Source organism: Phalangium opilio, unplaced genomic scaffold, assembly GCF_054372755.1.
Source record: "Phalangium opilio isolate 3A_F unplaced genomic scaffold, DU_Popi_V2 ptg000217l_1, whole genome shotgun sequence".
Classification (NCBI taxonomy): domain Eukaryota; kingdom Metazoa; phylum Arthropoda; class Arachnida; order Opiliones; family Phalangiidae; genus Phalangium; species Phalangium opilio.
The window spans coordinates 11,748,492-11,819,079 of NW_028324218.1; the positions used below are offsets into that span (position 1 = coordinate 11,748,492).

The 70,588-nt window shown below is 36.7% G+C and overlaps 7 protein-coding genes and 2 long non-coding RNA genes across 12 annotated transcripts in view; 3 read left to right on the top strand and 6 right to left on the bottom strand.

Moving 5' to 3' along the window:
* LOC149616314 (uncharacterized) overlaps positions 1 to 88 on the bottom strand; it is an 890-nt gene extending 802 nt beyond the window's left edge. Inside the window, exon 1 of one of the 3 annotated variants that reach the window (XM_089856529.1) lies at positions 1 to 30. This exon is cut by the window's left edge and continues 550 nt beyond it. The gene's annotated coding sequence lies outside the window, so the exon portion shown is untranslated. The other 2 variants (XM_089856531.1, XM_089856530.1) reach the window with 2 other exon arrangements.
* A 4,431-nt stretch (positions 89 to 4,519) lies between these two features.
* LOC149616315 (uncharacterized) lies at positions 4,520 to 13,960 on the top strand. The gene is made up of 8 exons (XM_089856657.1): positions 4,520 to 4,559; positions 4,730 to 4,822; positions 5,473 to 5,646; positions 11,890 to 12,040; positions 12,118 to 12,353; positions 12,413 to 12,711; positions 13,205 to 13,657; positions 13,764 to 13,960. Exons 3-7 carry the CDS (start codon positions 5,545 to 5,547, stop codon positions 13,419 to 13,421), a joined length of 1,005 nt encoding a protein of 334 aa, XP_089712783.1. The 5' UTR covers positions 4,520 to 4,559; positions 4,730 to 4,822; positions 5,473 to 5,544; the 3' UTR covers positions 13,422 to 13,657; positions 13,764 to 13,960.
* On the bottom strand, positions 5,855 to 7,095 carry LOC149616316 (uncharacterized). The gene is made up of 4 exons (XR_016375892.1): positions 6,873 to 7,095; positions 6,563 to 6,638; positions 6,361 to 6,471; positions 5,855 to 6,007 (listed from the first exon to the last, which is right to left on the bottom strand). It is a non-coding gene; the product is annotated as an uncharacterized LOC149616316 (long non-coding RNA).
* LOC149616317 (uncharacterized) lies at positions 7,673 to 9,080 on the bottom strand. Its single transcript, XM_089857576.1, has 4 exons — positions 8,736 to 9,080; positions 8,432 to 8,510; positions 8,247 to 8,357; positions 7,673 to 7,828 (listed from the first exon to the last, which is right to left on the bottom strand). Exons 1-4 carry the CDS (start codon positions 8,865 to 8,867, stop codon positions 7,722 to 7,724), a joined length of 429 nt encoding a protein of 142 aa, XP_089713702.1. The 5' UTR covers positions 8,868 to 9,080; the 3' UTR covers positions 7,673 to 7,721.
* Positions 13,961 to 28,948: 14,988 nt separating the features above from the next.
* On the top strand, positions 28,949 to 33,915 carry LOC149616318 (uncharacterized). The gene is made up of 6 exons (XM_089856302.1): positions 28,949 to 29,029; positions 29,115 to 29,288; positions 30,116 to 30,266; positions 30,345 to 30,580; positions 30,649 to 30,944; positions 33,314 to 33,915. Exons 2-6 carry the CDS (start codon positions 29,157 to 29,159, stop codon positions 33,528 to 33,530), a joined length of 1,032 nt encoding a protein of 343 aa, XP_089712428.1. The 5' UTR covers positions 28,949 to 29,029; positions 29,115 to 29,156; the 3' UTR covers positions 33,531 to 33,915.
* A 1,427-nt stretch (positions 33,916 to 35,342) lies between these two features.
* LOC149616319 (uncharacterized) lies at positions 35,343 to 37,042 on the top strand. 2 transcript variants are annotated; one of them, XM_089856398.1, is made up of 2 exons: positions 35,343 to 35,808; positions 35,866 to 37,042. In XM_089856398.1, exons 1-2 carry the CDS (start codon positions 35,377 to 35,379, stop codon positions 36,673 to 36,675), a joined length of 1,242 nt encoding a protein of 413 aa, XP_089712524.1. In that variant the 5' UTR covers positions 35,343 to 35,376; the 3' UTR covers positions 36,676 to 37,042. The 2 variants fall into 2 exon arrangements, with proteins under 2 accessions (XP_089712524.1, XP_089712525.1); XM_089856399.1 differs by having other exon boundaries at positions 35,345 to 35,478; positions 35,549 to 37,042.
* Positions 37,043 to 46,508: 9,466 nt separating this feature from the next.
* LOC149616320 (uncharacterized) lies at positions 46,509 to 47,743 on the bottom strand. The gene is made up of 3 exons (XR_016375718.1): positions 47,385 to 47,743; positions 47,239 to 47,326; positions 46,509 to 47,180 (listed from the first exon to the last, which is right to left on the bottom strand). It is a non-coding gene; the product is annotated as an uncharacterized LOC149616320 (long non-coding RNA).
* A 7,831-nt stretch (positions 47,744 to 55,574) lies between these two features.
* Positions 55,575 to 59,850, bottom strand: LOC149616321 (uncharacterized). Its single transcript, XM_089856983.1, has 5 exons — positions 59,282 to 59,850; positions 59,063 to 59,222; positions 58,080 to 58,309; positions 57,538 to 57,988; positions 55,575 to 57,464 (listed from the first exon to the last, which is right to left on the bottom strand). The coding sequence occupies exons 1-4, from the start codon at positions 59,411 to 59,413 to the stop codon at positions 57,962 to 57,964; spliced, it is 549 nt and encodes a 182-aa protein (XP_089713109.1). The 5' UTR covers positions 59,414 to 59,850; the 3' UTR covers positions 55,575 to 57,464; positions 57,538 to 57,961.
* Positions 59,851 to 69,592: 9,742 nt separating this feature from the next.
* Positions 69,593 to 70,359, bottom strand: LOC149616322 (uncharacterized). The gene is made up of 4 exons (XM_089856182.1): positions 70,330 to 70,359; positions 70,119 to 70,208; positions 69,853 to 70,060; positions 69,593 to 69,798 (listed from the first exon to the last, which is right to left on the bottom strand). The coding sequence occupies exons 1-4, from the start codon at positions 70,357 to 70,359 to the stop codon at positions 69,593 to 69,595; spliced, it is 534 nt and encodes a 177-aa protein (XP_089712308.1).
* Positions 70,360 to 70,588: the final 229 nt, after the last annotated feature.

Consider the following 70,588-nt stretch of genomic DNA (forward strand, 5'->3'; position numbering starts at 1 on the left):
GTCATAAACCAAAACAGCGGGGTACATGGCGGGCTCATTTAAATTAATTAAAATAATTTAAGCGACTTCAAAATTTTTTAGACCTCGATTTCATGTTTTGGAAGGTATATAAAATATGTTTACGAAGAGAAAAAGATAAGTTGGAATTTCCCTTTAAATAATGTACGATACTATGCTATAAAAATAATAGCTGTGTTCAAGTGACAATTTTCATTATTTAGCTTATAAACGATCAACATAATTTAATTTTTGAATTTCGTAAATTACCGTGAATGGTAATTTACGCGGTAAATTACGGCGTAATTTACCATTTTCAAAAATTACCGTAATTTTCGAACCCTAGTCCGCGAGTTTCAACCCATTTCTCAAATATTTAGTAAACTGGTTTCCTTTAACCTATAGACGGGCTGAATGGTCTTTTTAAATGGCGGCCAGAAATTTAAAAACCCTTCTTTATGGAATAATGTCCGCATGAAAAGTAATAAAAATGTCCCGACGGAATTACAGGCAACGCCGAGTGCCTTCGCTCCTAGGGTCCTACAAAAATATTAGTCATCAGTAAGATATACCCATTCTTTATATCATTTTGATGGAAGTTCTTATTACACTCCAGCGACGGCGCGGGTAACAGTTAGTAACTTATAATTGTAATGCATTGTTACCCAGCGTCCGAATTTAAAGAAACATTATGTATTCATATTTTGCTACCTTTCCTTTGAACCGAACCGAAACGCTTTGAAACGTCAGAGTCCTTCTTTTATTTAAAAAGTTACGTTAAAAAATTTATCTTAAACTTAAACTGAATGTATTACAATAGAAATTGAAGTTCAATTTCAGTCAGAAACTTAACTGCTCCAAAAAATAGTATTACCAAATGTGGATGAGAGGGAAAGTATGACAATGGCCATAGAGCCTGTGTTAAAAAACGCGGACATCAAAGTTTCGCCAATAACTATTTAGTTTACTAGTGACTGATGGACTTGCAAACTCGCGACTGAAAGTAGTTCAGACATTTATGCTCCTTGGTTTAACCATAGCCCACTCGATCACGCGAATCACGACGCAAGGTGCTCGCGCTATAGCTTAATTACCGAGATTTGTTTTAAACGTATCTAATTTTATGTGCTCTTCTATTGCTTCGATAACCTTACTCAAATCCATATTATTCCTTCAAATACCTTTTAAAACATTACCAGTTACTCTGTCCTGACTACAAACACAATCGAGGAAGTTCTAGCATACACAATAGCAGACGACGGTAACCGCGTAACCGCGAATTAACACAAGACCTATTTTAAGGGAGTGAACAGGCCCAGTATAGCTACGCCAATAAAACGGTCAACAACGGCGAAACTCTGATGACTCGCGACTTTTGGCCATTTTCATACTTTTCCTCTTATCCACTTTTGGTATTACTGTTACTTCAACATCTACTTCTTGACACTCCCCTACATAACGGATTGTATTTACACCCCTTTAAAAATGCCAACAAAAGAGACTTGCCCTGTACTAAGTAGAAACATTTGGTTGAACGTACTGTACACAACACACAACTGGAAAATAATGCTAATATTTTAATGAGAAAATGAAGATTTCTTAATAGTCTTTGCAAGCTATAATATAAGTTGAATATTTTAAAGGTATATTAACTGATCCGGAAAATGAACGAATTAATATATGTTTTCTAAGAAAAAAATCTCAATTCATCACTCTGATATCAAAATCAAAGCAGTTATATGGGGAAAATTTAAAAATTAATCTTTTAACTAATTAATGTAGGTTTGTAATCGTTGCGCATTTTGAATCGCAAGATTAAACGGCAATTAAGCAATTGAACTACGATTAATAAACACGAAAGAAATTCAAATGTCTTTACCCAAACGCCAAAAGGTTAAGCATAATATACTTTGACCTATGAACGCCATTTCAACTAAATTATGTTACGACTCTAATTAAGGAGTAGATTTTGATTTTCACAATCAGTTTAAGGCACAAAAAGGTCATATATTTCAGTAGGAATTTAGGACTCATATCAGAGTAAAGAGCCTTCTTTTAAGAATGCCTTTGTTTAGAATAATTTGAAGAAAAAATATTCTAACGCAATGAAAAGTAAATATTTCCATTTAATTCTCGGATAATATCAGCTCGCTGTCATTTTAGCGAGTGGCATTACAAAGATTAGATCGATCTCGAAGACTCTAACGAAGGTTTTAAAAAAATTTAGGGCGTTGTCTAAAGAATTTGTTGAGATATTCGCAATTTAAGGTTATAGTACCAAATTGAAGTAACAAGAAGTGATTACGTTGTGAGTATTGTCTATATTTGTACTAATCTATACTGTTCTATGCGAATCTATACTTTTCTACACTAAAATATACAATTTTACGCTAATCTATACTATTTTATACTAATCTATACTATTTTATACTAATCTATACTATTTTATACTAATCTATACTATTTTATACTAATCTATACTATTTTATACTAATCTATACTATTTTATACTAATCTATTTTATTTTATACTAATCTATACTATTTTATACTAATCTATTTTATTTTATACTAATAAATACTATTTTATACTAATCAATACTATTTTATACTAATAAATACTATTTTATACTAATCAATACTATTTTATACTAATCTATACTATTTTATACTAATCTACTAATCTATACTATTTTATACTAATAGATACTATTTTATGCTTTTTATACTATTTTATACTAATCTATACTATTTATACTAATCTTTACTATTTTATACTAATCTTTACTATTTTATACAAATCTATACTATTTTATACTAATCTGTACTATTTTATACTAATCTTTATTATTTTTTACTAATCTATACTATTTTATACTAATCTTTACTATTATATACGAATCCATACTATTCTATTATAAGCTAACCTAAACTTTATTTACACTAATGGAAATCTACGGTTTATAATGATCTATATCTATACTAATCTATGGACGTCGGACGGATGTCATTATGAGCAATTAAATTTTAGTTATTAACATATAACACAATAATAATTTACTTTACAATGAGCAAGCAGTTCATAAACCTTAGGCTATACTTGCAATTTATTTCGATTACCGCCATCTATTGCAATGCAAACCTACTTTAACGCTATCATTCTTCCAACACCTAATATTAGGAAAAATTTACAATTTTTTGGAGAATAAAACTTTACCATAGAAGTCATTGGTGCGGAAACCATGCTTTTATGCGCTATATGCGCTACTTCTAACATGGTAACATTGAAACGAATGTAAACACTTTCGTGTCAAGGGTAACTTATTATTTTAATCTAAATTTTGAATAGTCATCTCAGTTTAAGGCCATAAACATCCGAAGATGAAGAATTAATAATGTTTATAAACTCCTGAACTCACTGTAGTTATTCTTATACACAATCATCCATAAATATAGTGCAAAACTGCACATTTAGCAGTGATAATACTAATATTTTTATTGTTATCGTCTAATACGGTTAGGTTGTGAACGAATCTAAACACTTTCATGGCGAACGTAACGGATGTACCTCGTATGAGCAGTTCCCTGTAGAGCAGTTCTCGAAATATCAACCGCGATTCCAAAAAAAACAGCGGTGTTTATCAAAACTGCTGTTTTAGAAATCGCGGCTGCTATTTTGGGAAATAGCAGTGTTTTTGTTGAGTTTTTCGCATTTCTTAATTCGTTGATTTCAAAAACTACCTTTATCTGTGATCATTTAATCAGTAATGTGACCTACTAACGGATCGTGTTTATGAATTTTCTTTAAAAGTACACTTAAATATTGTACTATTCTTCAGGCTGTATCAGTTTACAATCCTCATACCAGGATAGAAAAATAATTCGAGAAAGGTTATTTTATTTAGGAAGTAGATAATTGTAAACAGTAATTTTTTGGAAAAGGCGTAACATTGTTTCACTATTTCCAAAATATTACAAACCTAAGTCTAACCAAACAGAATAAAACCTAACCTGACCTGACCTAATACTATTTAGTTGAAATAATCAACTTTAACCTAACCAAATTATCCATATCTGACTAAGATCTTTTTGAGTTCATATAACCCAGCTGGGCCAGCTTACACCATAATAAAGAACTATCGTTTTTCGCATATCTGTTTTTCCGCTCTTTAGAGAACTGCTGTAACGGTACGCCGCGTTTACGAGAATAGCTGTATCGGTAATTGCTGTAATGGGTAAACTGCCGTTTCGGGAACCGCTATTTAGAGAACTGTTGTTATGAGGACCGCTATTATGAAATCCGCTCATACAGGAACTGCTCATGTGAGAGCTCCCCAACGTAACATTCTACTAAAATTCTGAACAATCATCTCAGTTTAAGACCATAAACATCCGAAGATGAAGATTTACCTTGAAGAGAGAAAATACATTATCGACTATTTAACGGCCAGGTATTTTTTGTATTTAGCATTAACGGTTCAAGTTTTAAAATTTGTTTTTAAATTAAATTGAAAAAGGAATTTAATTCTTATATGCGCATCATACTCAGATGTTCGATTCGTAGTAAGTACTCTTAACATTATTGTACGGTCGTCTAGAGGTATGGTTTGATTCAGATGTTTTTCTTCAAAATTGGGTTTTAAGTAGAATTTTTGTGCAAAATTAACCTCGAAAGTTTGTACTTGTATCTCATATACGTTGGAGAATACAAAGTTTGAGAATATTTGTTTTAGGAACAGGGTGAATTTGCAAGAAAAATAATTCCCAATACAACTGAGGCTTGTCGAAATTTAGATGTGAGGCAGTATGCCAATCTTTCCGAACACGTGAGTATGAAAATTACCGAATGAAAGCTCCATTGTTACCTCTCCGAGTTTCGTATGTCACGGAGGGGCTCTGTTCCCGACAGGTCTATCTATTGTTACACCCCAGGGAACCATGTTTGCAGTTTCCAAATAGGAACAAAGGTGTTCGTTTCTGGACCGCTATCACAGTTAACAGAAATTTCGAAAATTATTTTTAACTACGTTAGCTAGTCCAAGCCGCAATTTTATTGACCACTATTCTTTCATCTGCCAATCTTATTAGTCTCATGGTCTTTGTCAATCCCACACAGTCAGCAATCTGTAACACTGGGTCCTATTCCAATATCATCGTTAGGGCTACGAGAAACGTTTAGCCTCCCAAGGGCGGGGCTTACACGAAAGATTCACGCAATTGCGCTTTTATTACCCCTATTATGATTCGAAATCCTTATATACTATTGATTTGTATTAGACGAAACAACAGGCATACGCTAATCAAGCGTCAGTTTTAGTCACGTCTATTAAATAGGTTCAGTTTTTCATACCTTAAACAATGTGACGCGCAATGAACAAAGAAAAAATAATATTTACTAGACTCGGAGAGGTAGTTTTTGGGCTTCTCAACTTGTTTGGAAGTAATCTTGAACAAGAGTAAACAAAAATTTACTTAGATTTTGCACATTGGGAGACTTCCTATTTCGGTTAGCAGAATTTTGAACAAACGATTTTTCAATCTTCAAACGATGTACGCGCCAATTTTCTTTGATTATGAGGAAGCCATCACTATTTCTAAGCCAGTCATAAAAGAAACCACAAGCCTGCAGTTTCTACTAATGGACTGGAAAGTAAGAAAATATAAACTTTGTTATGGTCTGCATCAGCATGCTCAGTTCCTAGATAGAGAGGGCCATTGGTTTAGCTACATATAGGCAGTGTTTGTGAAATCAATGGTAAGATATCGGTTTTACAAAAAGCGCACAAATAACCAGAAAGTGAAGACCATTAATCCTTCTCTAGACGTGTTTTAAGCATACAGAGATTGAATGAACGTAATTATTGAGATTGACAATCTTAATCTTTATTCTTGAAAATATTAATCATCAAGACACAAGCATTTGCCAGAACCGAGGCAACGACTGAGTTTTCCATTGGGACATTTACAAGAGTATGGATTACGGCCTCTCTTATTATCAGTTTTTTGGCAGTCTGTAAAATAAAGGTAACGCATTTCAAAAAAGGGCGTGGCGCAGTATCATCTGGTCAATATTTAAGGGTTAAAACAGTGTTAACATTGATGGGACGGCTTGTTAAATAACAAAGACGTTAAAAGTTACCAGTTCCGCACATACCAAAGTAGTCCTTGTTGTTTGTGAAGTAATATCAGAATTTTAAAACCTCTTTGTTGTCTATATCCATATACCCTTCTTAAAACAAACTAATTAAGTGCTACGCTACGAAGACCCAGAGATTATTAACAATAAGTTTGGGTGATTCTTTCTCGTTTTGTGCTTCGAAGCGGGAACTATCTTTAAATACAGAATTTGTAGTGATTGAATTACCATTTTCGCAGTTGCATGTTTCATCCGGCTCGCATTTTCCCATTATAAGTTTTCCACCGTCATTACGGCAGGCACAAATCTTATATTTCGTGTTACAGTCATTGTAACGAGCTATCATTTCAAAATCGTAAATTAAAATATATATATATTTTTTTGGTGAAAACTAAAAAGTGTGAAATTCTGTAAGAGATATGCAGCTTACGGTCTCCAGGCTCGGCTGTTGAAATGGCGACGCAACAAGCCAATAAGAAACAAATCAGGATTACTCGAGACATGTTCTATAAAATTCCGAAAGAAAATTTTTAATTAAATTAAGAAAGATTATTTTAATTGACACGCTTTGTTGTTCCCTTGCCTTTGGTTTAAACTTCTATTAATGAGTCCAATTTCTAATAATTTCAAGAGTAATATTTGGAAAACAAATTACGAAGAAGTGTTCGTTGTCGAGTTAAAGGATTTCAAAGTTTAGAATCCCGCTTTTTACAAAATGATAAAATTCAAAGTTTTCTTACCAAAGTTGAAGAGCGTAGAGTTTGAGGCTGACTTTCGAATTCTCCTGGAGAGTTAGTGATGATTTGGCAAACGAAACATGGCCTTTTATCCACTGTTTTGCTGACGAAGCAATTACAGTTGATGAATATATTAAATGTGCACGCAGATTCAAAACAATAAGACAATATGAAAAAACAAGAACGTTTAAATTTTTGAAATCCTTGTCTACAACTGTCATCTATCTTCTTTATTACAAATTCATTCAAATTCACCCATGAAAATGTATATACAGCTTAGATTTAAATATTATATAGAAATATAGCGTAGTCTGTAGTGAAAGAGTGGGACGAGGTTTTGTTATTCTGCATTCATGCGCTTATACGAGTAAATTCATGATATGCACTCTTAACAACACGCGAGTGTTTGTTTTGCGCGCGCTTTCTGGCCTACTTAAACGGGATGTTGAATAGTTTCTCTATGGTATTGACAAGGTATGCTTGCACTGTGCTGGAACAGGGGAAATTGGAAAGTTTTTCTCATTTGAAACTGCAGCGCTCCGATCCGGGAGGAAACTGCGTAATAAGTATAGGCCTGGTATAGGTGAAATTTTCCAAGGTTTTAAATTTTTTAAACCTCTATTTCTTTTTCTTATAATATAAGGCCTAACTTTTAAGCCTAACGTTACCATAGACATTACGTAATGTATGTACTGTTAGGGTTAACTTTTAAAGATGAAGCGAAGTTAAACGAACTTTATAGGGATAAGAAACGTGTTTTAAACATACAGAGATTGATTGAATGAACGTAATTATTGAGATTAACAATCTTAATCTTTATTCTTGAAAATATTACACATCAAGATAAACATTTTAATAACAATAGCATTCGCCAGCAGTGATGCAATAACCGTATCTTCCATCGGGACATTTGCAAGAAAATTTTGGCCCTGAGGGACGGCTGTTTTCTTCAGTGCACTCTGTAATATTAAGGTCTTATATAAAGGGGGCGTGGCGCAGTGTGGTCTGTTTGAAATTAAAGGCTAAGGCGAAACATTGATGGGACGGTACGATGACCATAAAAAGTTAATTAAGATTGTGGCTTTAACGTTACCAGTCCCACTAAACCAAAGTAGTCCTTGTTGTTTGTGAAGTCACATCTTAAATTGTCCATATACCGTCCTATCAAGACCACAAACCAAACACCTGGCTTTTTAAAATGGTCTATTACCATTAATTTAATTAAGTAATGAAGACCCAGAGAGTATCAACATTATCGCGGTAGAATATTATCATAAGTAACACGAAAAAAATAGATAAGTATAAGTCATTCTCTCTCGTTTTGGGTTTCAAAGTGGGAATTATCTATAAATACAGAATTTATAGTAATTGACTTACCAACATCGCAGTTGCAAGTTTTATCCGGCTCACAAATTCCCCTTGCACTGGATCCACGCTCAGAACGGCAGTTGCAAACATTTAATTCCTTGCCACAGCCATTACGGATAACTGTGATTTTAAAATCATTAATTAAAACATTTGCGTTTTATTTTTGTCAAAACTGAAAAGCGAAAATTACTTACCATCTCCAGGTTTGGCCGTCGAGATGGCGACGCAACAAACCAATAAGAAACAGATCAAAATTCCTCGAGACATTGATTTCTTTTCAGTTCAGGATGGAAGTTTAAAATTAATATAAGAAAAATTATCAATTAAACTGACACGCTCTGTTATTCCCTTAACTTTGGTTGAACTATAATGAACTTCAAATAATTTTCAGATTATTATTTTGGAAAACAAATTACGAAGAAGTGTTCGTTATCGAGTTAAGAATTTCAAAGTTTTAAAACCCGCTTTTAAAAAAATGGAAATTCAAAGTTTTCTTACCAAAGTTGAAGAGCGTAGAGTTTGAGGTTGACTTTCGAGTTCTCCGGGAGAGTAAGTGATGATGATTTGGCAAACGAAACATGGTCTTTTATCCACTGTTTTGCTCACGAAGCAATTACTGATGATGTTCATTAACCGTCCACGCAAATAGAAAACAATAAGACAATATGATAAACGAGAACCTTTAAAATTAAATCCTCATCTACAACTGTCATCTTCTTTATTACTCGACGAAAACTACACTAAGCCTTGGCTAGGTAACAGCGGTATCCCGAATTCCCGATTCCCGAGCCGCCGGCGGCTGAGCTCGCCGTAACCGCGAGAACAGAAAACATTCCTCGTAAAAAAACAGATACACGGCGTCTTAAATAGTCCAAGCAAAAGCTACCCAGATTGATAAGATCTTTGTTCTTTACTCCCAAATAATCTTTGGTATTGTGAATAGTTTTATCTAAAGAATATTTTAGACACCCCATTCAGTCTTTATAGTAGTTCCCTAATTTACGTACCAGGTAAATTGGTTCTGAAGGCGGAAGGATCGTAAGGATCAGAAAGAGCCGCGTTACCGAATTTTGTTCCTCCGCGTAAGGGGAGGTTCTTTCCTAGGAGCTTAGAGAATATCGTGTAGCTCTCCCAGGCACCTGTTACGTACTTCATGTGTAAAGCCTAATCGGCTTCTGCTTATACCCTAGAAAGACAGTATTTCATTGGTCCCCGGACCCAGCCTTTGGCAAGGGTACTGGGCAGGACCAACCCTTGGAGAAAAGTATAAATACCAAAACATTTCTTTTGTAAGATCAGTCCCTTTCAAAATTTTCACATGTAGCCACTTGGACGGCAAAATAAAACTCGGATCACTTCTTCTTTTTATTTGTTACAAAACTTTGGATATTACTCGACTCCGACTCTAAACTTAGCTTAGAGACTTTAAGAAATTGCGAATTTCGACGTTTTTGGACTTCAGAGAACTCGAGGTAAATAGGCTATCATTTTTCAGTCGGTGATAGGCTCTATTAAGTAGCCAAACGCTATTAAAAATCCCAGCAATTAGCATGCGCCACTAGGAAGGTGCGATATCTGTAAAATAAAGGTCTAATATTGAATAACTCTTTTCTAAATAGGGGGCGTGGCGCAGTGTCGTCCGCTTGATATTAAGGGTTAAGAAATTGTGAAAATAGATATGACGGTATGTTAATTAAGATTGGGGCATCAACGTTACCAGTCCCGCTAAAGCAAAGTAGTCCTTGTTGCGTGTGAAGTCATATCTGAATTTGTCTAAAAAGTCTTTCTTGTCCATTTACCGTCCTATCAATGATCACGTCGTCTTAACACACCCAGACTCTTGTCACTCTACATGCACCCGCCTTTAAAAAAACTCTTTTTAGCCACATCGTAGTATACGATGAGGCTCTTAGTTTGACCCGAGCCGTAGTAGTAATAGTAGTAGTAGTAGTAGTAGTAGTAGTAGTACTTGTGGCCGGAGTTTTCGCTTTCGTTATCGTTATTTTTTAGCTTAAAAGGAACTCCACATTACCACAACCCACCCATAGGGGTAACTGGGCTCGGTTAGAGATTTGATATTAATTAAAAAAATTTTCGGATCGCAGCCGGGAATCGAACCCGGATCGCTCACGCAGTAGGCCACCACTACCACTGAGCCATAGAGGCTTGATAAAAACTCCCAGTTTTTATCGTTAAGTTTTATCTCTAAAATGTCGGGGTGATGTGGGGTGGGGTACCTCTTAATCTGTGGGGTCGGATACTTATGAATTTGTATGTTTGGGGTTTTTATATTTATTTTCTTTTTATTTATGTGCTTATTAAATTACAGCGTAAGTAAGTTTATACGGTTATAATTTTATCACTGTTTAGAGTAGGGCATCGAGGGGCTATTAACTCTGATTTTATGCACGGTAAATCATTTAAGCATTGTAAAAGATAGCGCTATTCACTCATTAGGGTAAGTTATAGAGGGGTTATCCACTCATTAGGGTAGGGTATAGAGGGGCTATTCACTCGTACGACGTGGCTACTATTACGAGCCCTTGGGCCGTCTTGTTAATAAGGCTTGAAGACCAAGAGAGTATCAACATTATCGCGAAAGAGTATTATCATAAGTAACACGAAATATCAGATAAGTTTGGATGACCCTCTTGGACTTTTGGGCTTAGAAGTGGGAATTATATATTTCTATACAGAATTTCTAGTCACTGTATTACCATTATCGCAGTTGCAGGTTAAATCCGGCTCGCAATTTCTCTACCTTTCCAACGGTAGTCGTGTAAAATTTGAAGCAAAGGGAGACACAAAGGGGTAGTTGGTGAGCCTCGTTTTCAACTACCAATCAATTTTGAACTAGGTCAGCTCTGCATTAATCTCACGTGACAAGTATAAAGTAGTTCACGATGGTAGCGGCTATTGAAAAATCCGCTGCTCAGCATAGGCTTAACGGTTATTTTCTTTGCACACTTTTTGGTTAAATTTCAGTGGGATATTCCAATTTCTTTAAATAAGCTGAATTTTTATATTGTTTCCGAGACATTGATTTTTTATTAAAATTGCTCGGAAGAAAAAAGCTAAACAGTTAGGAAGTAAACAATTACAATAGCTGGTAGGTATAGCGTACGTCTCTGCTGGGGTAAGAACTCCTTTTAACTCCATGAATGGTGGTTAGTTTCCCCCCCCCTTTGAAACCCTGTTAGAAATCTCCTCTCTTGGAAGTCTTTCTTTACGCTGAATAGGTTTATGAAGAATCATAAAAGATCGAATGGCCTTGACTGTTCCCAAAATTCACAGCCCCACCCCGTCCCCTGATTCTATGCTACAGAGGGCTCGGTTTTACAGTGGAAGGGGGCGTTTTCCGGTCTCTTTAGAGATCCAGCGTCAATTTTCAGCCAATAGCTGTTTTTCTCCCAATAGGGCAAATTTTGGCGTTCGAGTCGCACCTAAACCGGAGATATGAGATAAAATATCGCAAGATGGCGGATGTGTCGCCCTTTTTCAGTATTGCGTCACACGAGAGATCAATCCTGAACCCCGCGTTTGGTTATTTCCCAGGCTAATTCAATGGCCTTCTGGATCTACTCATTCGTTATTGAATAAGGACTTTCGAATTAAAAATTTAAATTCTAGCCAGAGGTTTTCCTTTAATCAGGTAGGTGTTCTTCTCGTATGCGCAATTGCATTTTTCTGGATCTTGCTGTGGAAGACCAGGGACAAGATTGTTTTGAAAGCGAGGAGATCATTTCATATTTCGGATATGATTTTCTTGCTAATGGAAGTGGTTTCTATTTTTTTCTTAAAATGTAATTGAAAGTATCTAAAAACGAATGAAATTATCTTAATGTTTTAGCACTAACTAATATGGAAAACTTAATTCCAGCTTTCAGCAGACTATCTAAGAACTTTTTGTGGAAATTTATATGCGGTTCTTGGCTACTTGGAGCTCTTCTCTTGACCTTCGAAATGTCTGGATATATGAAAACAAATTTCACTCTTAAAGAATACTTAGTTGTTGACAGCTTAAATGATGTTTTAAACATGAGAATTAAAAGGATATATGTCAAATTTTTTGAGAACTTCTCCGAGGCAACGTTTTTTTGCGACTGGACATCACCAGTAAGATGGAAGAAATATAGTTCAACAAAATTTGTTAATTTAATGTTTTTGTAATCCAGGCCACGAATGCGTACAAATATTTCGATCCAAAAGGTAAAATTTGCAATTCTTGGATAATTGCAGAGGACGCCTATGAAAAGCATGAATGCGATTACGATCCGGTCATCGAGAAAAAGGCTTGGTTTAGCTTAACTACGAAGAGTGAACTTAATCGTGTGATGGAGAATGAATACCAGTGCAAGGAGAACTCCATTTTGAATTTTTACGTTGGAGAACATAATTACCGGATAGAATATTTTTTCCTTCACATAAAGTCCTTCCGCGTCAGGCAGGATATAAAAGAAATGGTCATCAGGTCGTAAGTGCTAAACTCGCGGAATAACTTATCTTCTCAGTGGGGTGGCGTAGCGGTTAACGCTTAGTTAGTATATTATTTTTGTTTTATATTAGAGTTAGGATTAGTAACTTCACTCTTGAAAATACATTATACTAGCAGAATGTGTTCATGGATTATCTAACGCTAGTTAGCGTTAATTAATCCATGGATAATTTTTGTCTACGTTTTATGTTTTATCATTTTAAATCGAAAAAAAAATTGTTGTCTGACCATTGCATTTTCCATTTAATTAAGATTATGGCGTAAGGATCGAAAGACGTTAAATGTGGCTTCAAACAAAGGTCTTTGGTGGACTGGTAAGTTCGAAGCCCTATCTAACGTCTTTGGATCCACATGCATTCCGGATTATCCGTCTTAACAAATATAAAGCAGACGATAAGGAGTCCACCCCCTTTTTGAAAAGGGTCTATTTTACAAGCCAAAAATGTGGATATTATTTCTATATTATTCATAGAATCATGAATATCATGGAACACAAAATTATCCACTATAAATCAATACCGAAGCAAATTATTTATGAGATGTCAAGATGGAGACGACCTCCGGAGGAAGTATCACCTTTGACAGTCAAAGTTGTCAGCGGATCATTTTTCTTGTGGCTAATGGGTCTCGCTATTTCAACCTTCGCCTTCACTGCAGAAATGTTTTGGAGCTTCAAAAAATATTGTTAATACCATACTCACCTTCATTATATTGAATGCAAAAAACAAAAACCTGCACATGACGGATTCGTCCAACTGAAATTGACTGACTTTATGAATGCGATAAAATTTTGAATATGTGTTCACCTTTTCGATAAGGAGTGGTGGAACCGATCTATAGCGGGTTCTATGGGCAATTTTGAGACTAAAATATTCATATATAACCACCGTTTATAAGACATTTGCACAAACAGGGAATACAAAAGGTATATTGCATGCTATATATATATATATATATATATATATATATATATATATATATATATATATATATTCACAATATATAAAACGTAATTTAAATGCCTTTCGTAGATTTGTAGCTATTAAGCAGAAAACGAAAGGCACTCCTTTTGAGAAAAGAAGCTACAGTTAAATGCATATTGTTTTCAAAATGGTGTTATAAAATAAGGGTAGAGTAATAATAACAGCACTTCGAATAAAATATAAGAAGTATATTTTTTCCTTAAATGTTATAATAATACCGACCTTTTTGTTGTAAAAGAGTATCAAACCTATATTGCAGTGTTCACACTATTTAAAATATTTTTAATGTATTTAATTCCAATAGTCCAATAGTCCAATAAATTCTTTGATCTGCCCAACTTTCACATCATTATCACTAATTGAAAATATAAATTGTTGGTAATTTAGTGTTTTAGGAGAAAAGAAATTTTTTTTTCTTTTTTTTTGAAATAATTTATGATATTTAATCATGTCTTTGAAACGGAAAATTTCAATATCTGCAACATTAGTCAATTAATTTTGTCCACTAATATTTCACTTTTAAAGTCTTTGCAGAAGTAAGATAAGGGACTAGAGGTAAAGTACTCTTGCATTGGTAATAGATCCTGGCACTAGTGAACAAATTTGAGGTTTTTATGCCGCTTCCATCGCGCCTACACTAGAGAGAGAAAAAAATTGGTCGAGTTCCAAAAAATTTCTTACCCCCTAATTCCCCTGAACCTAAAGCCGCAGAACACGGTCGCGGGTGCTTGAATCTAGTTCGGCTGTCTACCGCCGCGAGCGTCTCACGTTTTGGAGGGAAAATGCAGAAACCGCTACCAGAGGACCATCTACTGGTTTGTTATCAAGAATATTCACTTTCGCTAGGTGAAGAATTTGGTTACCTCGATACTTCTAGTCCCTTATCTTACTACTGGTCTTTGTCTACAAAGACAGTTTTCAGTAATATCTACTCCTTCAGTCTCACATTAAGTTTGTTGAGAAAGAACCAAGTGTTTTAAGGCTTAGCAATAAAAAAGAAAGGCAACCCTTTTGAACAAAGAAGCTGCAGTTAATTCTACATCGTCTTCAGAAAAGTGTTTTTTTTTTTTTTGCTCCAGTGTAGTTGTCGAGCTAGGGCTTAATGACTTAGCCTTACAGCTCCAAATTTTAGGGGAAGCTAGAGGTTGAGGTGCTTTTTGAGTGCCAATTTAAATTGCGCCAGAGATGTGAGGGAGACCAGGGGGAAGGGAGTTCCAAATGGGGATAGTTCTTCTAAAGAAGGAGTGTTTCAGGGGGTCTTTACGAGAAGGCGGAAGGAAAAGTTGGCGTGGGTGTCCGCGGGTGTTGTGAGAGTGATGAGGGTAGGTAAAATATTTTTGTCCGGGAGTTTTAAGGACCCGGAAGAGACTCACAAGGTCTATATACGTCCGCCTAGTTGACAGGGGAGACCAACCAAGCGCTTTTTGTCTAGATTGACGAGGTAAGCGACAAAGGGATTTGGAAAGTTTGGACGCAAGACCCTGGACACTATCGAGTAAATTAATATCTCGGCTCAAGGAGGGTTTCCAGAGCTGGCTACCAAATTCAAGTAGGGGTCGCACATAGCAATTGAATAAGCGCGTAAGAAGTTGGTGGGGTAGTCTGAGAAAGTTGGCTTTAATGGTCGCGAGTAGGCCTTTAGCACGGCTGCAGGTTCGCTTTATATGAGAATGGGGTTTGAGGTTGTATGTTACCTGAATCCCTAGATCCCGACATTCATGGACTCTATTGATATTAGCGCCACCAAGGTAATAAGGAGAGGGTAAATTGATATCTGGTTTGGTATGGTGGATAGTGAGTAACAATGACTTCTGACTATTAAATAAGAGGCCATTCCGCGAGGTCCAAATTTCAAGCTTGCTAAGGTCAGATTGAAGACTACGAATATCGTCGTATGATTTAATTACGCGAAAGATTTTTAGGTCATCCGCGAAAAGGCACAACTGTGAAGATAATTGAGATGGTAGATCGTTAATGTACAATAAGAACAATATGGGTCCTAGAACGCTACCTTGGGGGACGCCACTAGCTACTGGGAGGGAATTGCTAAGATAGTCACCAACGCGCACAGATTGGATTCGATCTAGTAAGTACGAGTTAATCCACCTGTATATATTATTGTTAAGACCAGGGGTAAATAACAAAAGGAGTTAGAGACGCTAGCTTCCGCAGTGTAGAATACAGTGGGACCTTGAAACGTCATAGAATTTGTAACTAACATAGTGCCATCTATGGAACTGTATTCTAAATAAGAGCAGAACCTTAAAAGTTTTGCCTTAAAATCTCGCGCCGCAAGGTATTCTGGGTAAAGTAAAATGGCGGGTGTCGATGTTGTGAAGTCGTCTCATAAATCAACCCAAAATAATTAAACAGCGATTTAAAGAAGAAAGATAAGTCAAAAATTTGCAATTTGAAGCCGGGGAAATCCTCAAAATGTGATCAAACTTGTTTTGCCGTAAGTGCGCGGTTACAGAGTCTGCCAAGTGAGCCAAGGCTTAGTGGGAACTGTGGGATCAGGATCATCGACTGTATTTGTGACTAAAGAAACTAAAACAACTAAAACTGTATTGAAGGATGCAAAAACGACATTTAATTCCATTTCATTATCGAATAAGGAATTTACCAACTTTAAAGTTGCATGTTTCTAATTCAAGTGCGCCTTAATGAATAAACTTTACTCTAACCCTAATCGTCACTCAGTCGTAAGAAGACGAACACTAGCAGACGAATACTAGCAGACAGGCGAAAATCGATATCCCAGCATGCCTTTCGAATCTTTGCTGCCACGCTATTGGTTGCAAAATATCATACTTATTTTGAATTATAGACGGCGCGACCGAGGCGTTTTCTCTTTTCTGTGTCTACGTTTGAAAGTCCCACTGCATTCTACACTACGGAAGCTAGCGTCTCTAACTCCTTTCGTTATTTACCCCTGTTAAGACCAAAAGCTCTGAGCTTGGCCAACAACCGTTGATGGGGAACCGAATCGAACGCTTTTGCGATATCGAGATATACAGGGTGTTTGTGAAAAGTCCATCAATAATGAAAAAACGTATTTATTGGGCCATTGTGAGTCGAAAATGTTCTATGACATTTCCGTCCGAGCCACGGTTTTCGAGTTATGATTAGAATATTTTAGGGATGACCCCTTAATTAAATTAACGCTGTCTTTCAATTTCTTAATTAAATTCAAGGGGGTCATCCGTAAATTACTCCAATCATAACTTGAAAACAGTGGCCCGGACGGAAAAATGTCATAGAACATTTTCGACTCAAAATGGCCCAATAAATACGCCCTTTCATTATTGATGGACCTTTCACAAACACCCTGTATAACATCGACTTGATGACCCTCATCATAGGCCAATAGCCAGGTGGAAAAAGCCGTGAGTAGGTTTGACTCCACAGATCGATTATTGAGGAAGCCATGTTGGTACTCGCTTAGGTAGGGTGTGACAAACTGAAGGAGTGGCAAACGAATGCACTTTTCGAGGACTTTGCAGACTGTTGTAAAATATTTTTATGTTTTGAAATTAAGTCACCTATCAAGAGATCCATTTCTTTTGGACTATTTACAAACTCGTAAGAAATATTTAAATAAATCAATGTTGCTAAGATTACAAACCAAATTTCCCTTCGTTGTATTTTCTTCACGGTAAAACGAAACCAAAAATAGTTATTAAAGGGCAAGTTTCTTTTAAATCGCAGTTTTAAAATCCAACCTAATGCGGTAAGGGGTATTTTGCTCTTTGAAATAAGGCAAGCTTCGGTTAAATCGGTTGACATTTTACTAAGATACAAAGTTTTGAAAATAATTTAAAACCAGGTTTACCCAAAAATCTAATGCGATATTCGAAATGCGCCGGAAATATTTTCTTTCCTCTTCTGCGTCGTAATTACGTAAGATGTTGTCCCAGGCTAAAGTATTCACTTGTCACGTGCTTCAATTTAAAGTTACAAAAGACGCTTAGTAATAACATTCTGTATGAGATTAGCCTTAAGCCTTAGCCTTATATTTTGCATACTTTTGACACTGTACGTCTCAAGGAACTGACATCAACGTGCGGGAATGCGAAATTTTGACAACTCGGCTTTGAGGGGTCAAAACTTGTTTTTTTTTGTGTGTATCTAATGCTTTATAAGGAAAATTTTGAAATTATTGAAAAATTATTTGATTTATGCGTACTAAATAATAGACATATTTTATGGCGTGGTTAAAATTTTACGATTGCAAGGAGACTTCCCCTTTAAAATGAAACATTTGCTTGAACGTACAGTATACAACACGCGATTGGGTAATCATGCAAAAAGTTCAGTGTGAAAATGTAGATTTCTTAATAGTCTTTGCTGGCTATGATACGTTGAGTATTTTAAAGGTATATTAACTGATCAAGAAAACTAAGAAATTCAGTTGTTTTCTGATACAAAAATCTATTAATTAATGTGGGTTCGTAATGCATTAATTAATTTAACTACGATCCTTAAACACGCAATAAATTCAAACGTCTTTATCCAAACGTCAATAAATATAGAATGAAATTTGCTTTTCCTGTTGTCTTTTCAACTAAATTATTTCTCAAATCATTTTAAGAAGTTAATTTTGAAATCCATAATCAGTTTAAGGCTCGAAATGGTCATGAATTAATATTTCAATGGGAATTTAGGACTCAAGAGCTTCTTTTAAGTATTCCTTTGATTTGAAAATTTTGGAGAGCAAATATTCCAAGGAAATGAAAAGTAAATATTTCCATTATAATCTCGGACACTCAGCTCGCTGCCATTTTAGCGAGTGGTATTACAAGGATTAGATCGATCTCGAAGACTCTAAGGAAGGTTTTAAAAAAATTTAGGGCGTTGTCTATAGAATTTGTAGAGATATTCGGAAATTTAAGATTATAGTGAACAATTGACAACTTAACAAGTGATTTCGTAGTGAGTATAATCTATATCTATGCTAATCTGTACTGTTCTATAAAAAGTTATACAATTCTATACTAATCTGTATTATCCTATAATAATCTATACTAAACCATTTTTATGCTAATCTAAATATAAATTTATCTTAATCTACATGTATATATATATATATATAAATCTATATCTATAAAAATAAATTACTTTACTAATCTATACCTATATCTATGCTAATCTCTAAATATATCTATACTAATCTATACCTACATCTATACTAATCTATAAATATATCTATATCTATACTAATCTATAAATATATCTATATCTATACTAATCTATAAATATATCTATATCTATACTAATCTATAAATATATCTATATCTATACTAATCTATAAATATATCTATATCTATACTAATCTATAAATATATCTATACTAAACTATACCTATATCTATACTAATCTATAAATATATCTATACTAATCTATACCTATATCTATATTAATCTACAGAAGAGAGTAAGGATGTCCCTATAACCCAGGTTTTACCCCCCTGCTTTCCCCCCTTCAGGGGGGGGGGGTAAAACCTGGGTTATAGGGACATCCCTGGGGTTGGGGGGGATGGGGGGATTGATGACGTCACGTGATGGTGTTGGGGGGGGGAAGATATGGGGGTTTATGACGTCACGTGATGGTGTTGGGGGGATGGGGGGGAATTGATGACGTCACGTGATGGTTTTGGCGGGAAATTTGAATTGTTGAGTCACCTGGTGGTTGTTTTCTTGATGACGTCACCTGGTGGTTGTTTTCTTGATGACGTCACGGCTAATTTTTTGATGACGTCACGTGGCTGATTCCTGTAGGGATAGGCTTATGCTATTGTAGGCTTATGCTATTGTAGTTCCTGGTAGACTTATCCTATGGTTGATCCTGAAAGATATGCTTATGCTAGGTTGTTCTAATCTTATTATTATTACAATCAGATTTTAAATCAAAAAACATTTAATTAGCGTGATAATAACATACATAATTAAGTTAAATTAATAATAAATTAGTTAAATATTTAAAAAAATCCTCCTTAAACTTGATTCAAGCCGTATCTGAAGATGTTTTTTTCTATACCGGACTAATAAAGCGCCGTTGGTAGGAAGTCGAACCCTGGAATGGAAACTCAAATGTTGTTGAAACAACACAGAGCTGGACGCATTACCACCAGGCAACCACACGGTTTGCTAATAAGCTCCTTTTACACTTTTTTTAGTCGCCGTATATGATTTTGAAATTGTTTAGCAATTTTCATATCGTTAATTTTTCGATTTGCGGTAAAAGCTTTTAGGAAGGCTTTCGTACTTTTCTTCTTACTTCTATGAATAAGATAGAGGGCGCTATACTGCCCGCATACGCTACTTTCTAACCTCTGAAGTTGTCGTTTACCAAAAGTCCATTTTCTGCAGTTTAAAGATAAAAATCTTCTTATACTAGGCAGAAATGGTGGCAAACCGTAGCTATCGAAATAATACCCTACACGAGCTCCGTCTATAAAGACCGATACCCAGTGAGACCCCTTTTCATAGTGCTGATCTAAATTTATAATTAACGATGCGGGATATCTGGTAACCTTTGGTAACCTATTTGATGCGAAAACACCCAAAAAGTTGGGCGTATCTGATAAAGCGAGAATCAAGTCTACGGTGGTGGTTGCTGACATTTTAATAATCTACAATTACGTTTCTATTTTTATCGATTTGAATCATGCTTTGAAATTCGGCGTATACAATGCAGACTGCGGCTTCCGACAAAGGTTTAGCGAATCCCATGTCCAATCTTAATTGTCCTTGCTTAACGGGGTTCCAGTGGTTTGTTTCACTAGCAGATAGGTCCGGTGTCAGATCAAAAGCGTAGAGGGTTAACCCGTTGGCAAACTCGTTGGGAGTAATATCGTTACCGTCGTCTTTATAATGAATACCCGTGCCCGCGAACAATGTTTGATAAGCTTGTATATACAAGTTTTTAGCGAAATCAGGAGTCAACGGTTTCGAGGGTATTTGTTCGTTATCGAGGTACAGAGACAAAAAATTTAAATCCCAAGTTTTAAAGTTAAAGGGATTCAGAGCGTAACTCCCCTTGAACGCCGCGTTGGAAACTATTCCAATAATGACGCGATTAGGCTGAGGGCCTAGATATATATTGTTAAAACTCTCGGTGCTACTTCCGGTAGAGATAGTTTTAGTTTTAGTTCGGTGCGCGTAAAATTATATTTGGCAGTACCGTTATTAAGCGCTGCTTCATGCGCTAACAATATTTTAGGACTGAGTTTAACTTTACGTACCGCGAGTGCAGCGTCTAGTATCTTGACTTTACAGTTTTTGAGAGTGGCTGTTTCTTGGCACATTAAGGCAAACTCGTCCTTGTTGCGAGTAAACACGACTTTAAGGTCCACCCCGTTTAAGAGATATTCGGGAATATTAAACACGTCACTAAACACGGGTGTAAAAAATTCAATCACGGCCGATTTAGCAGTTTTAGCCATTCGGGCGACGAAACCTTTATTTGAAAAGTCGTCGAACTTTCCGGCTTCGTCCTTTTCCCATCCGGCCATCATGAGGTGAGATTTTTTAGCCGCGGGTCCGTAATTTGAGACAGTTTCGATAAAAGAAGTGAAGGCGTAGTTTTGAGCGGCTGAAGAAACTCGGGTATTGTTCAAGAAAACATCGCAAGTTCTCCACAATGCGTGGCCAGCGTTGTTCACGAAAGCTACCACGGCTGCATCGGGAAGATCACTTCCATCTTCGTTGGTGATTTTGACTTTGTTGTAATGCATGGTGTGGGCTACATCGATGTAGCTATCTCCATTGCCCGAGATGAGGTATTCGAGGGTAGAGCTATCACCAATGGCCGCCAAGGGTTTGGCCCATACACCTTGAGCATGTTCGACACTAGTTTGAATCGGCACAGGGGCAAAAATGTCCAATTCACTCTTAAGAGCTTGGAGAGAAAACATGATTTTTTCAGGAGCTAAATATATCGCGTGGCGTCTGCTTTGAATGACGGTGATAAACTGACAGGCGTTTAACTTTGCGTCTCTTTATCTTTAATCCTGAACCTTTTTGAGCAGCAGTCATGTTCTCATAAGTTTCCTGCAATCTCTTTTTCGCGGCACTTTTCACATCCTGACCTTGCATTACGTCACCAAGAATCTTTTGTCCCGTACTAATGGCTCTAGGTGCCAGATACTTTGCACCTCTAATTAATAAGGGGCGTGCCCATCTAAATAACCCTTTCAGGGCGCTCCCAATTCCGTGACCTTTTTGGTGGGGGGTCCCGACAAATACTTTTGACACCCCTCCACCCCCTACCTGATCTAAATAATACCTCCTATACTCGCAACGAGACTCTAATGTTTGGGGTTTTGGCATGGTCTAAAGTGTAGTTTACAGGTCGACGTTCCAAACTCGAATGACGCGGCTTGGCCTAAACTATTCCTTATATCAATGTCTATAGTATCAAAGTAACGTTTAGCAACTTTAACGTAATGGGGAGAGTTAAAAGATTTAGTTTTAGTCGAACCGTGAGGTTTTTCGCTGTCTACGCCTACTATACGAAGTAGCGGGGCTACCGTATCGCCTATAAATTCATTAGCTACTATATCGGAATAAATAAACAATTGGTCGGGAATATAATAATTTAAATTAGCGGGAACAGAGCTTCTATACGATTGGCTGGTTTTATCCGAAGGGCAAGAGAAAGACGTACTTTGGCCTTTTGGGGTTTTAAATCCTAATATACTTTTCAAAGTGGGAGAAAGAGCCAAGATACCGTTAGGTTGAATAGTTAAAGAAATGTAATCAGAGAGGGGATCCGAATCAAATTTAAACTTTGAACCGTATTGAAAGCCGTTTAATCCGGAAGCTATTTGTTTAAGTAGGGCTTCTAATGATTTGTAATAACCCCCGGGAACTATAAAGGCCTCGGCTTTAACAATAGGCTGTGATTTTCCGTCCCGACCTTTTTTATTTTCATGCGAGACCACCTGCACATGACCTTCCTCACTGGGTATGTTAAAAAAGGACATTGGGTACAAAACTTCTACTAGAGCAACCTCCCAGTCATCCCCGATCAGCTCTATAGCCTGGGGCAACTTGGTAGTGTACGAAGACGTCTTGTTGTTGTCATAAATTTTCATGCTAGCGTTGCTGGGGAGCGTTAGGTAAAAGGGAGACTGCATCTTTAGCCGGAATCCAAGAATTCATAGAAGGGGGATAGCCTAGCCACTTTACAAAGAGCTCCTTTTGTCCTCTCCTAGTCCGCTTACGAATTACTTTCTCGATCTTGTACGTCTCGGGTCTAGCTACCGACTGAAGTTCCATCCCGTAAAACACCCCCTTTATTGGTTCCCCGTTTAAATCTTCTAGTTTGAATACAGGAGGGCGTCTGTATATTTTTCCCACTATTTTAAAAACCTCTATTGTGTACGTTCGCTCGTACCCTTTTTCAAAAATCATCTTATTTCTACTTACTCGGACGTATTCGCCCACCTTTAATTCTTTCCCGTAAACTTTCTTTTCGCTAAAGTACTTTCCGTAAACATTTTTAAAAACCTGAAGGACATTGGTACCAGTAACTTCCAAAGGAGTCATTTTTATCGCGGAATGCACCGAGTTATTGTAAGCCTTAACCAGATCATCTAAAACATCTATATATCTATTGGTATTCTTTTCTGTAAAATACCTGTACATGCGTGACTTTAAAGTTTGATTTAATCTTTCCACCATACACGCTTTTATATCGTCATTCTCAGTTGTAAAAAATATAACCCCTTTCTCCTTCAAGTATCCTTGTAATTGGGAATTTCTAAATTCAGTACCCTTATCCGTTTGTAGTTTCCTAGGAACCCTCTCTCTAAAGACAGACTTAAAAGCCTCAACCGTTTCAACACCGCTTTTGGATTTTAAAGGTACGGCCCAGGCTCTTCTGCTAAAGCAATCTATTACGGTTAATATGTATTTGTACCCGTCGTTGTGCTGACTCAAAGAACGCATATCGTTCAAATCCGCCTGATATTGATCTCCTATGTTAGTTACAACCACCTTGTTTCTTTTAAACTTTCTAAAAACTCTCTTATGTAGAGTGTACGCGTCTTTTCCCTTTAACCAATCTAGTACTTGTTTCTTACTAATACCCTTTAATTTTACTGCTAAATATAATTTTTCAGCACCCCCGAAACTGGCAGGGTGGGGAGGGTTAAAGTAGATACCTTCTAAAATTTTGGAGATTTTACGTACGCTGCCCATCTCGGAGACTCTGTTTTAAGTTTTTTAGCTGCTACCTTAACACTAACTTTAGGAGCTCTAGTTCTTTTGATTTTAATTTGTTGGGGTATTGTATACGAGGTTAGAGGGGAAAAACTAGAAAATAGGTTTGTAAATGCGTAAAAACCTCTAGGTTTTGGGTCTTTGTTAGAAGAAGGCTTGACAAATTCTAAAGCTATATCTCTAATATTCGAGCCGGGTATTATTGCATCATTAACTATAATTTCCCCACTATCTGTCCACCTAAGCTTTTCAGGGGTAGTGGACAACTGATCAACGATACTTTGTACATGCCCTATATATTTAAGGGGGATATCGTCTAACCAAGCCAAGTTTCTGTAAACTACACTTTAGACCATGCCAAAACCCCAAACATTAGAGTCTCGTTGCGAGTATAGGAGGTATTATTTAGATCAGGTAGGGGGTGGAGGGGTGTCAAAAGTATTTGTCGGGACCCCCCCACCAAAAAGGTCACGGAATTGGGAGCGCCCTGAAAGGGTTATTTAGATGGGCACGCCCCTTATTAATTAGAGGTGCAAAGTATCTGGCACCTAGAGCCATTAGTACGGGACAAAAGATTCTTGGTGACGTAATGCAAGGTCAGGATGTGAAAAGTGCCGCGAAAAAGAGATTGCAGGAAACTTATGAGAACATGACTGCTGCTCAGAAAGGTTCAGGATTAAAGATAAAGAGACGCAAAGTTAAACGCCTGTCAGTTTATCACCGTCATTCAAAGCAGACGCCATGCGATATATTTAGCTCCTGAAAAAATCATGTTTTCTCTCCAAGCTCTTAAGAGTGAATTGGACATTTTTGCCCCTGTGCCGATTCAAACTAGTGTCGAACATGCTCAAGGTGTATGGGCCAAACCCTTGGCGGCCATTGGTGATAGCTCTACCCTCGAATACCTCATCTCGGGCAATGGAGATAGCTACATCGATGTAGCCCACACCATGCATTACAACAAAGTCAAAATCACCAACGAAGATGGAAGTGATCTTCCCGATGCAGCCGTGGTAGCTTTCGTGAACAACGCTGGCCACGCATTGTGGAGAACTTGCGATGTTTTCTTGAACAATACCCGAGTTTCTTCAGCCGCTCAAAACTACGCCTTCACTTCTTTTATCGAAACTGTCTCAAATTACGGACCCGCGGCTAAAAAATCTCACCTCATGATGGCCGGATGGGAAAAGGACGAAGCCGGAAAGTTCGACGACTTTTCAAATAAAGGTTTCGTCGCCCGAATGGCTAAAACTGCTAAATCGGCCGTGATTGAATTTTTTACACCCGTGTTTAGTGACGTGTTTAATATTCCCGAATATCTCTTAAACGGGGTGGACCTTAAAGTCGTGTTTACTCGCAACAAGGACGAGTTTGCCTTAATGTGCCAAGAAACAGCCACTCTCAAAAACTGTAAAGTCAAGATACTAGACGCTGCACTCGCGGTACGTAAAGTTAAACTCAGTCCTAAAATATTGTTAGCGCATGAAGCAGCGCTTAATAACGGTACTGCCAAATATAATTTTACGCGCACCGAACTAAAACTAAAACTATCTCTACCGGAAGTAGCACCGAGAGTTTTAACAATATATATCTAGGCCCTCAGCCTAATCGCGTCATTATTGGAATAGTTTCCAACGCGGCGTTCAAGGGGAGTTACGCTCTGAATCCCTTTAACTTTAAAACTTGGGATTTAAATTTTTTGTCTCTGTACCTCGATAACGAACAAATACCCTCGAAACCGTTGACTCCTGATTTCGCTAAAAACTTGTATATACAAGCTTATCAAACATTGTTCGCGGGCACGGGTATTCATTATAAAGACGACGGTAACGATATTACTCCCAACGAGTTTGCCAACGGGTTAACCCTCTACGCTTTTGATCTGACACCGGACCTATCTGCTAGTGAAACAAACCACTGGAACCCCGTTAAGCAAGGACAATTAAGATTGGACATGGGATTCGCTAAACCTTTGTCGGAAGCCGCAGTCTGCATTGTATACGCCGAATTTCAAAGCATGATTCAAATCGATAAAAATAGAAACGTAATTGTAGATTATTAAAATGTCAGCAACCACCACCGTAGACTTGATTCTCGCTTTATCAGATACGCCCAACTTTTTGGGTGTTTTCGCATCAAATAGGTTACCAAAGGTTACCAGATATCCCGCATCGTTAATTATAAATTTAGATCAGCACTATGAAAAGGGGTCTCACTGGGTATCGGTCTTTATAGACGGAGCTCGTGTAGGGTATTATTTCGATAGCTACGGTTTGCCACCATTTCTGCCTAGTATAAGAAGATTTTTATCTTTAAACTGCAGAAAATGGACTTTTGGTAAACGACAACTTCAGAGGTTAGAAAGTAGCGTATGCGGGCAGTATAGCGCCCTCTATCTTATTCATAGAAGTAAGAAGAAAAGTACGAAAGCCTTCCTAAAAGCTTTTACCGCAAATCGAAAAATTAACGATATGAAAATTGCTAAACAATTTCAAAATCATATACGGCGACTAAAAAAAGTGTAAAAGGAGCTTATTAGCAAACCGTGTGGTTGCCTGGTGGTAATGCGTCCAGCTCTGTGTTGTTTCAACAACATTTGAGTTTCCATTCCAGGGTTCGACTTCCTACCAACGGCGCTTTATTAGTCCGGTATAGAAAAAAACATCTTCAGATACGGCTTGAATCAAGTTTAAGGAGGATTTTTTTAAATATTTAACTAATTTATTATTAATTTAACTTAATTATGTATGTTATTATCACGCTAATTAAATGTTTTTTGATTTAAAATCTGATTGTAATAATAATAAGATTAGAACAACCTAGCATAAGCATATCTTTCAGGATCAACCATAGGATAAGTCTACCAGGAACTACAATAGCATAAGCCTACAATAGCATAAGCCTATCCCTACAGGAATCAGCCACGTGACGTCATCAAAAAATTAGCCGTGACGTCATCAAGAAAACAACCACCAGGTGACGTCATCAAGAAAACAACCACCAGGTGACTCAACAATTCAAATTTCCCGCCAAAACCATCACGTGACGTCATCAATTCCCCCCCATCCCCCCCAACACCATCACGTGACGTCATAAACCCCCCATATCTTCCCCCCCCAACACCATCACGTGACGTCATCAATCCCCCATCCCCCCCCAACCCCAGGGATGTCCCTATAACCCAGGTTTTACCCCCCCCCCTGAAGGGGGGGGAAAGCAGGGGGGTAAAACCTGGGTTATAGGGACATCCTTACTCTCTTACAGATATATCTATACTAATCTATAAATATATCTATACTAATCTATACCTATATCTATATTAATCTATAGATATATCTATACTAATCTAAAACCTGGGTTATAGGGACATCCTTACTCTCTTACAGATATATCTATACTAATCTATAAATATATCTATACTAATCTATACCTATATCTATATTAATCTATAGATATATCTATACTAATCTAAAAATATATCTATATCTTTGCTAATCTATACCTATACTAATCTATAAATATCTATACTGACCTTAATCTATCGCACATTTTGTTTGTTTGCTTGTTTGAATGAAGGTGCATGCAATCTCTGGAACTGCGAACTACTCAAACGATTCTAAAAACTCTTTCACTAGGCCTATAACAAATAATATCTTTGAGTAATTTCAAGAAGAAATATACCATAAGAAGGTATAAAACGCGAGATTTTAGGCTTCTATTCATACGCCGGTATCAGTGGACAAGTACCCCTCCCCCAATGTACATCATTGCTCTACGCTTTCACATTGGATCTCGTGGGGTTAGGTCATACAGACGCGAATGACGTATTACGTCTAGAGAAAATGAACCGCGACCAAAGTAAACAGAAGTTGGAGGCTTCCCGCGGTACTGAAACGGTACCCTAGATGTTTTTAATTGCCATTAACATGTTAGTTAAAGATTTTGAACCTACCTTGATGAATTTTGAATATGTGTCTATAATTACAGTAGAAATTATTGGAGGAGTGATACAAACTCATTTTCGAGGCCAAAAATAACCTCATTAAGTAGAGTTGAAGTTGGTATAAATCACTGTTTTGTGCAGCGATTTGAACGATTTGATTGATTTCATAGCGATTTTAGTGATTTGCTTGATTTGGGAAGTGATTTGAATGAATTGAAAACCTATGTGTACGAGATTTGAAGGAGCGACGGCCCCCTCGGGAAACCCTGTTGTTATTCATATCCCTGATACCACGGGAACAACGTGAAACGCAGTGTTTTTGGATGCTTGTGTAGGAGTTTTTAAGACCCAATCGGATGACTCAAAAATAATTTACATTCTGATATCTATAGATATCCGTGTAGAGCCCTGACCCTCTTATACCTCACACATCGCAGCATAGGGTATATATTTCAATTTGCGCATTCCTAGAAGAGGTATAAATTACTGGTACCACCCCTCTATGCAATGAAAAGAGACCCACCTGCAAATAAGCCACAGGCTTAGTGTGGAAATCCCTTCATAGACAAAGCCTACATTATTATTATTATTACACTGAAACGAATGTAAACACTTTCATGACGAGTGTAACAAAAAATTTTTTATTCTCAATAATCATCTCAGTTTAAGGACATACAAACCTGAACATGAAGTATTACCTTGAAGAGAGAAAATATATTATCGACTATTTAACAGCCAGGTATTATTTGAATTTAACATCGACCGTTCAAGTTTATAAAATGGTTTATAGATTAATTATGTATCGTATCAAATATTTCAATAAGGAATTTACTTTGTATTTGTGGATCATGCTCGTTTAAGGTTTTAGCTTATATTGATGTGCATCGATTCGTGGTAAGTACTCTTCAATATATGGTATGGCCTTCGAGGGGTTTTTTTTTGCTCCTAAGCTTTCTCTTTGAGTTGTAATTATGGTGCAAATCTAATCTCGAAAGATTGTACTCATATCTGATATACTTGGGAGAATACTAAGTAGAAGAATATTTGTTTAGTTAAAGGGTGAATTTGCAAATAAGTTAATTCTTAATACAACTGAGGCATGCCGAAAATTTGGCGTGAAGAAGTATGCCAATCTCTCGGAAAACGTAAGTATATAAATTACCGAATGAAATCTCAATTTTTTGTAAATATTCTTGTACTGTATACAAGGGTTCGCAATTTTTTACTCAGATTTTGCACATTCCGAGAAGTCCTCTTTCTGTTAGTAAAATAATGGAAAAAATACGCTTGAAATATGCATCAATTCACGCCCCAATTTTATTTGATTATGAAGAAGCCATCACTATTTCTAATCCAATCATAAAAGAAACCACAAGTCTTAAGTTCTTACAGATAGACTGGAAAGTAAGAAAATATCAACTTCGTATAATATGGTCCGCATTAGCATGCTCAGTTTAAACAAGTTAGGAGTCGAGAGGCTTTTCTTAAATAATTAAATAAATATAATTGATATTAACTATTTTCAAAATCGGATTTATGTACTAAGAACGTACCATCCTCGCATACTTTATTGAGAAACTTCGTCTGCTTATATTTTGACTCCACCCACAAATTCTGTATATAGTGACTTCTAGAGATCGAAAATGTCATTCTTATCTCTATTTTCGTGGTTAAATATTTTTTCCGAAATTACGCCAGTGGTGAAAAAGCAAAGTGGACAACAATTTGAAATAATATTAATAACTTATAACTGTACTACAATTATAATTTTAGTACAAAGAAAGAAAAACTAGATACTTAAAAGAAACATCAATTATTTATATTCTTAACTTTAAAAATTAATTCCACTAAATCGGGAGTTATATCGCATTGTTGTCCACTTTGCTTTTTTACCACTAGCGTAATTTCGGAAAAAATATTTAACCACGAAAATAGAGATAAGAATGACATTTTCGATCTCTAGAAGTCGCTATGTACAGAATTTGTGGGTGGAGTCAAAATATAAGCAGACGAAGTTTCTCAATAAAGTATGCAAGGATGGGTAGTGAATTTGCTACGTTTAACGTTCTTCTTACATAAATCCGTTTTTGCTATTTTACCTTAATTCTAGTTAAGTCGTTTTAAGAAATATAATTTTTAAAATCAGTTTAAACTTAGCTATCGTTAACGTTTGAATTCTAGTGTACGTTTCTTTAAGAAGTTTTGGAAATTTAGGGTTTTCCTCTAAACAGGCAGGTGTTCTTCTCATATCTGCAATGGCATTCTTCTGTCTCTTGCTGTGGAATACCAAGGACAAGATTGTCTATAAAGCGAGGAGATTATTTCATATTTTGGATATGATTTTCTTGCTTCTGGAAGTGGTTTCGATTCTTTTCATACAAGGTACTTCAAATCATTTGAAAACAATTGCACATATTTTAATGTTGTAGCACTGATTAATTTGACAAAACGTAATTCCAGCTTTCAGCAGACTATCTAAGAATTTTTTGTGGAAATTTTTCTGCGGTACTTGGCTAATTGGAGCTCTTATTTTGACCTTTGAAATGTCTGGATATATGAAAACAAATTTCACTCTTAAAGAGTACTTGGTTGTTGACAGCTTAAATGATGTTTTTAACATGAGCATTAAAAGGATATATCTCAAATTTGATTATTACTTCTCCGAGGCTACGTTTTTTTGCGACCTGGGAGCACCAGTGAGATAAAAGAAATGAAAAATTATTAAACGGCAATTTTTGTTGATTTAATGTTTTTTGCATTCTAGCGCACGAACGCGTACAAATATTTTGATCCAAAAATGACCATATGCCTTTCTATACATGCAAAGGACTCTTATGAAATGTATCAATGCGAATACGATCCGATCATCGAGAATAAGGCGTGGGTCAGCTTAACTACTACGAGTGAACTTCATGATTTGATGGAAAAAGAATACGAGTGCAAGCAGAAACCCAAATTGGATTTTTACGTTGGAGCCCACAGTTACCGGAGAGAATATTTTTTCCTTTACATCAAGTCATTTCGTGTCAGACAGGATATAAAAGAAATATTCATCAGATCGTAAGTGCTTGCACAAGTAGAATAATCTTACACCAAGTTCCTATGTAAGATTTTTTGCGGTAGCCTCTGGTTCTGAAAGTTCTGACGTTAAGCTTTTTAAGTTCCCAACGGAGCTCGCGTGAATGGAGAGATAAAATTTCTAAAATATCGGCCATGACCGAGAACGAGCTTTTGAAGCAGCGCTCCACAGCGGTGGAGAGTGAAATAAAACAGGCGGGGTTAATTTTTTTAAACGAGTAAGTTCAAGCATGGAGGGTTCATCCAAGTGCACGATTTTTGCGTTTTTTATGGCAACGGTGTATCGTGTGGAGTGCAAACGTTTTTAAAGAAAGCCGACGGAATTATATTTTTCTGGCGCGGAAATACACTTGAGTTTGTTTTGAGAGCCTTTTATCCATCTCTAAATTAATACATTTACACCCGATTCGTTATTCGTAACTTGCTCCGCCATAACGTAAACTCCGATCGTCTTATAAGATATCCGTCTCTCTATTGGCTGAGTAACTCACCATCCAAAAATTGAAGTTTCGTACATTTTTTAAGGGGGGGTGGAAATTTTTTAGTGAGACCCAGCTTTCCGCGGCTGATGTTAGTTGGCGCCGAGAAAAAAATGTTAGTAGAGAAAAACTTTGGGTGTTCAACTACCATTTACTCTACAGTAAATAAATTCGGCCTAGCCTTGGGATATCAAGTTTTAGAAACACTCGAGATGAGACGTTCGTTAGAGAGAACCTGACACACTATACCCTCATTCCTAGGCTGGAAAGCTATGTCCTTTTAGATCATCTCCTTTTGGTATAACTAAAAATATTCATGCCAATCTTACTTAAAAACGCTTTAAAAATTCATTACCACATAGGGAAATTTTGGGACCTTTCTCTCCCTACTTTTTTTTCATTGTTATTTGGCCAATGACATTTTGAACTTTGAACTCTTACTTTTTCTCCTTTTGAAAATATTACCTTAAAACTTAATGGCGTTTTCCTTTGGGCCAATTTTGTGTTGCCGGCGCTGGCGGCAAAAAAACCGAATTTCGCGTAATGCTGTTACAGGATCAAACAAATTATCGACAACTTCAAATGTCAATGGAATACCCATGACAGTAACATATTTAATCTTGTTTCAATGGAACACACTATTCGTTTGACTTTGGTACGAAATAGCTAGGTTCGGAAGAAGTCAGTTCTTATACTAGTGCAAAGTGCGTATTCCATTGGTAGGGTGGAAAATGCCCCTTAAGAACCGATAAATGCTAGTTTGCCATGTAAATCCATTGGTGTTACGATCACGTGATCGTGACGACACAATAAATGTTGTAGTATGCATATTTCATTGGAAAAATGTCACATTCCCATCGCCCTAATTGCCGGAACAAAAGCGTGAAAGCCGAATTTCCCTTCCGACAAGTAGTTCAGTTCAGTTCTACTCAATTTAGAGCTTGCGCAGTGCCATTAATTGATAATTTTTGATGCACTTTACCACACCCACTTTGCTTTTCGACCTTTGGGATCTTTGCGAATATCCAGCTGGGCCTTGGCTTTACCAACGCCATCTAAATTTTGTTTCTAGGGACATGAATATGCCTGATAATTACACGATTGCTCCACGTTCATTACATCACTACTTAGCACGCCGACGTTCGAGCAGACGATAATTATGAAACGATAGCCCATGAAATCGTAATCCAATGGAGTTTATAAGCGCCATGTTTCGAATTATTATTGCCGTGTTGGCAAGTCAGTAGTGCTGGCATGGCGCCGGGAGTTCAAGGCTAATTTTACCAATGGAGCATGCACAGCGTCTCATCACTACTAAGCTTAAATCATTGGAATACGCAAAGGTTTTTCGAGCGCCTCCGGCAGTAAAAAAATCTGCCCAAAGGAAAACGCCATAAGTTGCAATGTTCTATTCGGCCTAACAGGTTAGAGATTCTTCTCTGAGTCCGCTTTCTGGATAGATTGTAACTCAGAACTTGATACCTTTAGCTACTATTAAAGACATAGTTTTTGTTTTTTAACTAAAGTCGCTTTTGGTTGTATTATCCCCAATTTAAGTCGGTGCGTGCCGAACGAACATCCTTAAAACTTTCGGACTTTTTCCGTCGAGTTTGAAAGTAATTAAGCACTCCCAACATGAGTATGTAAACTTTCGTGCAACGGTGCTTCACTCACGGATTAATTTATCTCTTGGGTTTTGTGCGGTAGTGGTTAGCACTTTTCATAACCTAGCTAAATGTGGCTTCAAATAAAGGTCTTTGGTAGACTTTTGATATTGAAGCTCTAACCACTTTCTTAACCCTGCATTAAGCAGACGATTATAAACCATTTAAAAAGCGTAAAAATTGGATTTAATTTCCATATTATTCACAGAGTCATGAATATCATGGAACACAAAATTACCCACTATAATTCAATACCCAAGCAAATTATTTATGAGATGTCACTATGGAGACGACCTGCGGAGGAAATATCACCTTTGACAGTCAAAGTTGTCAGTGGATCATTTTTCTTATGGCTAATGGGTCTCGCTGTTTCAACCTTCGCATTCATCGCAGAAATGTTTTGGAGCTACAAAAAATATTATTAAAGGACATATGGCACGAGCAACAAACGAATTGTGATCATGGAAAGAAACGACTTGCGCTCACCATTATTATATTAAATGCTCAAAAACCTTATAAAGGGATAATCTTGGCTTGGAGTGTTTCTTTTTAAATCGAACGAGTGTATAAAATGCTGAATATATCAATCAAAACAATGTTCCTACACTCTAAGAAATGGAAGTGTTAAAAAGGTGTTAAAACGGTGTAAACACCGTAAAAACACCCAAAAGAGTGTTTTATTACCTCGAGTTTTTAGAGGCCAATTTAAAGTGTAAATTCGGTGTAAAATAACACTATTAAAACACCGTTCGAAATTAAACATGAAAAATTATAATACTGCTGGTTTCTTAAATAAGGTCTTTCATTTATTTTTCATTAAAGTCAATACAAACTGTAAAAAATTATTGAAAAACGTACTTGTTAAACCTTTTTTTAAAGATGATATTCATGAAAGGAAAGTTTTATCCTTTAAAAAAAATTACGAAAGAAATTGGTAATCTGGCGGTGTTGTACCTTCATAAAACTATGCTAAACGTGTTAGGCGACACTCTTACAGGTGTTAAGCGATACTATTAAACAAGATATGCCCCAAGGCATATTAACGCTGTTTGCAGTGTGATATTGTCTTTAACAAAACCCCAAATTAGGGATACCAATAAGCAAGGCGTGGAAAAGTATAGGAAAAATATCGATAGCTTAACATCAATCGTAGTGGCTCAGACGTTGAGTCTCCGCATCCCACACCGTAGACCTCAGTTCGAAACCCGATACCTCCGAGAGACCGCATTTTCTCGTCGAAAGTATGATCGAATTAAGTCTAGATGTCGCTAGTGCGGTGGATAATGAAATTCCGGCAAGCTCTGCCGCGTAATTTAAATTTACGAAAATGAACGCGAACGCGAAACAGCCAGCCTGCCTGCCTGCTTGCCTGCCTGCCTGCCTGCTTGCCTGCCTGCCTGCCTGCCTGCCTGCCAGCAAGCCAGCCTGCTTCCAGGGGCCGCCGTATAAAGCTGTTGCTATGGGCAAACAGCTTAAAAACGAGACTAGGTTAGATACTGGCCTCACAGTAGGGCCAGCTTGAGAAGCCAAAGTGGGGCACTTGCTTTTGTGACATGTTTTATCATTATTTTGAGACAAATTAGAGTACTAAATGGATTTGTTTTGTAAAATCTGTAGTGCAAATTAGATTAAACGCGTTTCTGGTGCTCGAAAAACTCTTAGTGAAAAGAGATTATTAAATTTAACAAGAACGTCTATATCTACTGCTTGAATATTAGCCTCCAAAACTAATTTAATACCCTATGCATTTGTACGAATTGAAAACTTTCTGCCTTTTTCAGAAGTTCATAAACCCGTATAAATGACTTTATACGCAACAACCCTAGCTTAAAGAGGTATAGTTCTGCATGTGAGAACTCTCCTCCCTATAGGTGATGAAGTTCTCTCAAGATGGAACCCTGCTACAGAGAGAATTAAGTAGGGAGCGGAAGGCTGGTTGAAAAATGTAGCTCTAAAAACCACGTGACTTAAATTGTAGTACAAACCGTTTTCCGGTTTGACGTAGACAGGCACCTTCTTTATGGGCGGGTTTAATAAGACCGTTGGGCTGGGGATTGCGGGGGAAATCATTTCAAATTTCAAGCGCGCTGCTGCCACGCGCTAGCGCTACCCCGCTGGAGCCATGGCTTCCCTAAAGGGTATTCAGTTGAAAGGTAATTATTCTTTTTTTGTTACTTTAATTATAGGTCCTATAAATATTCAGAATTATTACAATACTTAGGTGTTGTAAACCATTGTTTTCAATTAACTTTAAAGAAGATCAGGACCCAGATGTTCGTATTTCGCTTTGAAAAAGAAGCTGTGAGAGTGTTTTTTTCTCATCTGGACAGCGCTGGCATTAGAGAGCAGTTTATACCATACCTTGTGACAAAGGTTCAATGCGTACAATTTAAATCTACTAGGGAAGAATTTTTACAACAAACGCATGATTTAATGAAAATAGAAAGGAAGGAACAAGAAATGGGGCATCTATTATGTACAATTTGCCCTATGTTTAACGATCTCCCACAACCAATGAAAAGGAATGTTGTAAGTCGAATTCTCCAATACTTCTTTCTCGAAATTATGGTCAAGATGGAAGTTGGGGTTGACAATGCTGTTAGCAAGGAAAATGCTAAAGTGGAACGGGAAAGGAAAAAGGTGGAGCTGCTTGGATCGCAACATCGGAAACGAAACCCCTTTGCCAACATCACTAACAGTAAAGTAATTACTGAAAATACTCCTGTGACAAGATATGTTGCAGGGTACTGTGCCTTTCAGTTGGTTAAGAACAAAAAATGTCCACCAAACCTAGTCAAAATGATAGTCAAGGACAAAATCCCGTCTTCTCTCGATGTTACAGAACCAGACAAAACAGAGGCTTTTATTGTTAAATTATCTAGGGGGGGATTAATCTCAGTTACAGATGAAATGTTTAACCTAATCCAATTAATTAAAAAGATATCGGACTTAATCTATGTGACTGATGTGTCAAAAATTAGGAACCAAAATTTAAAAACCCGAACTATCCAACACATTTTTCAAAATTCAGAAATCAATGAACTCTGGAATTCAATGTACAGTGAAAATGACAGTAGAAAATGGCTTTTAAAACTTGTGGATTGTTTTTTAAACACGAGGGGTATAGTGTTAGTTCGTGACTTATTGGAGCAATACCAATACGAAACGAAAGAAACACTCAAAGCTAAGAAAGCTTTAAGAAAATCTTTGCTCGAAAAAAGTCAGGAGTCTAAAATTCAACCCACAAGTACAATGAAACCAAATATCAAAAAGTCAAGATTATCAGTACCAGTAAAAGTTCTAGAAAGGCAAATCCCGACAATTCAAATTCCTAATACTGAAATGTCATCAGAGAGATTAGTTAAATTCAATGAACATTCTGAATACAAATTTTTAAATGGTGATCTATTCCTACAATTCATACCATCAGAAGATCCAATCCCAACTATTCAGATTACCGATACTGGCACATCAACACAGACATTAGTTAACATAAATGAACATTCAGAGTATTCATTTCTGAATAATGATCCTGACCTTGATGTATTTGTGCAATTTTTACCTCAATAAGCAAGCCAATGTGATATTCACTTCAATTCATTCGTGACCAAATGTTCCTAAAACATGCAACCCTTTAGAATAATTAGCATAAATTTGAAACAAATGTACATAATTTATATATCTAGGAAAACAAATGTGATACGGTTCATGAAATTGTTTTTTAATTTTCCTTAAAGAGTAAGTGATATAACACTACGTTAGTTTTCAAAATTGAAGGTAATCACAGCAATAATTGGCTGATTTCATTGTAGTAAACCAACAGTATTATAATTGTGTTCCTATTCCATGATTGTATCAGTGCATTATGTTGTATTTGTGCATTAATATGGTCAAAAATTGGTGATTAAATCAAGATACATGTTCTTAAACTTTAAAATCTGGTTACAAACAAGTTTAATAATATTTATCAACTAATAAACGTTTAAAGAACCGTCTTTTCAGAAATAGTTGTATTTCCATGAATTGCTTCTACAACCAAACCCTTTAAGGCTTTCAGCTTATCCATGTTCGCTTCAAATAGTGAAACTGATGGATTGCAGTTTCGACCTCCTGAGCATCTCTGCCTTCCAAAATACTGTTCCAGGGGGTCTTGGTTCAAATGTTGGGTTAAAACATATATCGCACCTTTCTTCAGAAGAAATCGTACTATTTGGACTGTTGAAAGGGCTGTAATAGAAAAGGTTGACAATATTTAAATGTGGCTTATATTACATTCAGAGCGTATTAATTACCTGTCATTCGTAGCCCTTCAATAGTTGTTGCGGATAAAAGCATGTTGCTCCTTTCTGTTTTAGAATAGTCTCCTGGGCGATTTAATACATCACTCTCCCAGTCATCCAAGTATTTTATAAAGTCAACTTCTAACCACTTAATGACAAATTATATAACATGATTATTTGACTAAACCATCCATGATTAGTTTTAATACCTGCAATCGTTCATCATGCTCATGCTCATATATTCTTTTGTTGGGTTTTCTCTTTGCCAAGGCTTCAAAACAATTTCCAACATTGCACAAGTCAAAAAACTTGTCAAATGTCCTAATAAATTTAACCGTTTCCTTGTATTTATCTTCTCCGAAAAGGACTTCTATCGCAGACGCAACTGTCTCGCTCAGAACTTGACAAGCTAAATTGACTTTCATCTTTGAATATGCATTCAAGAAAACGTGACTGTATGTTAGCTTGGAAACATTTTTAAATTGGCCTTTCATTCTTAATTGCGTGTAGTAAAGGCGCAAGATAACTTTCCAGGAAATATCTTCGCCATTTATCCATAGGCTACGAGAATTGGAATTTGCCCCACTGTTGCTTACACAGTTACGCACTGTTTTTATCAGGTGAGGTGCATCTGACAGGAAGTATATGTCCCTTTCTTCATCAGCAGCGTGTATATTACTAGTGACAAAAGGTACATTTTTGGTTCCTTGGTGATCAGCGCACATGCGAAAAACCTTACGGTTTATTGAAGCTCCGTCTCCAACAACCGCTAAAATTCTAAATCCATTGTTTTCCAACAAAGAAATGGCTTCCCAAACAATTGAATATAATTCAGCGCTCGTTACTCCTTTTGTTGGAAAATGGGCAAATGGAATTTTAATATTGCTTGTTATGCCACGAAGCATAAGTTGAAGAATGCTTGTTGCTAAAGGTGGCACAGTTGTTCCCTTTTCTCTCATCACAATGTCATTAAGAGAGTTATGATGGTCCAAGACATCGATAAAACCAGTGAAGTACCCAGTATCTTTATGACAAATTAGGTCTGGCTTGATAGCCATTTCATCCAAAAGAAGAACAAAGTACTTCTTATGTTCTGGAAGGTTATCAATGTCTGTAATAGTTATCATTTCATTGATAGCATCTTCATTAAATCCTGATTTGTTTGTTATAGTGTGCTCATGATGATACAATGTTCTTGTCGTGGGTAGCTTTATAATTCCAGACAATTCTAAAGCTTTGTAGGCTGATTTGGATTTGTTTTTTATATAGGAACACCATTTAAGGAAGAATGAGTCCCATCTCATGCCATATTTAGATTATAAAAAAACGTCTTGGTTTGGACCAAGGCCGAAAAAACAAACGATATGTGTGAGGTTTATCAATTGACTGAAGTTTCAGATATTGAAATTTTTTTCTAGTTATTTCTATCCACTCAATCCTTAATCAATATTTAATTCAATCAACTGATTTTACTGTTAATCGATCTAGTCCCTCTAAATTAATTGAAAAAATTACATATCTACGCTTTTTCAAGAACAATTACATTTTCCGAAAACATTTTATCATGAAATTAATTATTTTGAAGGGAGTACGTGTTGAGGGATTAGTATTGAATATTTGAAATGTTCTACTGGATGTCTAAAAAGAGCAAGCGAACTTTGGTATAACTCGAATGGAAAATGTAAATATTTAATAGATGCCAAACGAGGGTGTTGCGCGAAATTATACATTTAATTTCGTATATAGAAATTCTTCATTTCTATTGCCGCCTCTATGAAGGTAAAGTTGCACTAGAACTTCCATTTCCGTACTTTAGAATTTCTTGGTCATAACTCAGTCCTCATTTGAAACGTCACCACCCCTTTCTACATTGTTGGCGCTACTTTTACACCGGTTACGTATTACGCGTAATCATTTTAGCAAGCGCAAAGATCAGGGGCGAGGTGTATTCTCCGTCGCACCAAGGGTCATCGCCAGACGGTGCCAAAGTTCACTACGGGCAGGAGGCTAGTCAACTAGCACTGCCTATAGCGGTGTTTCTAAGCGAGCGAGAGAATGAGAGAAAACACCCCAATGGCGGGATCACACCTGTGTTTTAGTTTCTCTGTATGTAATTTCCAAAATGGTCTACTCACTTACAAATGTACACCGATTACACTGAGTGATCGGTCGTTCGGGCGCTAGCGAGTGTCAAGCCATAACCATAATCATTCATGTACACGAATGTTTTATAGTGTTGGGTTAAAAAGGTTGGTGGGCAAGTCTGGAGTGTCATGTACCGTTTACTAATGTGAAAAGGTTTCGATCTATTGGCTGAGTGTGTTGCGACGGCTCAGATGACCCATACACTGGAACCACTGGTTATTATAAAACGCCATATATTGGGAAAATAGAGGAAGGGAAGGGTGTCGGAGTTAAATGTGACCTTCTTGGCATAACTAGTAATGAATGATGTGTTTAACCATATTATTTCCGCGGGAAATGAATATAACAAGTCATTGGTACTGAGAAGTATTTCTGTTTATGTGATCTTTACCCTTTACCACACAGGATAAACTTTGTTGCTTTGTCTTAAGTAGACGACATTCACTGTAAACGACAGTTATCAACAACTTAAAACAGATTTAAACTTCTTTTGGTGCAAACTTGAAAATTTGTCAAGCCAGCAACAATTAAAACTATGTCGGTCAAGGTGCTTACAAGTTAGTGAGCATCGACACGAAATCCCTTCAAAATAATTAATTTCATGATAAAATGTTTTCGGAAAATGTAATTGTTCTTGAAAAAGCGTAGATATGTAATTTTTTCAATTAATTTAGAGGGACTAGATCGATTAACAGTAAAATCAGTTGATTGAATTAAATATTGATTAAGGATTGAGTGGATAGAAATAACTAGAAAAAAATTTCAATATCTGAAACTTCAGTCAATTGATAAACCTCACACATATCGTTTGTTTTTTCGGCCTTGGTCCAAACCAAGACGTTTTTTTATAATATCTGTCACTTCAGTCTTAATGTAATTAAATTTTGAATAATTATGTTTGCTTTACCGTCATACCATTGCACTCTAAAATATAACGGTTCATTCAAACACCATTTATGCTGTTTTTTCCGGTGCCAAAAAAGACATCATTCATGGTGTACTTTAACCCCATTTTTATGATCAATTGACGCCATTTTCTAATATCATTTGCAAGTATTAAGGAAATATTAGGCATTTATGCACCATTTACAGTGGTTTTTAACATCTTTTTTAGGCAATCTGTTGAACTTCTAATATTACTTAGTTTAATGGTGTTAAAAGTAGGGAAAAAGTACGCTACCTATGTCACATTATTAAACCAAGTGAAGTGAAAAACTGTGAAATAGTTGTTAAATATTTATTTTTTCCATATTTAGCACCACGTTTATGGTGTAAAACAAACCCGTTAATACACCATTTCAAGTCCCTGTTTACCCATTTAAAGACCCTATTTCCCCCGTTTTAAGGCCCTATTGACCCATTTAGGTCTGATTAATTTATAAAGATTGAGTGGTTATGTAAAATGAGCAAAAATCCCATCTATTTTGTAAAACATTAAGCAAAATTTATAGTTTAGAAGAATGAAATATTTTTAAGTCGCAGAAATGGACCGTTATAAAGCGATTCGCTTATTTTAATTTTTAAGTCAAATTACGTAACACTGTAACGAACTTAAACGAAGTTTGAACATAGAATGAGTTCCCAAAAATAATTTTCTAACGTAATATAGTGCCTATATTATTACATATTATTAAAAGCAAATATTTTTATTTTTAAACGCTGTCAACGATAAAACGTTTGTTATTATTGAACTATTTTTTTATTAAATTTATAGCATTTATAGGATAAATACTTCTACTATTAAGAGGCACAATGCTTGAAATTTGTGTCTCAATGAAACGTAACCTAACTAACATATGCCTTACCTAACCCGACCTATAAAACAAGCAATATTTTCAACGTTTTTAGTTGAAGGACCTTGAAAAATAAACGATTTTTTTTGGAAAAGGCCCGCGTTGTTTAGTAATGACCTAATATTAAATCTCGGTTTGTAAAATAAAAATAAAATTTTTATGCCATGAAATATTTTCCAATAAGCAATAATTGAAAGCATGTATTTTTAAAAAATTGTGCATACAAAACTCAGAAAGGTTTTTAAGTGATGTTTTAAAAAGTAAAACATGCTCATTATTAAAACCAATATGACTCCATTAGTTGTTGCCCAAAAGAGTTCATTTGGATAATTTCAACGGCATTAACTTATAATCGTGTTCATTCAGGATTTATATAATAAGAAAGCCTTCAACGTGTACATACACAATAGGAAAGGTTGTGAAGTCCCACTGAACACGACTATAAATATTCCTGTAAATCAGGCGTATGGTCCTGAAATGGGGTGAACATGGGTTTGATATGAGATTAATAGGGGTTTTAATTTGGGACATGAAATGGGGGTAAATATGGACTTGAAATGGGGGTAAATATGGACTTGAAAAGGGGTAAATATGGACTTAAAATGCGGGTAAACATGGACTTGAAATGGGGGTAAATATGGACTTGAAATGGGGGTAAATATGGACTTGAAATGGGGGTAAATATGGACTTGAAATGGGGGTAAATATGGACTTGAAATGGGTGTAAATATGGACTTGAAATGGGTGTCAATATGGACTTGAAATGGGTGTCAATATGGACTTGAAATGGGTGTCAATATGGACTTGAAATGGGTGTCAATATGGACTTGAAATGGGTGCCAATATGGACTTGAAATGGGTGTCAATATGGACTTGAAATGGGTGTCAATATGGACTTGAAATGGGTGTCAATATGGACTTGAAATGGGTGTCAATATGGACTTGAAATGGGTGTCAATATGGACTTGAAATGGGTGTCAATATGGACTTGAAATGGGTGTCAATATGGACTTGAAATGGGTGTCAATATGGACTTGAAATGGGTGCCAATATGGACTTGAAATGGGTGTCAATATGGACTTGAAATGGGTGTAAATATCGACTTGAAATGGGTGTCAATATGGACTTGAAATGGGTGCCAATATGGACTTGAAATGGGTGTCAATATGGACTTGAAATGGGTGTCAATATGGACTTGAAATGGGTGTAAATATGGACTTGAAATGGGTGTCAATATGGACTTGAAATGGGTGTCAATATGGACTTGAAATGGGTGTCAATATGGACTTGAAATGGGTGTCAATATGGACTTGAAATGGGTGCCAATATGGACTTGAAATGGGTGTCAATATGGACTTGAAATGGGTGTCAATATGGACTTGAAATGGGTGTCAATATGGACTTGAAATGGGTGTCAATATGGACTTGAAATGGGTGTCAATATGGACTTGAAATGGGTGCCAATATGGACTTGAAATGGGTGTCAATATGGACTTGAAATGGGTGCCAATATGGACTTGAAATGGGTGTCAATATGGACTTGAAATGGGTGTCAATATGGACTTGAAATGGGTGTCAATATGGACTTGAAATGGGTGTCAATATGGACTTGAAATGGGTGTCAATATGGACTTGAAATGGGTGCCAATATGGACTTGAAATGGGTGTCAATATGGACTTGAAATGTGTGTAAATATCGACTTGAATCCTCATTTAATTGTAAAGATTAAAAAGGAAAATTGAGACTGGGTGAAAGATAAGTTTAGTTTTAATTTTAATTAAATAACGTATCCATGAATTGAACCAAAAAATCGTGTTTTGGGTTAGTTTCACCTTAATTTTATTTAAGTTTAAAGGTTTATCTCGATTAAGTTTAGTTTAAAGGTTTATCTCGATTAAGTTTAGTTTAAAGGTTTATCTCGATTAAGTTTAGTTTAAAGGTATATCTCGATTAAGTTTAGTTTAAAGGTATATCTCGATTAAGTTTAGTTTAAAGGTATATCTCGATTAAGTTTAGTTTAATTTAAAGGTATATCTCGATTAAGTTTAATTTAAAGGTATATCTCGATTAAGTTTAATTTAAAGGTATATCTCGATTAAGTTCAATTTAAAGGTATATCTCGATTAAGTTCAATTTAAAGGTATATCTCGATTAAGTTCAATTTAAAGGTATATCTCGATTAAGTTCAATTTAAAGGTATATCTCGATTAAGTTTAATTTAAAGGTATATCTCGATTAAGTTCAATTTAAAGGTATATCTCGATTAAGTTCAATTTAAAGGTATATCTCGATTAAGTTTAATTTAAAGGTATATCTCGATTAAGTTCAATTTAAAGGTATATCTCGATTAAGTTCAATTTAAAGGTATATCTCGATTAAGTTCAATTTAAAGGTATATCTCGATTAAGTTTAATTTAAAGGTATATCTCGATTAAGTTCAATTTAAAGGTATATCTCGATTAAGTTCAATTTAAAGGTATATCTCGATTAAGTTTAATTTGAAGGTATATCTTGATTAAGTTTAATTTGAAGGTATATCTCGATTAAGTTTAATTTGAAGGTATATCTTGATTAAGTTTAATTTAAAGGTATATCTCGATTAAGTTTAATTTGAAGGTATATCTCGATTAAGTTTAATTTGAAGGTATATCTTGATTAAGTTTAATTTAAAGGTATATCTCGATTAAGTTTAATTTGAAGGTATATCTCGATTAAGTTTAATTTGAAGGTATATCTTGATTAAGTTTAATTTAAAGGTATATCTTGATTAAGTTTAATTTAAAGGTATATCTCGATTAAGTTTAATTTGAAGGTATATCTCGATTAAGTTTAATTTGAAGGTATATCTCGATTAAGTTTAATTTGAAGGTATATCTCGATTAAGTTTAATTTGAAGGTATATCTCGATTAAGTTCAATTTAAAGGTATATCTCGATTAAGTTTAATTTGAAGGTATATCTCGATTAAGTTTAATTTGAAGGTATATCTTGATTAAGTTTAATTTAAAGGTATATCTCGATTAAGTTTAATTTGAAGGTATATCTCGATTAAGTTTAATTTGAAGGTATATCTCGATTAAGTTTAATTTGAAGGTATATCTTGATTAAGTTCAATTTAAAGGTATATCTTGATTAAGTTTAATTTAAAGGTATATCTTGATTAAGTTTAATTTGAAGGTATATCTCGATTAAGTTTAATTTGAAGGTATATCTCGATTAAGTTTAATTTGAAGGTATATCTCGATTAAGTTTAATTTGAAGGTATATCTCGATTAAGTTTAATTTAAAGGTATATCTCGATTAAGTTTAATATGAAGGTATATCTCGATTAAGTTTAATTTGAAGGTATATCTCGATTAAGTTTAATTTGAAGGTATATCTCGATTAAGTTTAATTTAAAGGTATATCTCGATTAAGTTTAATTTGAAGGTATATCTCGATTAAGTTTAATTTGAAGGTTTATCTTGATTAAGTTTAATTTAAAGGTTTTAGGCTTAATTGAGTTGAAATTAATGAAGGATTATGGTTTGGCAATATTGATTTAGCTTATAAATTGAGCTTGTTTAGATGAGTTTTTAATTAGTTCCAACACATAGCCCCGTGCTAAATTTGCGGTAACGTGAAGATTAACAATAAAATATGTTGTAACGGGGAGCCTGTTACAAGGGATCACTACAAAGATTACAATGTTAATGAATGATGTGATTCCATAGTTTCGCTTAAATACCAGTAATTAAATCAAATACCTAAACAATTCATAGCAATTCTGACAAATAAACAAATGGCAATGAGGACTGTGGAAATAGCGAACGTAACCCTCTGTTTCCCACATGGTTACGTTGAAAAAATCTCCACATGTAATTTATTTGACTAATTAAATTACGTAAAGACAATGTTCTCCTGGATTAACCAGCACCACTGTTACTTATATTTCTGAATTAAACAATCCACTCTTGGAAACAAATAATTTATAAAACGAAATATCATATACGGACTGTTGCAACGGGAAAAAATTGTTTTAACGAATGATGTCGTCCTCTACATTGGTTGAGTTTCAGGAATTGTACCACACACCTTCTGAATTAGTAGCATTTTGGTGAGATTAACAAATACTAAAACCCTGTATACCTCAAAGGAATGTTGAATTAACTGCTATAGAAACAGTTATTGTAAGGGTTGCGGAGCTTCTGAAATTTTAATAATACTTCTAAAATAAAATAAAGATAAGTCCTTCAAGTAGTAGCTCTTTTTCTACAACATACTGTTACTATCCTAAAGAGTAAAGATCAAGAAGCATCACTATTATTAAAATTATCCAAGTCTGTAAACCAAAAACGTTGCAAGTTTGCAACATAACCTTCAGCTTAAAAACACGAGAGTGTAGGCCAAACTAGACGACACTGGAGGCTCAGAAGCTGGGTAAGTGTAACTGGGTTCTCCCGAGTCCCGACTCCCGACTCCGAGAATCAAGAATATATACAAATACAATACATAAGAAACCTAAGCCTTGGTCTTAAAGAACATCCAAAAACCAATATCTTATAATTTAATGAAATCAATTACCTTTAGTTTTATACCTGGATTGCTTTATTAAACAAAATTTCGACCTGATAGCAAAGTGTTTCTTAGCAAGAGTGTTACAGAAAATTTATAAAATGAAATAAATATTTTGAGCCGGTAAAATACTAAACAAGCGTCGACTGCTCAAAAACAAGTTTAACCATGGAGCCTGTATCTTGTTAAGATTAAGGCTCCATGGTTCAACTTCCACAGAATGAATCAAACTGAAAATGTCAATTTAACTTGTTATTAGGCACAAAGCTAGGCCCTCCCTTGTTCTCAATATGCTTGAAAATTGAAGAAATGGGTATCAGCGCGCTAACAGGTTAACCTGACGTTTAACTCAAGAGTTGTACTTCCGTAATTAACTAAAATTAACATACTTAGACTTAATTGTTTCTGATTAGACTAGCCGATCGCACACCCTGAATACTTAATTGTTAAATTAAGAGTATTCCGAAAAGTAACTTCGCTCTAGTTTTTCGGTTAGAGGTGGCTAAATATCACGAAAAACCCCATGTTAATCTCCATAGGAAAATTGGCAAAAGCATGTGAATTTTGCTTTAACGTTACAGAAGAGTATCAAGTCATATCTACAAGGGCCTACCGGCCCTGTAGAATCTCTCCAATGCTAATAACTGTTGTTTAATAAAAAGAGCCATCCTGGCTTCTCTTTTTTAAGTTTCTCTTTGAAAAGTCTCTTCAATGTTGATAAGTCTTGTTTACCTTTCTCAGATAGGAGTAATTTCGTCTTGGATGCCCTTTTAGTTTTGTCTTTTATTGTAATATCTTTAGTTACTTTTTTACGTATTGTTTGGTAACGACAACGCAATGTTCTTAAACTTGACCGATATTGTTGGCATGAAGCACAACGATTCTTGCTAACCGGAACTAGGCCTTCGCATCTATTGCTGTAAACAGCTTTTAAAGCACTGGAATAATTGCTATTTCGTTTGTGGTTATTTGGGTGTCTCACATTGTAAAGCCTGACAAGTTCACCATCATTATTTCCTGGGCAGATCTTAAATTTATCAAGTTGTGATAAATAGTTGTAAACGTCACGATTTGTTTTAATGTCCAGATGTTTTTCAATTTTATCACTCGGTATGTTTTTACCCAACGCAGTGATTGTCACAGTAACCGGTCCATTTCCCACAAAAGAACATGATAAAACTATCTTCCCATTTATGTGTTTTATGAACATAACACCCTGGTTTACTTTTTCCATCGACCAAGACATTGGTGGTGATAATACTTTCAAGTCTAAGATATCTTGGGATCCCTTCTGATCAGACACCTATATGACAATAATGTAAATAACTTGAAGTTTTCACTATTTGCAAATCCCTGCTTACATTGCATTCTTCATATCCTTTGTTAGAAGCTTCTTGTGTATCCTATTTCCTGTGTTTCTTCAACATCTGCGATAAGTGTTATTTCTTCCTGAAAAAATATGTTTTTCAATACTCCAGATATAAACAAATAATATAAACTAGGTTACTTGAATGGGTTCCCAAACAGATGCTAACGGAATAGGATCTGGATATTCGGGAGTTGGACCTCTGAAACCATAAAAGTGTCTTGAACAGATATAAGAACCACGAGAGACCTTGTCTATGGTGAAATCCTTTCGACTACAGGCATTAACCCATCGTTGACACTTTTTTTTTCGTTTTTTAAAGATGGAAACTTCACAAAAAACACTCCAGGCGCTCCTCTAACCTCCCTAATGCTTGAAGTTTGTTTAGACGAGCAAGAGCCATATTTACAAACAATTCGCATTATTATTGCGTGTCAAAAATCCAAATATCGCGACGCTCTCTGTCACTGTCAGAAGCCTCTACTCTAAGCCTTGGACTTCTTACAAAACCTTTTTTCAACGTTTACCCCTGTTAGAATTACTATTAAATATTAAATTCTTTTTATAAGGAGTAATTAAAACTTCACCTTTTTACCTCTCCGAGTGACGTATGTCACGGAGAGGTTCTGTAACGATCGTGTGTGTCTGTCTGTCTGTCTGTGTGTGTGTGTGTCTGTCTGTGTGTGTGTCTGTTGTTACACCCACGTGACCGCGTTCGCAGTTTCCAAATCGGAGCAAACGTGTTCGCCATTTCCGAACTGATTTCACAGTCACGGAAATGGCTCCTCTACTTGAGTTCTCACACCACCATCTTTTGGTCTTTGTCCATCCCACACGGACACCAGTACTTGCTGGCTTCTAATCACCACCATCTCTTGGTCTTCGTCCATCCCACATGGACACCAGTCTGTACACTAGAGAGCTGTAACTCCGTGGAATAACTCCGAAACCCGCTGGGTTCCGCGTTTAAGTGATGGGAACTCCAGGAGTTGGAAATGCTTTTCTGAGATAAAATTGGAGTTGGGTGGCAGTGGAAGTTTTCGTGTGCGGAGTTGGGAGGCAATGGGAATAATTATAATTATAATTGCGGAGTTGGGAGGCAATGGAAAATTATCTTAAAACATGGAAATCTACGGAGTTGGAAAACTTGAGTCTGGTAATTGGTAGGGCTCCAATTTAAAAGCGGACTTTGGCGTTGTTTGTCTTCTGAAGCTTCGTACAAAATTCTTTTTCACCCGTAACCCCACGTGACACGTCCCCTCAGTGAGTCTCTCACACAATGGGGCCGAGGGCGCTTTCCTTTTCTCTTAAACCCATTGACAAAAGTCTCCTTTCTAGCTTTGATGCATATTAAAGTAAGGCAGTAGGCATATTGGCAGGCACAACTAATAACAGAATGGACTGTAGTGTTAGTATTTCTTGATTCGTGAAGTTCGTGGCCTTGTCCTTCAAAATAGCAGTTGCGAAGCGAATCAGTCCGATTTTAATTAAATAGCTAATTTAAGAAACTAAGCGTAAAATATGACCCAACGACAACGCGTAGCGCCTTTCCTCCCCAAATCTTAAGTTTTAATGTCCAGAATTATTTTAAGAGTAAATATTATTTCTTATTTGAAAATGATAATTTATAAGCACTCGTGATATCAATCTCAGGTCAAATTAGAAAGAAAACTAATGTTCTACACGTTTTACTTGAACTTTCTATTTTTCCAATTCTAAAGAGTAAAGAAATCTTCCAAAGACTAGAAACTAGAAAGGTTTTAATGGACGAAGTTAGAAGGAGTTTAAGAAATTTTAATTTTCAGGGAAGGAGTTGGAAGGAGTTTAAGAAATTTTAGTTTTCAGGGAAGGAGTTGGGAGGAGTTAAAGGAATTTTAATTTTCATGCAAGGAATTGGAAGTAGTTTAAGAAATTTTATTTTTCATGGAAGGAGTTGGGAGGAGTTTAATAAATTTTAATTTTCATGGAAGGAGTTGGGAGGAGTTATACATTTCGCTTGGTGGAGTTCTGCGGAGTTGAAACTTTTGATTATGGCATTGGGAGGAATTGGAGCCATTGTTGTGTATTGCCTTGGAGTTGGAAGGAGTTGGAGGTTAATATTTTCATTTTGCAGCTCTCTACTGTACACACTGGCTTCTAATCACCACCATCTTCTGGTCTTCGTCCATTCCACTTGGACACCAGTCTGTACATACTGGCTTCTAAACACCACCATCTACTGGTCTTCCGTCTATTCCACATAGACACCAATCTGTCTCATTGGCTTCTAACTCCATCGTCATCGTTCGGTTTAAGACATTCGCGGCGATCAGCTAGGGTTACGAGAAACGTCTAGCCTCCCTAGGGTGGGTTGTCCACCAAAGGTTTTCGCAATTGCGGTTGTTCTTGCTTTAAAGTGTAGTTCGACACCCTTATATACTACCTATTTGAGTAAGGAAAAGCAACCGGTGTATGCTTCATTTCAAACGCCAATATTAGTCAAGTCTCTCAAGTATGTTTAATTGTTCTTTATCAAAACGATGTAACGCTCAATAAGGCAAACAACTGACGAAGAAAATATTTAATATTAATTATATTTATTTTAATATTTAAGATGATCTTGTTTCTCAACTCAAAATTAATACGGAAAGAGTTAAAAAGCAGCTTATGTTTTTGTCTGTGTGTGTCCGTCCATTGTTACACTAGTGCGTCGCGATAGCAGTTAGCCTTGTGTTGATGTGTTAAGAAATCATACAAAACCTTAATATTCCCTTTTTCCATAATATAAAGTGAAAATGTGGAAGTATTTTTCGTAATTATGATGCATTTAGTACTTTTGTAGCTTTAGAGCTCTGTTTCATTTTGATATTCCAAAGATTTTTTTTAATATTGTTATTTGAAATGGCTGTTTATATATTACTTAAGCTATACTACATCTGTATATAGAATAATCCTTGGTTTAGTGACTTCCTGAAGAAAACTAAAACCTAGAGTCCGGCGGGTATAACAAGTTTTATCCGCAATAGGCTTAGTGAAACAAAGAGTAAATAATTGGGGCCTGAGGTGAAATAAACTTTTGGCTCTGATTTTCGTGTCTGAAATGAAGAGACATTAACGGTTCAGAGTGAACCGAAAGTTAAACACACTCTTAAATAATCAGGTTAAGATTTTATAATAGAAGAAAAGATCATGATGGCAATTAGATTAGTAAAAGGGCTAATGGTAAACGGGTAGTAGCTACAGACTTATTATTCTCTTTATTGTGCGCATTGACTATTAGTGCGTCTAGCTACAATTTAGCTTTGGTGTTATTTAACGTAAACCTTCATGTTGGCAAACTAGGAGTATTGTTGAGGTGAGACGAGACGATAGTGTTTACACTGCAAACCAGTTGTGAATGTAGCTATCAGAATATACGGTAAACAGCTGAAGCGTTGACTTCATTTCCTGTTCTTTTCCCCATTGACTGATCTCCATGTGTCCAGGATTTATCCATATTGGATGTAAAATGTCGTCTGCTTTACTGTACATTCGCTATGTTTGGAATACTGCTTCAATATTTCGTAAATTTTTACTTCAAAAAAGTGAAATAATTCCATATCTAGGTAAATAAGTTTGTAGTAGTAGGCCTCTTGACTCGGAGAGGTAATATTTTGGTTTTTCCAACTTGTATCTTCTAAATAGTACTTGTTACGATTAAACGTAAGTTTTAACGTTATTCCGTGCCAAAAATCCAAATATCGCGACGCTCTCTGTCACTGTCAGAAGCCTCTACTTGCACTTCTTACAAAACCTTTTTTCAACGATCGGATTAACCCCTGTTAGAATTACTATTAAATATTAACTTCTTTTTATAAGGAGTAATTAAAACTTCACCTTTTATCTTCTAAATAGTACTAGTTACGATTAAACGTTAGTTTTAACATTTGAGAAATTAAATGTGATTGAAACACGAACTGACAGGTTTCGATGGTTACGCGCTCAGGCTCAGCTCTGCTACTGCCAGAGGCTGCTGCTGGTTGGTTCACACAGTGCCACACCCCCAACACTTTACAACCAGTAAAACACTTGCTTTTAAAACAAAGTCATGTGACCGGAAAAGAGATTGTACAGAAACAGAGAAAATAGCAACGTAGCCCACTTGTTTTGCGCTACATCCCGTTTTGTACTGTCAAAGGCTATAGCTTCCGCTCCCTACTTAATTCTCTCTGCCTGCTATGAATATAGCATTGATTGCTAATAATACTGCGGAATGGCGGATAATCAAAATTTAATTAAACAGGAAAACCATTCTCGATATTTGAGTTATGCCTCATGAGTGGTCAAAATGTAGCTACTATAGTGTTTCTTACGTCATCGGTTTTGCTCTTAAGTCTAGGAAAAGTACTAGAATTTCTACTACTATCCTACCAAATAATCTCCCACTCTTAAAGGTGTTACGCGACACTCTTAAAGGTGTGAAGCGACACTCTGAAAGGTGCTATGCCGCACCCTTTAAGGAGTTGCATAACACTAATATGAGAGTAAAAATTCACTTTCAGTGCGATATAAGAGTTAAAAAGTTGTTAAACTGCACCTCTGTTGCACAATTTTTTACTTATCTTGGCCACCAATTGCTCAAATAAGTGTTATTAAACCCTTTCAGGGGTGTAAATAAACACCTGTAACGGTGTCGAATTTGGACCATATAAACTTCTTATAAAGGTGTTAAATCACACTCCAATTTCTTAGAGTGTATCTTAAATGGTTAAGAAGATACAAGCCATTAAGTTTCCGTAATGGGGACTACGCGCTAGGCTTCCCGCTAAGCACTGGAGACAACCCCTATTGCATGACTCGTACCACCTGACGGATTCGTCCAATAGGGGTAGTCCCCAGTGCTTCACGGGGAAACCGAAAGAGTATTTTACGAATGTCTAATTAAATTTAACTAAGAAATCGAAAGACACAAAATAGCCCATAGGATCTACTGTACTAGGGTTTACGGATTATTTTGATGGGGCTAAGTTTAAAAGTTTGAGAGGGGGACTATACGCACCATCACCCCCGCAAAAGGGTATCTTCCCATTGCGCAGAATTCCATTAGACCGAATTCCCATTAGACCGAATCCCGCCAATGTTTTTAATGAATTTAGCCAAACGGCGGGTTTTTCTTATTTACAATTCAAACGACTCTATTTGTCGCAAACAGCGACCCCAAAAATGCCATGTAGTTTAATTTCTATTAATGTCGTTTTTTAATGAAAGCGTTTTAAATACATTTTTACTGAGTTGGAAACGCCACTATTTGGTTAAGCTAGGTTAGTAATATTTTATAAATCACTTAACAATGTTACGCCTTTTCCAAAATAACGATGTTTATCTTCATTGACTTCTCAAATAATATGCCTTTTCCAAAAAATAACTGTTAGGTTAGGTTTGGTTAGGAGGACGTCTCTTCCCCTTTTGAGCGGTTATACCTTTCAACAGGGTTGGCCAAATTACTAATTGGCAATTACAAATTACAAATTACAATTGTAATTTGTAATTCAATTACATTTTTTCTGAACTTAACTGTAATTGTTAATTGTAATTGAACAAATATTGTAATTTGTAATTGACGTTTTTAAAACGTTGAAAAAGTAATTCAATTTCATTAGTCAATTACAATTACAAACATTTAAACAAATGCTGAGGTAGTATTAATCAGATTCTCTGACTGATATTTATCATCTTAAGTGGGTATTAATTTTGTACAGGAAAAGGCTAGGTTGAATAGCTTCTTTGCAGTGTAAGCTACATTTGAACGCAATGAACAGTAAATTTGTTTCTCACGGTAGCTCTTGGGGTTCGAGGAGAGGGTAAGTTACCATATTGAAAAAAAAACCTTCGTTTTCAATTGCCTTCATGATTTCTATTTCTGTGATGCGACTGTCTGACTGATTTCGTAATTTAATTACGGATTTCGTGATTTTTTATTTTTATCAATGATTTCGGATGAGTTTGTAGTTAACTAGTTTCTAGTGGTAGTTGTCAAAAATGTGATTTCGCGAGAAGCGTACGGCATATCGTTGAATGACCGACCCCTCGAGCCTGGTACTTTCCTCTCTGGGTAACTTTCTATTGCATTGGCATTCCTCACTGAGTCCGAGTCACTCTTCACTGTTGAACTAATATTTTCTCCAAAGATTATATATATTTTTCAACTGCAATTGATACCAAGACCAATTCAGAATTTTTGCATTCAATCGATCTGACTCCACTGATGGTACATAATTTTCCCCATGATAAGCAATCTTTGTAAAGTATATCACCCCACTACAATCGTCCGCACCGGTGGAACGGCTTTTCAATTACGAAAAAATGGCCCTTAAAACACAACGAAGAAGACTCAATAGAAATTTTGAATTAAATACATTGTTGAAAGTCAACAGATTATATTTGTTTTTATTTTTGATAATTCGCGAGTTAACTCACAAATTAAATGCAACTTATTAATTTGTAATTTCAATTTCAAATATAATTCAATTAATAATTTGTAATTTATAATTTGTAATTGAGTTTATTACAAATATGTAATTGTAATTTATAATTTGTAATTGAGTTTATTACAAATATGCAATTGTAATTTATAATTTGTAATTGAATGATTCAGAATTTGTAATTGTAATTAGTAATTTGTAATTTAAGGGTCATGTAATTTGGCCAACCCTGCCTTTCAATTATATTAAAACGGTTTAAAAGTATTTTCATGATGAATATAACATAAAACGCCACTATTTGGTTAAGCTAGGTTAGTAATATTTTATAAATCACTTGACAATGTTACGCCTTTTCCAAAATATTGATGTTTATCTTCATTGACTTCTCAAATAATATGCCTTTTCCAAAAAATTACTGTTAAGTTAGGTTTGGTTTGGAGGACGTCTCTTCCTCTTTGGATGATGCATTTAGTACTTTTGTAGCTTTAAAGTTCTGTTGCATTTTGATATTCCAAGGATGTTTTTTAATATTATTATTTGAAATGGCTGCTACTACATCTGTATATAGAATAATCCTTGGTCTAGTTATTTCATGAAGAAAGCTAAGGCCTGGATTCTGTCGGGTAAATCAAGTTTGATCCGCAATAACCTTAGTGAACCAAAGAGTAAATAATTGAGACCTGAGATGGAGTAAACTTTGGGTTTTGATTATCGTGTCTGTAATGAAGGGACATTAACGGTTGAGAGTGAGCCGAAAGTTAAATACACGTTTAAATAATCAGATTTAGATTTGTATAATAGAAGAAAGCATCATGGTAGCAATTAGATCAGTGAAAGGGCTAATCGTTATCGGGTTATAGCTTTGAAGTTTTCATTCTTGTTATGGTGCGCAATGACTTTCAGTTCGTCGAAAGAGGAGGAGTAGAAGGCTTGGCTGGAGTGTTCTCGTTTCGAAAGTTTGCATCTGAGCTTACTTATTGGTTGAAATGCAGTGAACTGGATATTAGGAGGGAAATATAACATATAAATAAAGAAGAAAAGTGAGAACACTCAAAATGCTTTGCCAAAGCCGCTAGCTTCACTCCCCCTCTTTCTACCCTCTTTGGTGCGTCTAACCACAAGTCATTTTTGGTATATTTAACGTTAACACTCATGTTGGCAAACTAAAAATATCGTTGAGGTGAAACGAGACAGTAGTCTTTTTACTGAAAACCAGTTGTGAATGTAGCTATGAGAATATAGGGTTAACATTTGAGGCGTAGACAATTGGGCCTTTTCAAACACACAAAGGTTATAACTCTCAAAAATTTATACACTTCTTTTCTCGCTTTTTCCCATTTACTGATTTCCATGTGTCCAAGACATATCTTTATTGGATGTAAATGTCGTCTGCTTTACTGTATATTCGCTATTCTTGGAATACTGCTTTAATAATTCATAAATTTTTACTTCAAAAAAGAGAAATAATTCTATATCTAGGTTAATAAGTTTGTAGTAGTAGTCCTCTTGACTCGGAGAGGTAATATATTGGTTTATCCAACTTGTATTTATTTAAATTCTATTGAATAAAACCCGAAGTGCGGGTTTTTCGGTGCAATGGGGTTGTCCCATTGGACCGAATCATAAATCCGCCAAAGTGCGGGTTTTTCGGTCGAATGGGATTGGGTTCGGTTGATTGGGATTCGGCGCAATGGAACTGCAGCCCAAAAAAGACCTAGCAACGCCCCTGATTCGTTTAATTGTATTAATACCAGAAGTTTATAAGATATGTTTTATAAGTATGACACTTCCTATCCTCTTTTTTTGGAAAAGTACGTAATTTACAGAAAAAGTCGCTTCAATATGAATTATTGTTAATTGTTGCAAAAAAGATTAAAAACTCTGTTCCATGTTTAATTTTATATTATTACTTACAAAATGAGTACAGTACTGCTATTTTTATAGCTCTAAAGTGAGAACATATTTGTGATTATTAACGTTGATGGTTAACCATTTTTCGGGTCGCCATTTTTCATAATAACGTTTGTATACTTATTTTTGCTTAAATATTAAAGTTCATCTAATTTTAGTAATAGTTTAAAAGCTTGAGATCCTAGTCACTTTCATTCCCGTGCAAATACACTGATCATAAAAATGAATTAAAATGCAAGTTGAAAGTCTCTCGTCTCTCATCTCCGTGAAAGAATTGGTATAAATCTATCCGATAAAGGTACAAAGGCTAATTAATGGGTGGAGCTAAACTGAAATAGATTATTATCCTTACTCGTCACGATGCGTATTGTAACTTTGTGTTTGCTACCCGGCATTTGAAAAACCCAGCCCACCGGGGTTTATTGGATATTTGGGTTTTTTACCTTTAGCAGCAAGAATTAATTTACCATAAGAATGCCTAAGGCACTAGATTTTACGCCTCTACTCTTACGGCGGTGTTAGTGGACAAGTAAGCCCCACCCCTTTCATGTACGTCATTGCTCTGCGCTTTCCTATTGGGATAGGTCATACAGACGCGATTGACGTATTCCGAATAGAGAAAAAAACCTCGAGCAAAGTAAACAGAAAATGGAGGCTGCCAACGGTGCTGAAACGGTTCGCGAATGGTTTTTAATTGCCATTAACAAGTAAGTTAAAGGTTTTGAACCTAATTTAATGGATTTTGAATACGTGTGTCTACGTGAAAATCGTTCGTAGGGCTGTCCACACTGAGCTTCGCTTCAGCACGCTCCACTTCGCGTTGTTTCCGACAAGCGAGCCGCGATTCAGTGCAATAGGTGGGTTTCCAAATTCTGCAGTGAAGTATTGAGATAGGGGCTAAGAAGACAAATCTAATGCTAAACCCTCTCGCGAGTTGGCGCGCAAGGAATGGTTCTATGGAAATTTTACATTGCTATTGTCCAGCCACCTGGAGGGAAATTTTGGCGAACTATTTTTCTTCTTCGCACCTGCGAGTTCAGCTGCTACGTAGTGAATATGGAAACCCACCTATGCGAATAATTTGCTTCGCTGTTCGGACTGAATGCAACCCGGTACAAAGCGTGATCAAGAAGGAATTTACTATAAGAAGGCCTAAAAAGGCGTCCGGTGAGCACGTGATAGTCGACAATCCCCCTCGTGGGTGGGGGGAGGCTGGAAACCAAGGCGGGACTTAATATTTTATCTTACTCTGTTTTCCACCATCTATCTCTTTTACCTTTTCGTTAAGCCTTGGTTTGGTTTCTGGAACTTACGAAATCATAAGTATAGTACACTTGATTCGATTTAGAAACAATTATAGAACGAACGATTTTCACGTAGAGACACGTTTTCAAAATCCATTAAGTTATAGGTTTAAAACCTTTAACTAATTTGTTAATGGCAATTAAAAACCATTCCCTAACCGTTTCAGCACCGCTAACATCCTCCATTTTCTGTTTACTTTGCTCGAGTTTTTTTATCTATTCGGAATACGTCAATCGCGTCTATATGACCTATCCCCACGGGATCCAATAGGAAAGCGCAGAGCAATGACGGGCATGAAAGGGGTGGGGCTTACTTGTCCGCTGACACCGGCGTAAGAGTAGAAGCGTAAAATCTAGTGACTTAGGCATTCTTATAGTAAATTTATTCTTGGCGTGATTGTGACGTCATAACAAACACAAGTAGGTTGGTAAAACTTGCTAGTGTAGTATTAATTTTAAATCGGAGACAGCGTAGGAAACATAAATTAAGTATTTGGTTTTAGATGTTTTCAGGATATATTTGTTGATGGTGATTTTCATAATTTGAACCCAAAAATGCACTTGGCCTATGAAATTAAACATTATAATCTATTCCTGAAATATATGCACCTGCATCCAATTGAATTCGAGTTTTTTTACCGTCATTGGTTGTTACTCCTCTCCTCTATGAGTGCATCCCAAATTTAAGAGAGCTTTGCATTATCTCTTTCCAGAGTAATTAAATTTCCTTCAAATTCGTAAGTCTCAAGACAGTTCGACCCATGTTTATTTTTCAACGACCTTAATTAATATAGCATTATAAAATGCGAAATTGCACCAATGGGAAATTCGCTCCAACGGGACTTCTGTCCAACAGGAATGGGAAGTCTGCTCAATGGGAATACGATAAAATGCGAAATCGCGCCAATGGGAAATTCGCTCCAACGAGACTTCTGTCCAACAGGAATGGGAAGTCTGCTCAATGGGAATTAGGTCCATTGGGAACAGCCGGCTAGCTTCGGTCAATTAGAACAACTTATTTTTTATTTCGGTCCAATGGAATTTCGTTCCAATGGAATTCTGTTCAATGGTTATATACCGGGTATTCTTCCTAGCAAGAGGCATGCAGTGAGAGTTGGCTAGCCTCCCGCGAGAAATGAACTCTGAACACTGAACTGGCTTTAGATCAAGAAAACGCTTACTTTATTGCTTAGAAAGTGGTAAACCAATCCGTCTTTCAACATAAGTGGTTGAACATTCGCGTGGAACTGCATGTATTGAAGATCTTCCAAAGTTTCGATAAAAAAATATTTTTCACTGAAGAACTCAGACTTGAGGAAACAACTCATGAGAAACCCGATAAATGTGACACCAATTAGCCAAAACGCGTAGGCGAGACGCTCTAAAAGATGATCCAATTGACCAGGGTACGCTGCGTGACACGAGACATAATTATTGCGTTTACATTTAGGAAACAGCGTTTTTTTGAGAGATTAAACGGAGCCTCCGAAATAAACTAGGTCCATGCGTGTCGATTTTTACGTGGGGAAATATCCAGTTTCATAGGGGAAATATTTTTACCCTTTTTGTGTACGAGGTGGCGCTTTTATGACCGTTGTGACCGGGTCTTCCATAAATTATCGTTGATATTTTAGGGGCCAATTATAAATCTTTTATGAAAGAGAAAGGTTTCACCTTTAAATTAACGTAATTTTTAGGGGCCATTCACTTTTTATTGAATCTATTGGTTAGATTGTATGGACCAAAAAATTAATTATGAAATTTTAACATCGTTGTTTTTTGGTAAAACAAAACTTCTTGAAGTTGCTAATTCACAGTTTTCATATACCATTAGAGATTTTTAACCCTTCATAACCTTTAATTTTTTAACCTTAACTTTTTTATCCTTTACTTCCTTGGAATGATTAATTAATAAAGGTCTTCGGAAATTTTCAAAAACATTTTTCAACTACCCGCGACCCCGGCTTCACCGCTCTACGTCTATACCTTTCCCTAATATTGTAGCAGTCGACGGGGTCATGAGGCTGAACTTATTTTTATTTTACGGTACTAAAATCGCCCCCATGCGGGAAAACACGGCGAACTAAATTAGTTAAAAAAGATTCTCGCTTCGCTACACGCATGGGCCTAGTTCATTTCGGAGGCTCCGGATTAAATTACTTACGTTCAAAGAAAAATACAGAAAAGATATCCCACAAAACTATCAGATATCGCCTGATTACTTGATTTAATTTATTTCTTCGCTTAGTTACGATGGTGTGCCACAATTTGTGAGTTAATAATAATGATATAACAATGGCGAAAAGACAAATTCCGACAGCAGACTGGAAATATAATCGATTAGACGTTTGAGACACACGTACGCAATCATGACTAGATATACCATGAAATCCATTGACAAGAATGAGAGTGAAGTTGATAGTGATAATTTTGGTGCCGCTGACAATATGATCGTCTCGGTGGAGTCATAAAAACCACTGGAAATAAGTCCTTTTATCATGCTTAAGCTGGTCATATCCACTGGAGCAAGGATGACGTCCAAACTCTGAAAATTCCACAGTAAACTGAACAGGCCTAATAATGTCCATCATCGATCTAGGTAATGCCCCCTACAATCTAGTCAGATTTTCCCTAAGCTATGGCGTTGCCTACGGAATAAGTATTAAGGCCAGTTCAAACTTGGCTGAAGGTGGGGGACTTTACCTTATCTCGAAAATATATATTTTGTCGCGTGATGGCGCTCTTTGCTATCCTTCTTTAAAGGGATCATTCATAAAAGTAAATTTGCATTGGTTCATTGAGGATTTTAGAAATTTTATTATGTAATTTTTTAGCCACATCATAGTATACGATGAGGCTCTTAGTTTGATCTGCCCTGTTGTCATTCTCGTAGTAGTAGTGCCATAGTCCTGCCTTTGACAGTATCGTTCGTCATTTTTGAACGTCGAGAGAAAATATCTGGGAGCACGGCAGTGCTCCCAGCCAAGTCGAGCACTGACATCCTTTTCTCGAAGCAACTCGTGGCACTTTTAAGCCCACTGTAACTTCGTGATGGGTACAGGTAAAGGTCTGAAATTTTGCTTGCCGCGAGGACTGTCAATCCTAGCTATAGTTTCCAAATTTCAAGTTCCTACCCTATATACTTTTCGATATATCGAAGGTGAAATTTACCTTATTTTGTCACTCACTCACTCACTCACCGATCATCAAAATTCTAAGGTACTTCTAGGGTAGATAGAAACTTAAAATTCAGGATTTAGTTTTAATTTATTTTATAAAGCACAGAAAAATTAAAACATCTCGAAATTTTTATAAAATTGTTCTTTAGTTCTTAATTTTAAAACTAGATGGCGCTGCCGTCTTTTCAACAGAAATAGTGTGTGTTCTTGATGAAAGGACGTAATGGTCCAAAGTTAACCGAAAGTTGTAACTGATGCTACATTCTTATATTAGGATATCGCGTACAATCTTTATTACATATTCTCTGCGGGTCGAAAGGGGTAATTCAGCGTAAATAAGGACAAACGTTAGCGATTACATTGGCAAACGAAGTACCACGAGAGGGTCTTGTTTTAATATAACTACCGAGGGTCTACAAAAAGAAGTGAGATCCTATGAAAAACATTAACATGTACAAAAATGGGCCAAGCCTCGCCTCGTGACCTCTCCGCCGTAAAACGTTCTGAGATCCCATGTAGAGCCAAGTCTGCCTTTTGTTCTCATTCAATCGCCAATTGAACAATTATGTTATAAATTAAGTCCTTTTCCTAATTAATAACCAATATTCTTTGACTCTATCATTATTATACATCTTTGTTCGTATCAAAAATATCGTGACTTGGCAAGAGCAGGTCATCCCCTTCGATTATTTTAAAATAGGCAACGATTTAGTGAATATCCCCTCGACTTCCTTTTAATATTACTTACCTGCGATTGCCAAGTCACGATATTTTTGATACGAACAAAGATGTATAATAATGATAGAGTCAAAGAATATTGGTTATTAATTAGGAAAAGGACTTAATTTATAACATAATTGTTCAATTGGCGATTGAATGAGAACAAAAGGCAGACTTGGCTCTACATGGGATCTCAGAACGTTTTACGGCGGAGAGGTCACGAGGCGAGGCTTGGCCCATTTTTGTACATGTTAATGTTTTTCATAGGATTTTTCTTTTTAGTTAACGTTACAGTTCACAGGTGGAGTTTTAAACTTGATACAGGGAAGAGATTATATTTTTTAAATTTTCTTCCTCCACGGAGAATCGAACCGCGGACCTATCGCTCGCCAGCCCAGTACTAAGCAGCCTCGCCTAAAACCGCTCGCTAAGAAATGTTCGCGAATAGAGGCCTAGTCTCGGAGAGTTTGTCAGAGACAGGGTCCCCTTCGTCTCTCTCTCTCTATATCTTCAACTAGGAGTGATGATCTTATTTGAGGCCAGGAGATATAACTTCGCGGTAGGAGAGGCAAAAAAGTATATTATATAAATTTTAACCGACCGGGAAGAAGTTTTTCCAATTAATCTCGTTGTTCTAATTTACGTACTTCACGATTATACGATGTGGCTAATATGTTTGTCTTGACAAACTTGTTTATTCTTTTATTATTAAATAAGTAATTTAATAATAAAAGCTGAAATACTGAATCGAGAACCATAGACAGCGTTCGAACTATCCTTGTATAACCTTGTAGGAAAAGAACGTCAACCGAAACTTTTTAAAGACCCCCAAACGTCACCCTCTTATTTCTTTTCAAACGGTTCTTCCAGGGGCTTTCCGAAGGGACAAGGTTTTGGGGGGAGCCCACCAAATTTTGCCAACTAGAAACCAAATATTTTCCAAGCGACACGTACTAATGTAGTATCATCTTACTCTGTTTCGTAAAATAGTTTTGGAATGTAAATCCCTGACTAAGTTTATCAAATTTCCTTGACTAAATTTATGACGTTATAAAAGTGCGTCTTGTACTGAACCACAGTCTATAAGTTGAGGTAATGAGATAAAATTCTCTCTCGTACAGTGAATATTGTAAAATGACTTGAATCATTTTGAGAAGTGTTGTAACAACGTAATTACGCCTACAGATTACACCTACTACTGATAAGACTTAGTTCACGAGTTGACCGATAGGGGCGTGTTAGGGATCTCTAGAAAGAACCGTTAGAGATCACTCTGGAAAATGACGCGGAACTAGTTAGTTCTATTGTAATGCTTTAATGGATTTTAGCTAATAAAATAATTTATGATATTGGTATAACTTGAATACATATGTTCTATTATTCAACCGACATACACAATAAGTGGCGACGGAGGCGAGATTGGATTACAACGGATACCTGGACTATTCCATAACTCAACTCGCAAGCTATCCAGTAAAAAGCAGAAGCCCCGGCAGACGACGTCCACGAGGGAACAAAAAGAAGATAGAACTTTTTCAACACCACGCTCGTGAGTTACAAGTTACAACTATATTTAAGGACGCCTGACGAAGGAAATTAAATTAGTGGAGTCAAGATTTACGTCTTACGAAAGCTTAAAAAAAACCTTAATACAAGATTAAAGAAGTAAAGGTTTAACACGTAAGCCAAATTTAACTGAAGCCGGAAAGGAAGTAGGAAGTGGAACTTAAGCCTTGGTCTACATCAACATTCCACTTAAGCCTTGGTCTACATCAACATTATCAAACATCAATTTCGATTTGGAAGGAAGATTTTGAAAGATAATTATCAAGATGGAGAACGATCCAATGCCTAGAACGCAAGGAGCGAGACTTTCAACTTACGATAGTACTTACGAAACATGGAAACAGTACTCTCTACGATTAAACTCATTCTTCGCAGTCAACAACGTTCCAGAGGCTATGAAAGCAAATCATTTATTCACTTTGCTTGGCGCTCGCGAACTCTCGCTATTAACGGATCTAGTATTCCCAGCAGACATAGCTACAGTAGCTTATGCCACGTTAGCGTCTACGATGGACACTCATTTTAACCCGAAAACATGCAAGTATGTTGAACGATTTCACTTCACGAAACGTCTACGGAAGTCCGGAGAATCATTGGCTGATTACATGGCTGAACTCAAACGGCTTTCCCGATACTGCAAAATGGGAACAAATTTGAACGAACGCCTTCTAGAACAACTGGTTCTGGGAATAAACAATCCGTCAATGCAAAGCAAGGTTTTCGAGGAGCTTGGAAAGGATGAAGATGCTACATTGGACGAAATAATTAACGCCATTCAAGGGATGGAAACCGCTTCGAAAAACACTCACGTTTTAAACACCAACGGAGATAATGGGACAACCATCAATGCCGTAGGAAGCAATCGACACCGAGATAAAACGAAGCAGAATAACCAGGACACCCAACGAAATCCCAATCAAAAGGGTAGATCTCAACCTGGAAGATTCGTACCAAACTCTTCCCAATGCATTAGATGCACTAAAGGAGGACACAAATCAAGTGATTGCCCATACATTCAGGAAACATGTCATAACTGCCAGAGAAAGGGACATCTAGCGGCAGCCTGTCTGGGAGCAGCTAAAACAGCGGCAAATTCTAACAAGCCCATGCACAGAGGTCGATTCCAGAAACCTCGTACTAGCCATCACATTCAAGATTCCAACCCGGAATACTCATACCCGGTCTATAACGTTAAAGGAAGTTCCACACTCACTCAAGAAGATTACGAGGTACCGCCAGCAGAGATAGTAGAACTAGAAGTCAATGGAACACCCATCCCTTTCGACCTAGATAACGGTTCTGGACACGCCATGATTACGGAAAGTTGGTTCGACAAAATGAGGTACAAGAACAAGGTTCAGCCTTTTAATCGAGCACCACTGCAAGCCTACACCGGACATAGCCTAAAAATTACAGGCGAAACCAAGGTTACAGTAAAATTCAACGGAAAAACGGCTGATCTGCCAGTTTTAATAGTACATGGACCCGGACCAAACCTATGTGGAAGGAAGTGGTTATACTCGTCATTGAACATTCTCCCATCGATCTACCATTCCGCAAGAGTAAACCAGACCTCGAAACAATCTAGAGATGAAACCAAGAATGGCCAGTTACAGACCATTTTGGACAAGAACGCAGACCTTTTCACGCCGGAACTCGGGAAGTTAAAGGACGTGCAAGCTCATCTACATTTGAAGCCTGATGCCATACCGAAATATTGCAAAGCACGGTCGATACCGTATGCAATGAAAGAGGATGTAGAAGAGGAAATTCAAAGAATGGTCAAAGTTGGAATTCTGGAGCCAGTAGCCTTTTCAGAGTATGCGTCACCAATCGTACCAGTCCAGAAGGTTCAGACACAGAGAAACCACGATGAAGGCCAACGCATAACAGCAAAAAGGAACTCCATAAGAATCTGTGGGGACTTTAAAACGACAGTAAACCCAAACTTGGACACAGAAGTTTATCCACTGCCTCGAGCCGAAGAAATCTTCTCCAAGCTAGCGGGATGTCAATACTTCTCCAGATTAGATTTAAAGGAAGCATATAATCAACTTGAGCTCGACGAACCCTCTAGAGAATTCACGGTGATAAACACGACAAAGGGTCTATTCAGATATACCCGATTACCTCAAGGAATATCATCCTCATCTGCAATTTTCCAGCGACACATGGAAAGAATCTTACAGCATCACCGTAATGTATCGCCATTTTTGGACGACATATTGCTTGGCGGCAAAACGGCCGAAGAACATCTAAAATGCCTCGATGTCGTTCTGACAACATTACGGGAAAATGGACTGAAGCTAAAGAAAGAGAAATGCAAATTCCTAGAAACAGAAGTCGAATTCTTAGGACACCTCCTAGACAAAGACGGATTGCATCCACAAGAAAGCAAATTAACAACAATCAAAGGAGCACCCCCACCTGAAAACGTTGAACAACTTCGCGCTTTCTTGGGACTATTGAATTATTACTCCAAATTTTTATCAAACAACGCTACAAAATTAGCACCACTCTACGAGTTGTTACATAAGGAAGAAAAATGGAATTGGACGGAAAGACACAGGAAAGCCTTCGAAGATGCCAAAACATCTATTTTAACCTCGAATCTGCTGGTACACTACGACGTTTCACGAGAAGTTCACCTCGCAACAGACGCCTCGCCGGTAGGGTTAGGAGCCGTGATCTCTCACCTGAACGACAAGGGGGAAGATCAACCAATCGCATTCGCTTCTAGAAGTCTAACGACGGCAGAACGCAACTACTCACAAATAGAGAAGGAAGCTTTGGGAATAATTTTTGGAGTAATGAAATTTCGTGACTATTTGTATGGGAAGAAGTTCATGCTTCACACAGACCACCAACCGCTAGTGACACTATTTGGAGCGAAGACGCAAATTCCACAAATGGCAGCAGCTCGAATACAGCGTTGGGCTCTTTTGCTATCGTCATATAGCTATGACATAAAATTTCGGAAAGGTTCGCTAAACGGAAATGCCGACGCTCTGAGTCGATTACCTCTACCGATGGAACAAAATATTACGCCAGTACCAATGGAGTATGTCCTATTACTCAGAGATATGGATAAGGGTCCCTTATCGGTTAAGGAACTCGAACTTGCAACACAACAAGATCCCGACCTAAAGCTGGTAGCAAAATACATGAGGGAAGGATGGCCGAGCAGGAAGATTCCGACAAACCTAGAACCTTACCATCGAGCAAGACTGGAATTGTCAAACCACGAAAACATACTACTCCGTGGAAACCGAATAATAATTCCGAAAGCTTGTCAAGCAGAGATGTTAACAGAATTACACAGCTCGCATCAAGGCATAGTAGCAATGAAGAATTTGGCAAGGGCCAAGATATGGTGGCCATCGCTAAACTCTGATATAGAAGAAATGGTCAATTGCTGCTCCACGTGCCAAAATTCAGCGCCAATGCCAAAAGCTCATTATCAGGAATGGAAGAAACCGACAGGTCCCTGGCAAAGAGTACACGCAGACTTCGCAGGGCCCATAGAAAATAAATACCTCCTCATAATAGTGGATGCGTATAGCAAATGGATCGAAGTCGAAGTAACATCCAACACGTCTACGGAAGCAGTAACACGAAGCTTACGCCAACATATGGCTCGATACGGCATTATCCCAACTCTCGTCACAGACAATGGAACTTGTTTTACAAGCGAGGCATTTAGAGATTTTACATCCCAAAATGGAATAAATCATTTGAGAACAGCACCATACCACCCAGCCAGCAACGGCCAAGCAGAACGAACTGTTCGCACAGTAAAAGAAGCTTTGAAGAAAGTTAGTGCCGGTACATTAGAAGCCATCGATACGCTAAACGCAGGGTTACGAACTTTCCACACAGGAACCCTTGAAACAAGATTGGCAAGAATTCTTTTAAACAATAGGAGAACACCAAATTCTTCGGGAAAATCACCAGCCGAACTAATGTTGGGTCGACAAATAAGATCTAGGCTAGATCTGTGTAACCCGAAGAAACAGTTTCCACACGAAAACTCTCAAGGTTCAGATCCGGAAAAGGAAGGAACATCCCAGGGAAAATGTTTTGAGAACTCAGACCCCGTATATGCCCGGAACTTTGGTAAAGGAGAGAAGTGGCTCAGAGGAAGAATAAAACGTAAACTTGGAACAACCATGTTTGAAATAGAAACAGACTTTGGAATAATTAGAAGGCACCAAAATCAAATACGCCGAAGAAGCTCGGACATCAAAGTAACACCGAATACACCGGAAGTATCCAACCAAAGTCAGAAGCCGCAGTTTACAAAGCTACCAAAGCCACAAACAGATATTGATCTTCAGGGAGATGAACATCCAGTACTAGAAGCTCCAGAACCTGACAAAGACGTTGGTGAACCTGCGGTAGTTCCAGAACAAGGAATTCAAACCCCAGCAAAGGAACCACTCGGGACCAACCAGACTCGACTGGACATCATACCCAATTCAGAAAATCATTCCTCGCACGATAGGAATTCAAATTCACCCAGTACAGAAGAGACACCCCCGGCAAAGCAACCAGTAGCGCCAACAGTCAGAATACAAAACCGCCCACGACGCACAAAAAGGAAACCAGCTCGTTACTGTAATAAATAAATTTTGCTAGGAGCTCCCTAAAAAAAAAAAAAAAAAAAAAAAAAAAAAAAGGAGAAAGTATTGTTGTAACAACGTAATTACGCCTACAGATTACACCTACTACTGATAAGACTTAGTTCACGAGTTGACCGATAGGGGCGTGTTAGGGATCTCTAGAAAGAACCGTTAGAGATCACTCTGGAAAATGACGCGGAACTAGTTAGTTCTATTGTAATGCTTTAATGGATTTTAGCTAATAAAATAATTTATGATATTGGTATAACTTGAATACATATGTTCTATTATTCAACCGACATACACAATAAGAAGAGTCATTATTGTTATAGATATAAGAAAACTATTTTGTTTGAATAGAATTCCATTAATGTTATATTCGAAGCGAGTGAAGCGAGCTTCCGCGATTTTTGGGCTCTGCTCAAATCTCAGATAATACATTATCCGCTCACTCTGATACTGTTTTCCAGAATTTCAATTTCACTCCAAAATATTTTTCCATGACATTTCCCTGACCTTTTAGGTCCAATTTCAATTTCCCTGATCTTCATTTTGCCAAGTGAGCGTCAATTTGCCAACTCAACAAAATTTTAGTGGGGGGAGCCTCCCCCCTGTCCCCCCCCCAAGGGATCGCCCCTGGGTTCTTCATTCTTTTCGTCCCATTCTAGGTAATGCAGGCACGCAGGGGGATAGCTTTGGGGCGTGCTGCCTCGTCAGTCTGCCCGCAGCCCTGTACGCCCCTCAGCTCGGCGCGAAAAAATTTCAAATCGAAGCGTGGCGTCACTGAAAGGATAGCATAGAGCGCACCTAGCGGAGTTTAAAGGCGAGCTAAAATGTCAGAAATATAGAGTAATGTCTGTTCTACGTATGCAATTGTCGTACCCTTCTATCTCTTAGCTCAGTGTCATCCCCCTACCAGGCGAGTACACTGTAAAAAATGAGCGTGTTTTGGCATTCAAAAATGATAGCGACCGTTCAATTTTCAATAGGCCTCAATTGACGCATTCAGATTTAACCAAAGAGATTCAATTTTGAACAAGGAGTGCTTTACGCGTTAATTTTTGAACAAACTTCCGTCAAAACGATTAGAACTTAACTGTAGCATTCATTTTTGAACAGCTTATATATTACCATTCAAAATGAAATCTTTATTCCATTCAATTTTGAATAACCACCTTGCGCTAATGAAGCGTTCAGTTATGGTCGCTATGGCGTTCTACTAAGATTGTAATAGTATTCAAACTGGAGCGTTTTTGGCGCTCAAACGAGAACGTTATAGGCGTTCAAACAAGTGTGATCTGGGCGATCAAACGAGAGCGTTATGGGCGATCATAAGAAAGTGTTTTTGGCTTTAAAGGAAGAATTATAATAAAAAATCGTTCAATGGTATTCAAAAGTGAGCGCAATTGTTCATTCTTGAACAGTTTGGAAATATCAGGCGTGCAATCGGGAAAGGTATGCAGCATCATCCAAGATGTTGGGTTTAGAAACAAAACTTTCCATAAAAATCCAATAAAATCTCAACAATTTACTGTGACTTGCTTATTTGCCCTAAATTAAATATATATTTGACTGCATAAACATCATTATATAATAATATCAAAGTAAAGGTTAAGGATTATGGCGTATTTCACCATTCCCTTATATTTACATAGGCCTTCAAATCGGTTGATAATGTAATACATACTCCTTTATAATTGGAGGGAACTTGATAATGAACACGTCCCTTAAATCTTCATAAAATTGAATTATTATTTAACACAACGATTAATGTATATGTGTTTCAAGTTCACCCGCCCTGAGAAGATGTACTAGCTTTAAACACATTAGATTTCTTCCTTATCAGTGCCTTCATTTAATATAGTAAGGCCTGCCATAATGAATTCATTATTCAATAATAAAATTTGAAATCGAACTACTCTATTCAAAATTCAACGCTACAACTGTTAAATTCCGATGCTTCATCAAACGCTTGTCCACCATGTTTGTTAAATGGTGAACTGCTCAATTTAGTGCTTCCAACGGCCACCCGATCCGATATTTCAGATCAAATAAATCAGTTATCTGAAGATCATTTTCGTAACAGATCGGGTGAATCTGAAACAAGTCGACAGCAGTTTATCTGATCTGACTTTTTATCAGATATACGCTTATAAATTAAATATCTGAACAAGTCTAATAAACAAAATCTGATAAAAACCGATATGATTCAGTTATCGGACTTGAGATGTGCCCAGAAAAATAGAACAAACGAATAATGACAAATTTTATTTTATTATTTCTATTTCCACCAGTTTTTTAAACATGTTAGAGCTGTTATAGTCTCGGGATGTAACGAGCCTCTTTTAGGTGTAACTATGTCTGCACCAGTTGAAAACGCACGCTCAACTGGTACTGAAGTTCCGGGAATGGCCAAGTAGTCACAAGCCATTCTGGCTACCTTCTTGTAGTCCTCTTCGTGTTTCTAGAATAAACACAATCAAAAAACGTAATCGGAATAATGAACTAAATACTGTAGGGCAAAATGTCTTTACTTTCCACCATTCCAAAACGCTTGTAAAAGGCGGTGCCAGGTCAGCGCTTAAATACTTGTTCATTTCGGATCCCTTAGCTTGTTTCTTTGAGCGCTAAGAGGTCATCATCTGCGACAATATCTTCTGATGTTCTAGCTGCGTTGCTCTCGTTACCGTCATCAGGTCCCGATTCTTCGTAGAACGAAGAAAACACGTTGATAACGGTGGTTTTTATTTGTTTACAAACGTCTTTGCTATATCGTTCTTTAAAGACATCTAGCTTAAGCGATGGATTCAGTACTAAATGGACATTATTATGATTTTCATTAACACAAAGAGAGGGATGTTACATGCCCATGCTAATCCAATAAACCTCGGTTTCCATGAGGGTGTGGTACTTTTCTAATTTATTTAGAGCCGCGGCGCAGATTTGCTTCATAAGACTCTGACTTTGTCTAATGGTGACATTGAGTTTTTTCAATAAGCACCCATAGATGGGCATTACTAGCGCAAGTGTGGGATAACGCGTACCCGATACGTGATTGGTGGCCGTTTGAAAATCCTAATTGAATATAACTTATAGGGACACTTCACGGAAAAATTCCTAATAATACGTGTACCTTCAAAATGTTTAGCAGTTCTTCTATACGATTCCAGTCAGAGTCCAAAAGTACGAAGTTCTGAAATTCCTTTTCCGAGTTCATGAGGGCCTGTAAAGACTTAAAACCATAGTTTAGTTGAGACACATAACTATTCCTGGCGTAAACTACATGTAATGAAATCGGTATCATATAGACAAGTTATAAAGTTTTTCTAATCTAAAATATTTACCTGTCGTAGTTGATAAGCGCGGTTGAGCATATGATATGTGGAATTCCACCGCGTTTTAACGTCCAAAGTAAGATTAAGATCTGGTAAACTGTGTGTCTTGTTGAACTCCGCCAGTTTTTCCCTTCTTCATGTTGACATGCGAATTTTCGATACCACAGTTCTTATCTGCCGTAACATAACTATAAATAACTAAGATAAGTTTATGCTTTTCACCTCTCTGAGGTACCTTGGCTACACATTGTCCTATGCTGCAATCACT

Excerpts from the sequence above, each read along its gene's own strand:
- LOC149616315 (XM_089856657.1), top strand. The coding sequence starts at position 5,545 with ATGTACGCGCCAATTTTCTTTGATTATGAGGAAGCCATCACTATTTCT. Across the intron at positions 5,647-11,889 it reads TTCTACTAATGGACTGGAAA|GTAGGTGTTCTTCTCGTATG; the intron begins GTAAGAAAATAT and ends TCCTTTAATCAG. Across the intron at positions 12,712-13,204 it reads AAAGAAATGGTCATCAGGTC|AATCATGAATATCATGGAAC; the intron begins GTAAGTGCTAAA and ends TATTATTCATAG.
- LOC149616317 (XM_089857576.1), bottom strand. The coding sequence starts at position 8,867 with ATGAACATCATCAGTAATTGCTTCGTGAGCAAAACAGTGGATAAAAGA. Across the intron at positions 8,358-8,431 it reads GACGGCCAAACCTGGAGATG|TTATCCGTAATGGCTGTGGC; the intron begins GTAAGTAATTTT and ends TTAAAATCACAG. Across the intron at positions 7,829-8,246 it reads AACTTGCAACTGCGATGTTG|AGTGCACTGAAGAAAACAGC; the intron begins GTAAGTCAATTA and ends TTAATATTACAG.
- LOC149616318 (XM_089856302.1), top strand. The coding sequence starts at position 29,157 with ATGGAAAAAATACGCTTGAAATATGCATCAATTCACGCCCCAATTTTA. Across the intron at positions 29,289-30,115 it reads TCTTACAGATAGACTGGAAA|GCAGGTGTTCTTCTCATATC; the intron begins GTAAGAAAATAT and ends TCCTCTAAACAG. Across the intron at positions 30,581-30,648 it reads TTTGCGACCTGGGAGCACCA|CGCACGAACGCGTACAAATA; the intron begins GTGAGATAAAAG and ends TTTGCATTCTAG.
- LOC149616319 (XM_089856398.1), top strand. The coding sequence starts at position 35,377 with ATGTTCGTATTTCGCTTTGAAAAAGAAGCTGTGAGAGTGTTTTTTTCT. Across the intron at positions 35,809-35,865 it reads CCAACATCACTAACAGTAAA|TTGGTTAAGAACAAAAAATG; the intron begins GTAATTACTGAA and ends TGTGCCTTTCAG.
- LOC149616321 (XM_089856983.1), bottom strand. The coding sequence starts at position 59,413 with ATGACCAGCTTAAGCATGATAAAAGGACTTATTTCCAGTGGTTTTTAT. Across the intron at positions 59,223-59,281 it reads TCTTGTCAATGGATTTCATG|TCTGCTGTCGGAATTTGTCT; the intron begins GTATATCTAGTC and ends TTATATTTCCAG. Across the intron at positions 58,310-59,062 it reads TTCTGTATTTTTCTTTGAAC|CGTACCCTGGTCAATTGGAT; the intron begins GTAAGTAATTTA and ends CGTGTCACGCAG.
- LOC149616322 (XM_089856182.1), bottom strand. The coding sequence starts at position 70,359 with ATGCTCAACCGCGCTTATCAACTACGACAG. Across the intron at positions 70,209-70,329 it reads GCGCTTATCAACTACGACAG|GCCCTCATGAACTCGGAAAA; the intron begins GTAAATATTTTA and ends AAGTCTTTACAG. Across the intron at positions 70,061-70,118 it reads AACTGCTAAACATTTTGAAG|GATTTTCAAACGGCCACCAA; the intron begins GTACACGTATTA and ends ATATTCAATTAG.